Consider the following 72,089-nt stretch of genomic DNA (forward strand, 5'->3'; position numbering starts at 1 on the left):
TCTACGTCATCAGGCCCGTAGCGGCATAATGAGTGGATTCAGGTACGATGATTCTACGAGAAATAAGTCACACAGAAAAAGAAACATCATAAGATATCACTAATACACGGAATGTAAACTTGGCTACACATGAACTGAATTACAAAACAGAACAGGGTCTCAAATTGAGAAAACCAACTTATGCTTGCTTATGGGGAAAGGTGAGTTGGGGTGCTGCATAAAACCAGAGATTGAAATTAGCACAGATACCGTTCCATAAGCCAAATATATAATAGACAAGACCTACTCCTTGCTCAACGAAATGGACTCAACACCCCATATTCAACGCCTGGCAAGATACCTGACAAGTAAGAATCTTAAAACCCATGGATTTATATGTCTCCATAAGGAAAACAAGCGTGTGTACAGCGGCATAAACGCAGCAGTGAACATCCGATAAATCCCATTATCAAAATGAATTTCAAAAACAAAACACAATGACAGTGAAATAGAGAGCAATTCTTAAATAATTCATTCAGGGCTTGTGATGCAACCTGGATTTACCACATCTACACCCAGAGCTGGGTGAGACATAAGGCTGGACACTTCTGGCTGATAGCATTGGTGAGGTTTGGTGAGCAAACGCAGACCCTTTGAAGTCATACTGCATGGTACCCATTCCATGGGTCCCAACTCTCCAGGTTTAAGGGATACTTCCTTCAGCTACAACATGCATGGGAAACCCACAGTACAGTGCACTGTGTGACCGGGAAACGTTTTCAAATGAATCTCAGTTTTCGTCCCCTGGTACTCGGGTTCATCATTCCAGACGCTTTACTAACACTCTCCCCACTTGGAGAGTCAGTGCCATTAACCTCCTGTTTGGCACAGTTTGCAATTTCTGCGCAAGATGTACAGGAATAGGGAGAACCAATGAGAGATTATCTGTAGGTGCCTGCACGGGCAAATGGAACGCTCATTTCCCATGAGGAAGAGGAATTAAACAAAGGCTCAGCGTGCCCTGCAGGAAAGAAATTATGGCCTGAAGCAATCCTGCGGTTTTGCGGCCAGCTCACAAGAAAGCGAGTTGAAGAAAGGAGCTCAGGGGCACTGCAATTCACAAACCTGCAGAGTTATGAATGACAGCTATCGTCCAAAATGTACTGATGTAAGTCTTCGAAGAAGACTTGAAAGCGGGGCAGAATTTCAGGAAAACGTTTTCAGGGGGTAGACTGGAATTGCGCTTAAAGCATAGGAAGAGGAGCAGAATGTCGACAATGATGCACTTGGCTAAAAAGGGCATACGCGTTTTTTCCTGAATATATTCAGGAAAAAACGCAAACGCACTTTTTGGCCAACCAAGCAAGCGTGTAAATGAAATCTGCACTACAATGAAGTCTCACTGCCCCCCGGTCAAAAGGGCCATCTGAAAAAAGTGTAAAATCCAGAAAGGCAGGGAAGGTCAGGGAGAACAGGGAGCCTTGTTATGCTGATGGGCGGGATGTAAATTGCCAACAACCACTCTGGAGAAGTGCATGGTGTTTCCAGAAACACGTAGGAAACAAAGCAACAAAGCCTATGGCACTTCCACTTATGGTCCTATAGCTTAGGGAAATTAAAATCAAAAACACACAGCCACCCCAAAATTTGGGACGGCTCTGTTTACAAGAACCTCATCTACGGTACAAGTTAAATATCCAAGAAAGCAAAAAATGGATAAAGAACTTGTGTTACGCACGTACAGTGGAATATCACTCAGCAATGAAATCTACGTCATCAGGCCCGTAGCGGCATAATGAGTGGATTCAGGTATGATGATTCTACGAGATATAAGTCACACAGAAAAAGAAACATCATAAGATATCCCTAATACACGGAATGTAAACTTGGCGAAACATGTACTGAATTACAAAACAGAACAGGGTCTCAAGTTTAGAAAAACAACTTATGCTTGCTTATGGGAAAAGGTGAGTTGGGGTGCTGCATAAAACCAGAGATTGAAATTAGCACAGATACCTTTCCATAAGCCAAATATATAATAGACAAGACCTACTGCTTGCTCAACGAAATGGACTCAACACCCCATATTCAACGCCTGGGAAGATACCTGACAAGTAAGAATCTTAAAACCCATGGATTTATATGTCTCCATAAGGAAATCAGGCGTGTGTACAGCGGCCTAAACGCAACAGTGGACATCCGATAAATCCCATTATCAAAATAAATTTCAAAAACAAAACACAATGACAGTGAAATAGAGAGCAATACTTAAATAATTCATTCAGGGTTTGTGATGCCACCTGGATTTACCACATCTACACCCAGAGCTGGGTGAGACATAAGGCTGGACACTTCACGCTGATAGCATTGGTGAGGTTCGGTGAGCACAGTCAGACCCTTTGAAGTCATACTGCATGATACCCATTCCATGGGTCCCAACTCTCCAGGTTTAAGGAATTCTTCCTTCAGTTAAAACATGCATGGGAAACCCAGAGTATGGTCCACCCTGTGATTGGGAAACGTTTTCAAATGCATCTCAGGTTTCCTCCCCTGGTACTCGGGTTCACCATTCCAGACGCTTTACTAACACTCTCCCCACTTGGAGAGTCAGTGCCTTTAACCTCCTGTTTGGCACAGTTTGCAATTTCTGTGCAAGATGAACAGGAATAGGGAGAACCAATGAGAGACTATATGTAGGTGTCTGCACGGGCAAATGGGACGCTCATTTCCCAACAGGAAGAGGAATTAACGAAAGGCTCACCGTGCCCTGCCAGAAACAGATTAGGACCTGAAGCAATCCTTCGGTATTGCGGCCAGCTCACAAGAAAGCGAGTTGAAGAAAGGAGCTCAGGGGCACTGTAATTCACAGACCTGCAGAGTTATGAATGACAGCTATCGTCCAAAAATGTATTGAAGTAAGACTTCGAAGAGGACTTGAAAGCGGGGCAGAATTTCAGGAAAACGATTTCAGGGGGTAGACTGGAATTGCACTTAAATCATAGGAAAAGAGGCAGAATGTCGACAATGATGCACTTGGCCAAAAAGGGCGTATGCGTTTTTTCCTGAATATATTCAGGAAAAAACGCATACGCCCTTTTTGGCCAACCAAGTAAGCATGTAAAGGAAATCTGCACTACAATGAAGTCTCACTGCCCCCCGGTCAAAAGGGCCATCTGAAAAATGTGTAAAATCCAGAAAGGCAGGACAGGTCATGGAGAACAGGGAGCCTTGTTACGCTGATGGGCGGGATGTAAATTGCCAACAGCCAATCTGGAGAAGTGTATGGTGTTTCGTGAAACACGAAGGGAACAAAGCAACACAGCCTATGGCACTTCCACTTATGGTCCTATAGCTTAGGGAAATTAAAATCAAAAACACACAGCCACCCCAAAGTTTGGGACGGCTGTGTTTACAAGAAGTTCGTCTACGGTACATGTTAAATATCCGAAAAAGCAAAAAATGGATAAAGATGTTGTGGTACGCACGTACAATGGAATATCACTCAGCAATGAAATCTACGTCATCAGGCCCGTAGCGGCATAATGAGTGGATTCAGGTACGATGATTCTACGAGAAATAAGTCACACAGAAAAAGAAACATCATAAGATGTCACTAATACACGGAATGTAAAGTTGGCTACACATCAACTGAATTACAAAACAGAACAGGGTCTCAAATTTAGAAAACCAACTTATGCTTGCTTATGGGGAAAGGTGAGTTGGGGTGCTGCACAAAACCAGAGATTGAAATTAGCACAGATACCGTTCCATAAGCCAAATATAGAATAGACAAGCCCTACTCCTTGCTCAACGAAATGGACTCAACACCCCATATTCAACGCATGGCAAGATACCTGACAAGTAAGAATCTTAAAACCCATGGATTTATATGTCTCCATAAGGAAATCAAGCGTGTGTACAGCCGCCTAAACGCAGCAGTGAAACTCCGATAAATCCCATTATCAAAACAAATTTCAAAAACAAAACACAATGACAGTGAAATGGAGAGCAATTCTTAAATCATTCATTCAGGGCTTGTGATGCAACCTGGATTTACCACATCTACACCCAGAGCTGGGTGAGACATAAGGCTGGGCACTTCGGGCTGATAGCATTGGTGAGGTTCGGTGAGCAAACGCAGACCCTTTGAAGTCATACTTCATGGTACCCATCCCATGGGTCCCAACTCTCCAGGTTTAAGGGATTCTTCCTTCAGCTAAAACATGCATGGGAATCCCAGAGTATGGCCCACTGTGTGATTGGGAAACGTTTTCAAATGCATCTCAGTTTTCGTCCCCTGGTACTCGGTTTCACCATTCCAGACGCTTTACTAACACTCTCCCCACTTGGAGAGTCAGTGCGTTTAATCTCCTGTTTGGCATAGTTTGCAATTTCTGCGCAAGATGAACAGGCATAGGGAGGACCAATGAGAGACTAGCTGTTGGTGTCTGCACGGGCAAATGGAACGCTCATTTCCCACCAGGAAGAGGAATTAACCAAAGGCTCAGGGAACCCTGCCGGAACCAGATTAGGGCCTGAAGCAATCCTGCGGTTTTGCGGCCAGCTCACAAGAAAGCGAGTTGAAGAAAGGAGCTCAGGGGCACTGTAATTCACAAACCTGCAGAGTTATAAATGACAGCTATCGTCCAAAAATATATTGAAGTAAGGCTGCAAAGAGGACTTGAACGCGGGGCAGAATTCCAGGAATACGATTTCAGGAGGTAGACGGGAAGTCCTCTGAAAGTATAGGAGAAGAGGCAGAACCTCGACAATGATGCACTTGGTCAAAAAGGGCATATGCGTTTCTTACAGGGCCCTTATTAAAGAGGGTAGGAGGCTCCCAGCATGCTTCAGTGGCCAACAGAGGGCCTACGTCGCCAAGGTGACATGAGACATCCAGGCAGGAGTGACCTCACATCAGAGGGCCCACCTCACAGAAGGGTAAGGAACCCAGTCAGGATCAGACTCTCACCAGAGTGCCCACATAAGCAAGGGGCTGGGAACCAGGCAGGAGTGTCCTCACACCCATGGGGCCACATCATCGAAAGTTGAGGTACCCAGCACATGTGGCCTCAAACCAGAGGACCCACATCACCATGGGTCTCGGAGCGAGGCAGGCAGGATTAACCTCAAAACACATGGCCCATTGTATAAAAAAGGTGAGGAATCCTGCAGTTGGAACATCCCAGCAGGCGGCCCAGAGCACCGAGGCTATGGGATCCAGGCAGTGATGAACTCACAACAGAGGGCCCTCATCGTGATACTGTAAGCAACCCAGCCGTTGTAACCTCAGAGCACAAGACCCACATCCCCATGGGGAAGAGAACCAAGCAGGAGTGTCATCGCACCAGTGGGCACACATCAGAAAAGGTGGGGAGCCCAGCAGTTAGGGCCGGATGCCAGAGGGCCCTCATCACTGAGGAGAGGAGGCTCCCAGAAAGCTCCAACTGCTACCAGAAGGGCGACGTCACCAATGCGGGGTGTGCCAGCCAGGCAGGAGTGACCTCAGAGCAGAGGGCCAACCACACAAAAGTGTGAGGAACCCAAAGAGGATCAGACTCTCACCGGAGGGCCCACGTCACCAAGGGAATGGAAACCAGGCAGGAGTGTCCTCACACCAGTGGGGCCACATCACCTAAATGAGACGGACCCAGCACACGTGGCCTCAAACTACAGGACACACATCACCAAGGGGCTGGGAGTGAGGCAGGCAGGAGGAGCCTCCAAACAGAGGGCCCATAGCGTAAAAAAGGTGAGGAATCCCGCAGTTGGAACCTCCCAGCAGGTGGCCAGGAGCAGCGAGGCTATGGGATCCAGGCCTGACTGAACTCAAAACAGAGGGCCCTCATCATAAAACTGTGAGCAACCCAGCCGTTGGGACCTTAGAGCAGAAGGCCCACATTCCCATGTGGTTGGGAACCTGGCAGAAGTGTACTCGCACCACAGGGCGCACATCAGAGAATTTTGGGAGCCCAGAAGTTAGGGCCTGACGCCAGAGGGCCCTCATTACCAAGGGGAGGAGACCCCAAGCAGGCACCAACTCCCAACTGAGGGCCCATGTCGCCAAGGTGACGTGCAACAGCCAGGCAGGAGTGACCTCACAGCTGAGGGCCTACCTCACAGAATGGTGAGGAACCCAGTCAGGGTAAGACTCTCACCAGAGGGCCCACATCACCAAGGGCATCAGAACCAGGCAGGACTGTCTTCACACCAGGGTGGCCACATCATAGAAAGGTGAGGAACCCAGCACATGTGGCCTAAACCAGAGGATCCAGATCTCCAAGGGGCTCGGAGTGAGGCAGGCAGGAGTAGACTCACAACACAGGGCCAATAGAATAAAAAGGCTGAGGAATCCTGCAGTGGGAACCTCCGAGCAGGCGGCCCAGAGCACCGAGTCTATGCGATCCAGGCCACAGTGAACTCATAGCACAGGGCCCACATCATGAAACTGTGAGCAACCCAGGGGTTGGGACCTCAGAGCAGAAGGCCCACATCCCCATGGGTTTCGGAACATGGCACAAGTGTCCTCGCACCACTTAGCACGTATCAGAAAATGTGGGTACCCACCAGTTAGGGCCTGACGCCAGAGGGCCCTCATCACCGAGGGGAGGAGGCTCCGAGCAGGCTCCAACTGCCACAAGAGGGCCGACATTGCCAAGGCGGGGTGTGCCAGCCAGGCAGGAGTGACCTCACAGCAGAGGGCCCACCTCACAGAAGTGTGAGGAACCCAGCCAGGATCAGACTCTCACCAGAGGGCCCACATCACCAAGGGGATAGGAACCAGGCAGGAGTGTCCTCACACCAGTGGGGCCACATCATCGAAAGGTGAGGGACCCAGCACACGTGGCCTCAAACCAGAGGACACACATCACCAAGGGGCTGGGAGTGAGGCAGGCAGGAGGAGTCTCAAAACAGAGGGCCCATAGAAGGAAAAAGGTGAGGAATCCCGCAGTGGGAACCTCCCCACAGGTGGCCAGGAACAGCGAGGCTATGGGGTCCATGCCGGAGTGAACTCACACCAGAGGGCCCTCATCATGAAACTGAGCAACGTACCATTGGGACCTCAGAGCAGAAGACCCACATCCCCATGGGGTTGGGATCCTGGCAGGAGTGTACTCGCACCACAGGGCACACATCAGAAAATTTTGGGAGCCCAGGAGTTAGGGTCTGACGCCAGAGGGCCCTCATTACCGAGGGGAGGAGACTCCCAGCAGGCACCAACTCCCAACTGAGGGCCCACGTCGCCAAGTTGACGTGTGCCAGCCAGGCAGGAGTGACCTCACAGCAGAGGGCCTACCTCACAGAAGGGTGAGGAACCCAGCCAGGATAAGACTCTCACCAGAGGGCCCACATCACCAAGGGGATCGGAACAAGGCAGGAGTGTCCTCACACCAGTGTGGCCACATTATAGAAAGGTGAGGAACCCAGCACATGTGGCCTAAACCAGAGGACCCACATTTCCAAGGTGCTCCGAGTGAGGCAGGCAGGAGTAGCCTAACAACACAGGGCCCACAGAATAAAAAATGTGAGGAATCCAGCAGTTTGAACCTCCCAGCAGGTGGCCCAGAGCATGGAGTCTATGGGATCCAGGCCACAGTGAACTCACAGCAGAGGGCCCACATCATGAAACTGTGAGCAACCCAGCCAGTGGGACCTCAGAGCAGAAGGCCCACATCCCCATGGGGATGGGAACCTCGCAGGAGTGTCCTCGCACAACTTAGCACGTATCAGAAAATGTGGGAACCCAGCAGTTATGGCCTGACGCCAGAGGGCCCTCATCACGGAGGAGAGGAGGCTACCAGCAGGCTCCAAATGCCACCAGAGGGCCGACGTCACCAATGGAACGGGAGCAAGCCAGGCAGGAGTTACCTCACAGCAGAGGGCCCACCTCACAGAAGTGTGAGGAGCCCAAACAGGATCAGACTCTAACCAGAGCGCCCACATCACCAAGGGGATGGAAACCAGGCAGGAGTGTCCTCACACCAGTGGGGCCACATCAACGAAAGGTGAGGAACACAGCACATGTGGCCTCAAACAAGGGGACACACATCACGAAAGGGCTGGGAGTGAGGCATGCAGGAGGAGACTCACAACAGAGCGCCCATAGAATAAAAAAGTGAGGAACCCCGCAGTTGGAAGCTCCAAGCAGGTGGCCCAGAGCACCGAGGCTATGGGATCCATGCCGAAGTGAACTCACAGCAGAGGGCCCACATTCTGACACTGTGAGCAACCCAGCCGTTGGGACCTCAGAGCAGCAAGCCCACATCCCCATGGGGATGGGACCCTGGCTGGAGTGTACACGCACGACAGGGCGCACATGAGAAAAATTTGGGAGCCCATGAGTTAGGGCCTGACGCCAGAGGGCCCTTATTACCGAGGGGAGGAGACTCCCAGCAGGCACCAACTCCCAACTGAGGGCCCACATCGCCAAGGTGACGTGTGCCAGCCAGGCAGGATTGACCTCACAGCAGAGGGCCCACCTCCCAGAAGTGTGAGGAATCCAGACAGGATCAGACTCTCACCAGAGGGCCCCCATCACCAAGGGGATGGGAACCAGGCAGGAGTGTCCTCACACCAGTGGGGCCACATCAATAAAGGTGAGGAAACCAGTACATGTGGCCTTAAACCAGAGGACCTACATCACAAATGGGCTGGGAGTGAGTCAGGAAGTAGGAGCATGAAAACACAGGACCCAATGGATAAAAAGGTAAGGAATCCAGCAGTAGGAACCTCCCAGCAGGCCGCTCAGAGCACAGAGTCTATGGGATCAAGGCCTGAGTGAACTAACACCAGAGAGCCAACATCATGAAACGGTGAACAACACAGGTGTTGGGACCTTAGAGCAGAAGGCCCACATGCCCATGGGGATGGGAACCTGGCAGGAGTGTCCTCGCACCACTTAGCACGTATCAGAAAATGTGGGTACCCAGCAGTTAGGGCCTGAGGCAAGAGGGCCCCCATCACCGAGGGGAGGTTCCCAGCAGGCTCCAACTGCCACAAGAGGGCCGATGTTGCCCAGGTGGGGTGTGCCAGCCAGGCAGGAGTGACCTCAGAGCAGAGGGCCCACCTCACAGAAGGGTGAGGGACCCAGCCAGGATCAGACTCTCACCAGAGGGCCCACATCATCAAGGGGATAGGAACCAGGCAGGAGTGTCCTCACACCAGTGGGGCCACATCATCGAAAGGCGAGGGACCCAGCATACGTGGACTCAAACCAGAGGACACACATCACCAAGGGACTGGGAGTGAGGCAGGCAGGAGGAGTCTCAAAACAGAGGGCCCATAGAAGAAAAAAGGTGAGGAATCCCGCAGTTGTAACCTCCCAGCAGGTGGCCAGGAGCAGCGAGGCTATGGGATCCAGGCCAGAGAGAACTCACAGCAGAGGGCCCTCATCATGAAACTGAGCAACCCACGGTTGGGACCTCAGAGCAGAAGGCCCACATTCCCATGGGGTTGGGAACCTGGCAGGAGTGTACTCGAACCACAGGGCGCATATCAGAAAATATTGGGAGCCCAGGAGTTAGGGCCTGACGCCAGAGGGCCCTCATTACCGAGGGGAGGAGACACCCAGCAGGCACCAAATCCCACCAGAGGACCGACGTCGCCAAGGTGGGGTGTGCCAGCCAGGCAGGAGTGACCTCAGAGAAGAGGGCCCACCTCACAGAAGTGTGAGGAACCCAACCAGGATCAGACTCTCACCGGAGGGCCCACATCACCAAGGGGATGGGAACCAGGCAGGAGTGTCCTCACACCAGTGGGGCCACATCAGCCAAAGGTGAGGAACCCAGCACATGTGGCCTCAAACCAGAGGACACACATCACCAAGGGGCTAGGAGTGAGGCAGGTGTCTGGAGGGGTACATTTAACTCTAATTTCCCACCAGGAAGTGGAATGAACCAAAGTCTCAGAGTGCCGTGCCGGACCCTGATTACGGCCTGAAGCAAACCTACGGTTCTGTGGCCAGTTTTCAAGGAAACGAGTTAAGAAAGGAAATCACGGGCACTGTAATTCACAAACCTGCAGAGTTATAAATGACAGCTATTGGCAAAAATATATGGAAGTAAGTCTGCAAAGAGGACTTGAAAACGAGGCAGAATTGCAGGAATCATATTTCAGGAGGTAGATTGGAATTGCATTTAAAGCATGTGAAAAGCGGCAGATCTTTGACAGTGATGCACTTGGACCAAAGTGCGTAAACATTTTTTCCTGAATATATTCAGGAAAAAACACATATGCCCTTTTTGGCCAACCAAGCACTCGAGAAATGGAAATCCTCACTACAATGAAGTCTCATTTCCCATTCGTCAAAAGGGCCATCTGAAAAAAGTGTAAAAACCAGAAACACAGGACAGGCCATGGAGAACAGGGAGCCTTGTTATGCTGACGGGCGGGATGTAAATGCCAACAGCCACTCTGGAGAAGTGTATGGTGTTTCCTGAAACACCTAAGAAACAAAGCAACGGAGACTACGGCACTTCCACTTATGGTCTTATAGATCACGGAAATTAAAATCAAAAACAGACAGCCACCCCAAAGTGTCGGACGGCTCTGTTTACAAGAACCTCATCTACGGAACAAGTTAAATATCCCAGAAAGCGAAAAATGGATAAAGAAGTGTGGTACGTACGTACAAATGAATATCACTCACCAATGAAATCTATTTCATCAGGCCCGTCGCGGCATAATGAGTGGATTCAGGTACGATGATTCTAAGTGAAATAAGTCACACAGAAAATGAAACATCATAAGTTATCACTAATACACGGAATGTAAACTTGGCTACACATGAACTGAATTACAAAACAGAACAGGGTCTCAAATTTAGAAAACCAACTTATGCTTGCTTAAGGGGAAAAGTGAGTTGGGGTGCTGCATAAAAGCGAGATAGAAATTAGCACAGATACCTTTCCATAAGCCAAATATGTAATAGTCAAGACCTACCCCTTGCTCAACGAAATGGACTAAACACCTCATATTCAACGCCTAGGAATACACCTGAGTAGTAAGAATCTTCAAACCCATGGATTTATATATCTCCTTAAGACAATCAAGCGTGTGTACAGCTGCATGAACGCAGCAGAGAAAATCCAATAAATCCCATGATCAAAATGAATTACAAAAACAAAACACAATGACAGTGAAAGAGAGAGCAATTCTTAAATCATTCATTCAGGGCATGTGATGCAACCAGGATTTACCACATCTACATCCAGAGCTGGGTGAGACATAAGGCTGGACACTTCGGGCTGATAGCATTGGTGAGGTTCGGTGAGCAAACGCAGACCTTTTGAAGTCATACTGCATGGTACCCATTCCATGGGTCCCAACTCTCCAGGTTTAAGGGATTCTTCCTTCAGCTAAAACATGCATGGGAAACCCACAGTACTGTGCACTGTGTGACCGGGAAACGTTTTCAAATACATCTCAGTTTTCGTCCCCTGGAACTCGGGTTCATCATTCCAGACACTTTACTAACACTCTCCCCACTTGGAGAGTCAGCGCCATTAACCTCCTGTTGGGCACCGTTTGCAATTTCTGCGCAAGATGTACAGGAATAGGGAGAACCAATGAGAGACTAGCTGTAGGTGCCTGCATGGGCAAATGGAACGCTCATTTCCGACCAGGAAGAGGAATTAAACAAAGGCTCAGCGTTCCCCCCCGGAAAGAGATTATGGCCTGAAGCAATCCTGCGGTTTTGCGGCCAGCTCACAAGAAAGAGAGTTGAAGAAAGGAGCTCAGGGGCACTGCAATTCACAAAACTGCAGAGTTATGAATGACAGCTATCATCCAAAAATGTATTGAAGTAAGTCTTAGAAGAGGACTTGAAAGCGGGGCAGAATTTCAGGAAAACGATTTCAGGGGGTAGACTGGAATTGCACTTAAAGCATAGGAAAAGAGGCAGAATGTCGACAATGATGCACTTGGCCAAAAAGGGCGTATGCGTTTTTTCCTGAATATATTCAGGAAAAAACGCATACGCCCTTTTTGGCCAACCAAGCAAGCGTGTAAAGGAAATCTGCACTACAATGAAGTCTCACTGCCCCCCGGTCAAAAGGGCCATCTGAAAAAAGTGTAAAATCCAGAAAGGCAGGACAGGTCATGGAGAACAGGGAGCCTTGTTATGCTGACGGGCGGGATGTAAATTCCCAACAACCACTCTGGAGAAGTGTATGGTGTTTCCAGAAACACGTAGGAAACAAAGCAACACAGCCTATGGCACTTCCACTTATGGTCCTATAGCTTAGGGAAATTAAAATCAAAAACACACAGCCACCCCAAAGTTTGGGACGGCTCTGTTTACAAGAACCTCGTCTACGGTACAAGTTAAATATCCGAGAAAGCAAAAAATGGATAAAGAAGTTGTGGTACGCATGTACAATGGAATATCACTCAGCAATGAAATCTACGTCATCAGGCCCATAGCGGCATAATGAGTGGATTCAGGTACGATGGTTCTACGAGAAATAAGTCACACAGAAAAAGAAATATCGTAAGATATCACTAATACACGGAATGTAAACTTGGCTACACATGAACTGAATTACAAAACAGAAGAGTGTCTCAAATTTAGAAAACCAACTTATGCTTGCTTATGGGGAAAGGTGAGTTGGGGTGCTGCATCAAACCAGAGATTGAAATTAGCACAGATACCGTTCCATAAGAGAAATATATAATAGACAAGACCTACACCTTGCTCAACGAAATGGACTCAACACCCCATATTCAACGCCTGGGAAGATACCTGACAAGTAAGAATCTTAAAACCCATGGATTTATATGTCTCCATAAGGAAATCAAGCGTGTGTACAGCGGCCTGAACGCAGCAGTGAACATCCGATAAATCCCATTATCAAAATGAATTTCAAAAACAAAACACAATGACAGTGAAATAGAGAGCAATTCTTAAATAATTCATTCAGGGCTTGTGATGCAACCTGGATTTACCACATCTACATCCAGAGCTGGGTGAGACATAAGGCTGTACACTTCGGGCTGATAGCATTGGTGAGGTTCGGTGAGCAAACGCAGACCCTTTGAAGTCATACTGCATGGTTCCCATTCCATGGATCCCAACTCTCCAGGTTTAAGGGATTCTTCCTTCAGCTAAAACATGCATGGGAAACCCACAGTACTGTGCACTGTGTGACCAGGAAACGTTTTCAAATGCATCTCAGTTTTCGCCCCTGGTACTCGGGTTCACCATTCCAGACGCTTTAGTAACACTCTCCCCACTTGGAGAGTCAGTGCCCTTAACCTCCTGTTTGGCACAGTTTGCAATTTCTGCGCAAGATGAACAGGAATAGGGAGAAGCAATGAGAGACTAGCTGTAGGTGTGTGCACGGGCAAATGGAACGCCCATTTCCCACCAGGAAGAGGAATTAACCAAAGGCTCAGCATGCCATGCCGGAAACAGATTAGGGCCTGAAGCAATCCTGCGGTTTTGCGGCCAGTTCACAAGAAAGCGAGTTGAAGAAAGGAGCTCAGGGGCACTGTATTTCACAAACATGCAGAGTTATGAATGACAGGTATCGTCCAAAAATGTACTGAAGTAAGTCTTCGAAGAGGACTTGAAAGCGGGGCAGAATTTCAGGAAAATGATTTCAGGGGGTAGACTGTAATTGCACTTAAAGCATAGGAAAAGAGGCAGAATGTCGACAATGATGCACTTGGCGAAAAAGGGCGTATGCGTTTTTTCCTGAATATATTGAGGAATAAACGCATACGCCCTTTTTGGCCAACCAAGCAAGCGTGTAAAGGAAATCTGCACTACAAATAAGTCTCACTGCCCCCCGGTCAAAAGGGCCATCTGAAAAAAGTGTAAAATCCAGAAAGGCAGGACAGGTCATGGAGAACAGGGAGCCTTGTTATGCTGATGGGCGGGATGTAATTTGCCAACAGCCACTCTGGAGAAATGTATGGTGTATCCTGAAACACGTAGGAAACAAAGCAACAAAGCCTATGGCACTTCCACTTATGGTCCTATAGCTTAGGGAAATTAAAATCAAAAACACACAGCCACCCCAAAATTTGGGACGGCTCTGTTTACAAGAACCTCATCTACGGTACAAGTTAAATATCCAAGAAAGCAAAAAATGGATAAAGAACTTGTGTTACGCACGTACAGTGGAATATCACTCAGCAATGAAATCTACGTCATCAGGCCCGTAGCGGCATAATGAGTGGATTCAGGTATGATGATTCTACGAGATATAAGTCACACAGAAAAAGAAACATCATAAGATATCCCTAATACACGGAATGTAAACTTGGCGAAACATGTACTGAATTACAAAACAGAACAGGGTCTCAAGTTTAGAAAAACAACTTATGCTTGCTTATGGGAAAAGGTGAGTTGGGGTGCTGCATAAAACCAGAGATTGAAATTAGCACAGATACCTTTCCATAAGCCAAATATATAATAGACAAGACCTACTCCTTTCTCAACGAAATGGACTCAACACCCCATATTCAACGCCTGGGAAGATACCTGACAAGTAAGAATCTTAAAACCCATGGATTTATATGTCTCCATAAGGAAATCAGGCGTGTGTACAGCGGCCTAAACGCAACAGTGGACATCCGATAAATCCCATTATCAAAATAAATTTCAAAAACAAAACACAATGACAGTGAAATAGAGAGCAATACTTAAATAATTCATTCAGGGTTTGTGATGCCACCTGGATTTACCACATCTACACCCAGAGCTGGGTGAGACATAAGGCTGGACACTTCACGCTGATAGCATTGGTGAGGTTCGGTGAGCACAGTCAGACCCTTTGAAGTCATACTGCATGATACCCATTCCATGGGTCCCAACTCTCCAGGTTTAAGGAATTCTTCCTTCAGTTAAAACATGCATGGGAAACCCAGAGTATGGTCCACCCTGTGATTGGGAAACGTTTTCAAATGCATCTCAGGTTTCCTCCCCTGGTACTCGGGTTCACCATTCCAGACGCTTTACTAACACTCTCCCCACTTGGAGAGTCAGTGCCTTTAACCTCCTGTTTGGCACAGTTTGCAATTTCTGTGCAAGATGAACAGGAATAGGGAGAACCAATGAGAGACTATATGTAGGTGTCTGCACGGGCAAATGGGACGCTCATTTCCCAACAGGAAGAGGAATTAACGAAAGGCTCACCGTGCCCTGCCAGAAACAGATTAGGACCTGAAGCAATCCTTCGGTATTGCGGCCAGCTCACAAGAAAGCGAGTTGAAGAAAGGAGCTCAGGGGCACTGTAATTCACAGACCTGCAGAGTTATGAATGACAGCTATCGTCCAAAAATGTATTGAAGTAAGACTTCGAAGAGGACTTGAAAGCGGGGCAGAATTTCAGGAAAACGATTTCAGGGGGTAGACTGGAATTGCACTTAAATCATAGGAAAAGAGGCAGAATGTCGACAATGATGCACTTGGCCAAAAAGGGCGTATGCGTTTTTTCCTGAATATATTCAGGAAAAAACGCATACGCCCTTTTTGGCCAACCAAGTAAGCATGTAAAGGAAATCTGCACTACAATGAAGTCTCACTGCCCCCCGGTCAAAAGGGCCATCTGAAAAATGTGTAAAATCCAGAAAGGCAGGACAGGTCATGGAGAACAGGGAGCCTTGTTACGCTGATGGGCGGGATGTAAATTGCCAACAGCCAATCTGGAGAAGTGTATGGTGTTTCGTGAAACACGAAGGGAACAAAGCAACACAGCCTATGGCACTTCCACTTATGGTCCTATAGCTTAGGGAAATTAAAATCAAAAACACACAGCCACCCCAAAGTTTGGGACGGCTGTGTTTACAAGAAGTTCGTCTACGGTACATGTTAAATATCCGAAAAAGCAAAAAATGGATAAAGATGTTGTGGTACGCACGTACAATGGAATATCACTCAGCAATGAAATCTACGTCATCAGGCCCGTAGCGGCATAATGAGTGGATTCAGGTACGATGATTCTACGAGAAATAAGTCACACAGAAAAAGAAACATCATAAGATGTCACTAATACACGGAATGTAAAGTTGGCTACACATCAACTGAATTACAAAACAGAACAGGGTCTCAAATTTAGAAAACCAACTTATGCTTGCTTATGGGGAAAGGTGAGTTGGGGTGCTGCACAAAACCAGAGATTGAAATTAGCACAGATACCGTTCCATAAGCCAAATATAGAATAGACAAGCCCTACTCCTTGCTCAACGAAATGGACTCAACACCCCATATTCAACGCATGGCAAGATACCTGACAAGTAAGAATCTTAAAACCCATGGATTTATATGTCTCCATAAGGAAATCAAGCGTGTGTACAGCCGCCTAAACGCAGCAGTGAAACTCCGATAAATCCCATTATCAAAACAAATTTCAAAAACAAAACACAATGACAGTGAAATGGAGAGCAATTCTTAAATCATTCATTCAGGGCTTGTGATGCAACCTGGATTTACCACATCTACACCCAGAGCTGGGTGAGACATAAGGCTGGGCACTTCGGGCTGATAGCATTGGTGAGGTTCGGTGAGCAAACGCAGACCCTTTGAAGTCATACTTCATGGTACCCATCCCATGGGTCCCAACTCTCCAGGTTTAAGGGATTCTTCCTTCAGCTAAAACATGCATGGGAATCCCAGAGTATGGCCCACTGTGTGATTGGGAAACGTTTTCAAATGCATCTCAGTTTTCGTCCCCTGGTACTCGGTTTCACCATTCCAGACGCTTTACTAACACTCTCCCCACTTGGAGAGTCAGTGCGTTTAATCTCCTGTTTGGCATAGTTTGCAATTTCTGCGCAAGATGAACAGGCATAGGGAGGACCAATGAGAGACTAGCTGTTGGTGTCTGCACGGGCAAATGGAACGCTCATTTCCCACCAGGAAGAGGAATTAACCAAAGGCTCAGGGAACCCTGCCGGAACCAGATTAGGGCCTGAAGCAATCCTGCGGTTTTGCGGCCAGCTCACAAGAAAGCGAGTTGAAGAAAGGAGCTCAGGGGCACTGTAATTCACAAACCTGCAGAGTTATAAATGACAGCTATCGTCCAAAAATATATTGAAGTAAGGCTGCAAAGAGGACTTGAACGCGGGGCAGAATTCCAGGAATACGATTTCAGGAGGTAGACGGGAAGTCCTCTGAAAGTATAGGAGAAGAGGCAGAACCTCGACAATGATGCACTTGGTCAAAAAGGGCATATGCGTTTCTTACAGGGCCCTTATTAAAGAGGGTAGGAGGCTCCCAGCATGCTTCAGTGGCCAACAGAGGGCCTACGTCGCCAAGGTGACATGAGACATCCAGGCAGGAGTGACCTCACATCAGAGGGCCCACCTCACAGAAGGGTAAGGAACCCAGTCAGGATCAGACTCTCACCAGAGTGCCCACATAAGCAAGGGGCTGGGAACCAGGCAGGAGTGTCCTCACACCCATGGGGCCACATCATCGAAAGTTGAGGTACCCAGCACATGTGGCCTCAAACCAGAGGACCCACATCACCATGGGTCTCGGAGCGAGGCAGGCAGGATTAACCTCAAAACACATGGCCCATTGTATAAAAAAGGTGAGGAATCCTGCAGTTGGAACATCCCAGCAGGCGGCCCAGAGCACCGAGGCTATGGGATCCAGGCAGTGATGAACTCACAACAGAGGGCCCTCATCGTGATACTGTAAGCAACCCAGCCGTTGTAACCTCAGAGCACAAGACCCACATCCCCATGGGGAAGAGAACCAAGCAGGAGTGTCATCGCACCAGTGGGCACACATCAGAAAAGGTGGGGAGCCCAGCAGTTAGGGCCGGATGCCAGAGGGCCCTCATCACTGAGGAGAGGAGGCTCCCAGAAAGCTCCAACTGCTACCAGAAGGGCGACGTCACCAATGCGGGGTGTGCCAGCCAGGCAGGAGTGACCTCAGAGCAGAGGGCCAACCACACAAAAGTGTGAGGAACCCAAAGAGGATCAGACTCTCACCGGAGGGCCCACGTCACCAAGGGAATGGAAACCAGGCAGGAGTGTCCTCACACCAGTGGGGCCACATCACCTAAATGAGACGGACCCAGCACACGTGGCCTCAAACTACAGGACACACATCACCAAGGGGCTGGGAGTGAGGCAGGCAGGAGGAGCCTCCAAACAGAGGGCCCATAGCGTAAAAAAGGTGAGGAATCCCGCAGTTGGAACCTCCCAGCAGGTGGCCAGGAGCAGCGAGGCTATGGGATCCAGGCCTGACTGAACTCAAAACAGAGGGCCCTCATCATAAAACTGTGAGCAACCCAGCCGTTGGGACCTTAGAGCAGAAGGCCCACATTCCCATGTGGTTGGGAACCTGGCAGAAGTGTACTCGCACCACAGGGCGCACATCAGAGAATTTTGGGAGCCCAGAAGTTAGGGCCTGACGCCAGAGGGCCCTCATTACCAAGGGGAGGAGACCCCAAGCAGGCACCAACTCCCAACTGAGGGCCCATGTCGCCAAGGTGACGTGCAACAGCCAGGCAGGAGTGACCTCACAGCTGAGGGCCTACCTCACAGAATGGTGAGGAACCCAGTCAGGGTAAGACTCTCACCAGAGGGCCCACATCACCAAGGGCATCAGAACCAGGCAGGACTGTCTTCACACCAGGGTGGCCACATCATAGAAAGGTGAGGAACCCAGCACATGTGGCCTAAACCAGAGGATCCAGATCTCCAAGGGGCTCGGAGTGAGGCAGGCAGGAGTAGACTCACAACACAGGGCCAATAGAATAAAAAGGCTGAGGAATCCTGCAGTGGGAACCTCCGAGCAGGCGGCCCAGAGCACCGAGTCTATGCGATCCAGGCCACAGTGAACTCATAGCACAGGGCCCACATCATGAAACTGTGAGCAACCCAGGGGTTGGGACCTCAGAGCAGAAGGCCCACATCCCCATGGGTTTCGGAACATGGCACAAGTGTCCTCGCACCACTTAGCACGTATCAGAAAATGTGGGTACCCACCAGTTAGGGCCTGACGCCAGAGGGCCCTCATCACCGAGGGGAGGAGGCTCCGAGCAGGCTCCAACTGCCACAAGAGGGCCGACATTGCCAAGGCGGGGTGTGCCAGCCAGGCAGGAGTGACCTCACAGCAGAGGGCCCACCTCACAGAAGTGTGAGGAACCCAGCCAGGATCAGACTCTCACCAGAGGGCCCACATCACCAAGGGGATAGGAACCAGGCAGGAGTGTCCTCACACCAGTGGGGCCACATCATCGAAAGGTGAGGGACCCAGCACACGTGGCCTCAAACCAGAGGACACACATCACCAAGGGGCTGGGAGTGAGGCAGGCAGGAGGAGTCTCAAAACAGAGGGCCCATAGAAGGAAAAAGGTGAGGAATCCCGCAGTGGGAACCTCCCCACAGGTGGCCAGGAACAGCGAGGCTATGGGGTCCATGCCGGAGTGAACTCACACCAGAGGGCCCTCATCATGAAACTGAGCAACGTACCATTGGGACCTCAGAGCAGAAGACCCACATCCCCATGGGGTTGGGATCCTGGCAGGAGTGTACTCGCACCACAGGGCACACATCAGAAAATTTTGGGAGCCCAGGAGTTAGGGTCTGACGCCAGAGGGCCCTCATTACCGAGGGGAGGAGACTCCCAGCAGGCACCAACTCCCAACTGAGGGCCCACGTCGCCAAGTTGACGTGTGCCAGCCAGGCAGGAGTGACCTCACAGCAGAGGGCCTACCTCACAGAAGGGTGAGGAACCCAGCCAGGATAAGACTCTCACCAGAGGGCCCACATCACCAAGGGGATCGGAACAAGGCAGGAGTGTCCTCACACCAGTGTGGCCACATTATAGAAAGGTGAGGAACCCAGCACATGTGGCCTAAACCAGAGGACCCACATTTCCAAGGTGCTCCGAGTGAGGCAGGCAGGAGTAGCCTAACAACACAGGGCCCACAGAATAAAAAATGTGAGGAATCCAGCAGTTTGAACCTCCCAGCAGGTGGCCCAGAGCATGGAGTCTATGGGATCCAGGCCACAGTGAACTCACAGCAGAGGGCCCACATCATGAAACTGTGAGCAACCCAGCCAGTGGGACCTCAGAGCAGAAGGCCCACATCCCCATGGGGATGGGAACCTCGCAGGAGTGTCCTCGCACAACTTAGCACGTATCAGAAAATGTGGGAACCCAGCAGTTATGGCCTGACGCCAGAGGGCCCTCATCACGGAGGAGAGGAGGCTACCAGCAGGCTCCAAATGCCACCAGAGGGCCGACGTCACCAATGGAACGGGAGCAAACCAGGCAGGAGTTACCTCACAGCAGAGGGCCCACCTCACAGAAGTGTGAGGAGCCCAAACAGGATCAGACTCTAACCAGAGCGCCCACATCACCAAGGGGATGGAAACCAGGCAGGAGTGTCCTCACACCAGTGGGGCCACATCAACGAAAGGTGAGGAACACAGCACATGTGGCCTCAAACAAGGGGACACACATCACGAAAGGGCTGGGAGTGAGGCATGCAGGAGGAGACTCACAACAGAGCGCCCATAGAATAAAAAAGTGAGGAACCCCGCAGTTGGAAGCTCCAAGCAGGTGGCCCAGAGCACCGAGGCTATGGGATCCATGCCGAAGTGAACTCACAGCAGAGGGCCCACATTCTGACACTGTGAGCAACCCAGCCGTTGGGACCTCAGAGCAGCAAGCCCACATCCCCATGGGGATGGGACCCTGGCTGGAGTGTACACGCACGACAGGGCACACATGAGAAAAATTTGGGAGCCCATGAGTTAGGGCCTGACGCCAGAGGGCCCTTATTACCGAGGGGAGGAGACTCCCAGCAGGCACCAACTCCCAACTGAGGGCCCACATCGCCAAGGTGACGTGTGCCAGCCAGGCAGGATTGACCTCACAGCAGAGGGCCCACCTCCCAGAAGTGTGAGGAATCCAGACAGGATCAGACTCTCACCAGAGGGCCCCCATCACCAAGGGGATGGGAACCAGGCAGGAGTGTCCTCACACCAGTGGGGCCACATCAATAAAGGTGAGGAAACCAGTACATGTGGCCTTAAACCAGAGGACCTACATCACAAATGGGCTGGGAGTGAGTCAGGAAGTAGGAGCATGAAAACACAGGACCCAAAGGATAAAAAGGTAAGGAATCCAGCAGTAGGAACCTCCCAGCAGGCCGCTCAGAGCACAGAGTCTATGGGATCAAGGCCTGAGTGAACTAACACCAGAGAGCCAACATCATGAAACGGTGAACAACACAGGTGTTGGGACCTTAGAGCAGAAGGCCCACATGCCCATGGGGATGGGAACCTGGCAGGAGTGTCCTCGCACCACTTAGCACGTATCAGAAAATGTGGGTACCCAGCAGTTAGGGCCTGAGGCAAGAGGGCCCCCATCACCGAGGGGAGGTTCCCAGCAGGCTCCAACTGCCACAAGAGGGCCGATGTTGCCCAGGTGGGGTGTGCCAGCCAGGCAGGAGTGACCTCAGAGCAGAGGGCCCACCTCACAGAAGGGTGAGGGACCCAGCCAGGATCAGACTCTCACCAGAGGGCCCACATCATCAAGGGGATAGGAACCAGGCAGGAGTGTCCTCACACCAGTGGGGCCACATCATCGAAAGGCGAGGGACCCAGCATACGTGGACTCAAACCAGAGGACACACATCACCAAGGGACTGGGAGTGAGGCAGGCAGGAGGAGTCTCAAAACAGAGGGCCCATAGAAGAAAAAAGGTGAGGAATCCCGCAGTTGTAACCTCCCAGCAGGTGGCCAGGAGCAGCGAGGCTATGGGATCCAGGCCAGAGAGAACTCACAGCAGAGGGCCCTCATCATGAAACTGAGCAACCCACGGTTGGGACCTCAGAGCAGAAGGCCCACATTCCCATGGGGTTGGGAACCTGGCAGGAGTGTACTCGAACCACAGGGCGCATATCAGAAAATATTGGGAGCCCAGGAGTTAGGGCCTGACGCCAGAGGGCCCTCATTACCGAGGGGAGGAGACACCCAGCAGGCACCAAATCCCACCAGAGGACCGACGTCGCCAAGGTGGGGTGTGCCAGCCAGGCAGGAGTGACCTCAGAGAAGAGGGCCCACCTCACAGAAGTGTGAGGAACCCAACCAGGATCAGACTCTCACCGGAGGGCCCACATCACCAAGGGGATGGGAACCAGGCAGGAGTGTCCTCACACCAGTGGGGCCACATCAGCCAAAGGTGAGGAACCCAGCACATGTGGCCTCAAACCAGAGGACACACATCACCAAGGGGCTAGGAGTGAGGCAGGTGTCTGGAGGGGTACATTTAACTCTAATTTCCCACCAGGAAGTGGAATGAACCAAAGTCTCAGAGTGCCGTGCCGGACCCTGATTACGGCCTGAAGCAAACCTACGGTTCTGTGGCCAGTTTTCAAGGAAACGAGTTAAGAAAGGAAATCACGGGCACTGTAATTCACAAACCTGCAGAGTTATAAATGACAGCTATTGGCAAAAATATATGGAAGTAAGTCTGCAAAGAGGACTTGAAAACGAGGCAGAATTGCAGGAATCATATTTCAGGAGGTAGATTGGAATTGCATTTAAAGCATGTGAAAAGCGGCAGATCTTTGACAGTGATGCACTTGGACCAAAGTGCGTAAACATTTTTTCCTGAATATATTCAGGAAAAAACACATATGCCCTTTTTGGCCAACCAAGCACTCGAGAAATGGAAATCCTCACTACAATGAAGTCTCATTTCCCATTCGTCAAAAGGGCCATCTGAAAAAAGTGTAAAAACCAGAAACACAGGACAGGCCATGGAGAACAGGGAGCCTTGTTATGCTGACGGGCGGGATGTAAATGCCAACAGCCACTCTGGAGAAGTGTATGGTGTTTCCTGAAACACCTAAGAAACAAAGCAACGGAGACTACGGCACTTCCACTTATGGTCTTATAGATCACGGAAATTAAAATCAAAAACAGACAGCCACCCCAAAGTGTCGGACGGCTCTGTTTACAAGAACCTCATCTACGGAACAAGTTAAATATCCCAGAAAGCGAAAAATGGATAAAGAAGTGTGGTACGTACGTACAAATGAATATCACTCACCAATGAAATCTATTTCATCAGGCCCGTCGCGGCATAATGAGTGGATTCAGGTACGATGATTCTAAGTGAAATAAGTCACACAGAAAATGAAACATCATAAGTTATCACTAATACACGGAATGTAAACTTGGCTACACATGAACTGAATTACAAAACAGAACAGGGTCTCAAATTTAGAAAACCAACTTATGCTTGCTTAAGGGGAAAAGTGAGTTGGGGTGCTGCATAAAAGCGAGATAGAAATTAGCACAGATACCTTTCCATAAGCCAAATATGTAATAGTCAAGAGCTACCCCTTGCTCAACGAAATGGACTAAACACCTCATATTCAACGCCTAGGAATACACCTGAGTAGTAAGAATCTTCAAACCCATGGATTTATATATCTCCTTAAGACAATCAAGCGTGTGTACAGCTGCATGAACGCAGCAGAGAAAATCCAATAAATCCCATGATCAAAATGAATTACAAAAACAAAACACAATGACAGTGAAAGAGAGAGCAATTCTTAAATCATTCATTCAGGGCATGTGATGCAACCAGGATTTACCACATCTACATCCAGAGCTGGGTGAGACATAAGGCTGGACACTTCGGGCTGATAGCATTGGTGAGGTTCGGTGAGCAAACGCAGACCTTTTGAAGTCATACTGCATGGTACCCATTCCATGGGTCCCAACTCTCCAGGTTTAAGGGATTCTTCCTTCAGCTAAAACATGCATGGGAAACCCACAGTACTGTGCACTGTGTGACCGGGAAACGTTTTCAAATACATCTCAGTTTTCGTCCCCTGGAACTCGGGTTCATCATTCCAGACACTTTACTAACACTCTCCCCACTTGGAGAGTCAGCGCCATTAACCTCCTGTTGGGCACCGTTTGCAATTTCTGCGCAAGATGTACAGGAATAGGGAGAACCAATGAGAGACTAGCTGTAGGTGCCTGCATGGGCAAATGGAACGCTCATTTCCGACCAGGAAGAGGAATTAAACAAAGGCTCAGCGTTCCCCCCCGGAAAGAGATTATGGCCTGAAGCAATCCTGCGGTTTTGCGGCCAGCTCACAAGAAAGAGAGTTGAAGAAAGGAGCTCAGGGGCACTGCAATTCACAAAACTGCAGAGTTATGAATGACAGCTATCATCCAAAAATGTATTGAAGTAAGTCTTAGAAGAGGACTTGAAAGCGGGGCAGAATTTCAGGAAAACGATTTCAGGGGGTAGACTGGAATTGCACTTAAAGCATAGGAAAAGAGGCAGAATGTCGACAATGATGCACTTGGCCAAAAAGGGCGTATGCGTTTTTTCCTGAATATATTCAGGAAAAAACGCATACGCCCTTTTTGGCCAACCAAGCAAGCGTGTAAAGGAAATCTGCACTACAATGAAGTCTCACTGCCCCCCGGTCAAAAGGGCCATCTGAAAAAAGTGTAAAATCCAGAAAGGCAGGACAGGTCATGGAGAACAGGGAGCCTTGTTATGCTGACGGGCGGGATGTAAATTCCCAACAACCACTCTGGAGAAGTGTATGGTGTTTCCAGAAACACGTAGGAAACAAAGCAACACAGCCTATGGCACTTCCACTTATGGTCCTATAGCTTAGGGAAATTAAAATCAAAAACACACAGCCACCCCAAAGTTTGGGACGGCTCTGTTTACAAGAACCTCGTCTACGGTACAAGTTAAATATCCGAGAAAGCAAAAAATGGATAAAGAAGTTGTGGTACGCATGTACAATGGAATATCACTCAGCAATGAAATCTACGTCATCAGGCCCATAGCGGCATAATGAGTGGATTCAGGTACGATGGTTCTACGAGAAATAAGTCACACAGAAAAAGAAATATCGTAAGATATCACTAATACACGGAATGTAAACTTGGCTACACATGAACTGAATTACAAAACAGAAGAGTGTCTCAAATTTAGAAAACCAACTTATGCTTGCTTATGGGGAAAGGTGAGTTGGGGTGCTGCATCAAACCAGAGATTGAAATTAGCACAGATACCGTTCCATAAGAGAAATATATAATAGACAAGACCTACACCTTGCTCAACGAAATGGACTCAACACCCCATATTCAACGCCTGGGAAGATACCTGACAAGTAAGAATCTTAAAACCCATGGATTTATATGTCTCCATAAGGAAATCAAGCGTGTGTACAGCGGCCTGAACGCAGCAGTGAACATCCGATAAATCCCATTATCAAAATGAATTTCAAAAACAAAACACAATGACAGTGAAATAGAGAGCAATTCTTAAATAATTCATTCAGGGCTTGTGATGCAACCTGGATTTACCACATCTACATCCAGAGCTGGGTGAGACATAAGGCTGTACACTTCGGGCTGATAGCATTGGTGAGGTTCGGTGAGCAAACGCAGACCCTTTGAAGTCATAGTGCATGGTTCCCATTCCATGGGTCCCAACTCTCCAGGTTTAAGGGATTCTTCCTTCAGCTAAAACATGCATGGGAAACCCACAGTACTGTGCACTGTGTGACCAGGAAACGTTTTCAAATGCATCTCAGTTTTCGCCCCTGGTACTCGGGTTCACCATTCCAGACGCTTTAGTAACACTCTCCCCACTTGGAGAGTCAGTGCCCTTAACCTCCTGTTTGGCACAGTTTGCAATTTCTGCGCAAGATGAACAGGAATAGGGAGAAGCAATGAGAGACTAGCTGTAGGTGTGTGCACGGGCAAATGGAACGCCCATTTCCCACCAGGAAGAGGAATTAACCAAAGGCTCAGCATGCCATGCCGGAAACAGATTAGGGCCTGAAGCAATCCTGCGGTTTTGCGGCCAGTTCACAAGAAAGCGAGTTGAAGAAAGGAGCTCAGGGGCACTGTAATTCACAAACATGCAGAGTTATGAATGACAGGTATCGTCCAAAAATGTACTGAAGTAAGTCTTCGAAGAGGACTTGAAAGCGGGGCAGAATTTCAGGAAAACGATTTCAGGGGGTAGACTGGAATTGCACTTAAAGCATAGGAAAAGAGGCAGAATGTCGACAATGATGCACTTGGCGAAAAAGGGCGTATGCGTTTTTTCCTGAATATATTGAGGAATAAACGCATACGCCCTTTTTGGCCAACCAAGCAAGCGTGTAAAGGAAATCTGCACTACAATGAAGTCTCACTGCCCCCCGGTCAAAAGGGCCATCTGAAAAAAGTGTAAAATCCAGAAAGGCAGGACAGGTCATGGAGAACAGGGAGCCTTGTTATGCTGATGGGCGGGATGTAAATTGCCAACAGCCCCTCTGGAGAAATGTATGGTGTATCCTGAAACACGTAGGAAACAGAGCAACACAGCCTATGGCACTTCCACATATGGTCCTATAGCTTAGGGAAATTAAAATCACAAACACACAGCCACCCCAAAGTTTGGGACGGCTCTGTTTACAAGAACCTCGTCTACAGTACAAGTTAAATATCCGAGAAAGCAAAAAATGGATAAAGAAGTTGTGGTACGCACGTACAATGGAATATAACTCAGCAATGAAATCTACGTCATCAGGCCCGTAGCGGCATAATTAGTGGATTCAGGTACGATGATTCTACGAGAAATAAGTCACACAGATAAAGAAACATCATAAGATATCACTAATACACGGAATATAACCTTGGCTACACATGAACTGATATACAAAACAGAACAGGGTCTCAAATTTAGAAAACCAACTTATGCTTGCTTATGGGGAAAGGTGAGTTGGGGTGCTGCATAAAACCAGAGATTGAAATTAGCACCGATACCGTTCCATAAGCCAAATATATAATAGACAAGACCTACTCCTTGCTCAACGAAATGGACTCAAAGCCTGGCAAGATACCTGACAAGTAAGAATCTTAAAACCCATGGATTTATATGTCTCCATAAGGAAATCAAGCGTGTGTACAGCAGCCTAAACGCAGCAGTGAAAATCCGATAAATCCCATTATCAAAATAAAGTTCAAAACCAAAACACATTGACAGTGAAATAGAGAGCAATTCTTAAATAATTCATTCAGGGCTTGTGATGCAACCTGGATTTACCACATCTACACCCAGAGCTGGCTGAGATATACGGCTGGACACTTCGGGCTGATAGCATTTGTGAGGTTCGGTGAGCAAACGCAGACCCTTTGTAGTCATACTGCATGGTACCCATTCCATGGTTCACAGCTCTCCAGGTTTAAGGGATTTTTCCTTCAGCTAAGACATGCATGGGAAACCGAGAGTATTGTCCACCGTGTGATTGGGAAACGTTTTCAAATATATCTCAGTTTTCGAACCCTGGTACTCGGGTTCACCATTCCAGACACTTTACTAACATTCTCCCCACTTGGAGAGTCAGTGCCTTTAACCTCCTGTTTGGCACAGTTTTCAATTTCTACGCAAGATTAACAGGAATAGGGAGAAACAATGAGAGACTAGCTGTAGGTGTCTGCACGGGCAAATGGAACGCTCATTTCCCACCAGGAAGAGGAATTCACCAAAGGCTCAGTGTGCCCTGACGGAAACAGATTAGGGCCTGCAGCAATCCTGCGGTTTTGCGGCCAGCTCACAAGAAAGCGAGTTGAGGAAACGAGCTCAGGGGCACTGTAATTCACAAACCTGCAGAGTTATGAATGACAGCTATCGTCCAAAAATGTATTGAAGTAAGTCTTCGAAGAGGACTTGAAAGCGGGGCAGAATTTCAGGAAAACGATTTCAGGGGGTAGACTGGAATTGTACTTAAAGCATAGGAATAGAGGCAGAATGTCGACAATGATGCACTGGCCAAAAAGTGCGTATGCGTTTTTTCCTGAATATATTCATGAAAAAACGCATACGCCATTTTTGGCCAAGCAAGCAAGCAGGTAAATGAAATCTGCACTACAATGAAGTCTCACTGCCCCCCGGTCAAAAGGGGCATCTGAAAAAGTGTAAAATCCAGAAAGGCAGGACAGGTCATGGAGAACAGGGAGACTTGTTATGCTGATGGGGGGGATGTAAATTGCAAACAGCCACTCTGGAGAAGTGTATGGTGTTTCCAGAAACACGTAGGAAACAAAGCAACACAGCCTATGTCACTTCCACTTATGGTCCTATAGCTTACGGAAATTAAAATCAAAAACACACAGCCACCCCAAAGTTTGGGACAGCTCTGTTTACAAGAACGTCGTCTACGGTCCAAGTTAAATATCCCAGAATGTGAAAAATAGTTAAAGAAGTTGTGGTACGCACGTACAATGGAATATCACTCACCAATGAAATCTATGTCATAAGGCCCGTCGCGGCATATTGAGTGGATCCAGGTACGATGATTCTAAGTGAAATAAGTCACACAGAAAATGAAACATCATAAGATATCACTAACACACGGAATGTAAACTTGGCTACACATGAACTGAATTACAAAACAGAACAGGGTCTCAAATTTAGAACACCAACTTATGCTTGCTTATGGGGAAAGGTGAGGTGGGGTGCTGCATAAAACCAGAGATAGAAATTAGCACACATACCTTTCCATAAGCCAAATATGTAATAGTCAAGACTTACACCTTGCTCAACGAAATGGACTAAACACACCATATTCAACTCCTAGGAATACACATGACTAGTAAGAATCTTCAAACCCATGGATTTATCTGTCTCCATAAGAGAATCAAGTGTGTGTACAGCTGCATGAAGGCAGCAGAGAAAATCCGATAAATCCCATTATCAAAATAAACTACAAAAACAAACACAATGACAGTGAAATAGAGAGCAATTCTTAAATAATTCATTCAGGGCTTGTGATGCAACCTGGATTTACCACATCTACACCTAGAGCTGAGTGAGACATAAGGTTCGACACTTTGGGCTGATAGCATTGGTGAGGTTCGGTGAGAAAATGCAGGCCATTTGAAGTCATACTGCATGGTACCCATTGCATGGGTCCCACCTCTCCAGGTTTAAGGGATTCTTCCTTCAGGTAAAACACGCATGGGAAACCCAGAATATGGTCCACCGTGTGACCGGGAAACCTTTTTAAATGCATCTCAGTTTTCTTCCCCTCATACTCGGTTTTACCATTCCAGACGCTTTACTAACTCTTTCCCCAATTGGAGAGTCAGTGCCTTTAACCTCCTGTTTGGCACAGTTTGGAATTTCTGAGCAAGATGAACAGGAATAGGGAGAACCAATGAGAGATTAGCTGTAGGTGTCTGCACGAGCAAATTTAACGCTCATTTCCCATCAGGAAGAGGAATTAGCCAAAGGCTCAACATGCCGTGCCGGAACCAGATTAGGGCCTGAAGCAATCCTGCGGTTTTGCGGCCAGCTCACAAGAAAGCGAGTTGAAGAATGGAGCTCAGGGGCACTGTAATTCACAAACCTGCAGAGTTATAAATGACAGCTATCGTCCAAAAATATATTGAAGTAAGGCTGCAAAGAGGACTTGAACGCGGGGCAGAATTCCAGGAATACGATTTCAGGAGGTAGACGGGAAGTCCTCTGAAAGTATAGGAGAAGAGGCAGAACTTCGACAATGATGCACTTGGTCAAAAAGGGCATATGCGTTTCTTCCAGGGCCCTCATTAAAGAGGGTAGGAGGCTCCCAGCATGCTTCAGTGGCCAACAGAGGGCCTACGTCGCCAAGGCGACGTGAGCCATCCAGGCAGGAGTGACCTCACATCAGAGCGCCCACCTCACAGAAGGGTAAGGAACCCAGTCATGATCAGACTCTCACCAGAGTGCCCACATAAGCAAGGGGCTGGGAATCAGGCACGAGTGTCCTCACACCCGTGGGGCTACATCATCAAAAGTTGAGGTACCCAGCACATGTGGCCTCAAACCAGAAGACCCACATCACCATGGGTTTCAGAGCGAGGCAGGCAGGATTAACCTCAAAACACATGGCCCATTGTATAAAATGGTGAGGAATCCAGCAGTTGGAACATCCCAGCAGGCGGCCCAGAGCACCGAGGCTATGGGATCCAGGCAGTGATGAGCTCACAACAGAGGGCCCTCATCGTGATACTGTAAGCAACCCAGCCGTTGTGACCTCAGAGCACAAGGCCCACATCCCCATGGGGAAGGGAACCAAGCAGGAGTGTCATCGCACCAGTGGGCACACAACAGAAAATGTGGGGAGCCCAGCAGTTAGGGCCGGACGCCAGAGGGCCCTCATCACTGAGGAGAGGAGGCTCCCAGCAAGCTCCAACTGCTACCAGAGGGCCGACGTCGCCAATGCGGGGTGTGCCAGCCAGGCAGGAGTGACCTCAGAGCAGAGGGCCAACCACACAAAAGTGTGAGGAACCCAAAGAGGATCAGACTCTCACCAGAGGGCCCACATCACCAAGGGAATGGAAACCAGGCAGGAGTGTCCTCACACCAGTGGGGCCACATCACCGAAATGTGACGGACCCAGCACACGTGGCCTCAAACTACAGGACACACATCACCAAGGGGCTGGGAGTGAGGCAGGCAGGAGGAGCCTCAAAACAGAGGGCCCATTGCGTAAAAAAGGTGAGGAATCCCGCAGTTGGAACCTCCCAGCAGGCGGCCAGGAGCAGCGAGGCTATGGGATCCAGGCCTGACTGAACTCAAAACAGAGGGCCCACATTCTGACACTGTGAGCAACCCAGCCGTTGGGACCACAGAGCAGAAAGCCCACATCACCTAGGGAAGGGACCCTGGCTGGAGTGTACTCACACGACAGGGCGCACATCAGAAAATTTTGGGAGCCCATGAGTTAGGGCCTGACGCCAGAGGGCCCTCATTACCGAGGGGAGGAGACTCCCAGCAGGCACCAACTCCCAACTGAGGGCCCACATCGCCAACGTGACGTGTGCCAGCCAGGCAGGAGTGACCTCACAGCAGAGGGCCCACCTCCCAGAAGTGTGAGGAATCCAGACAGGATCAGACTCTCACAAGTGGGCCCCAATCACCAAGGGGATGGGAACCAGGCAGGAGTGTCCTCACACCAGTGGGGCCACATCAATAAAGGTGAGGAAACCGGTACATGTGGCCTTAAACCAGAGGACCTACATCACAAAGGGGCTGGAAGTGAGTCAGGAAGTAGGAGCATAAAAACACAGGACCCAAAGAATAAAAAAGGTAAGGAATCCAGCAGTAGGAACCTCCCAGCAGTCGGCTCAGAGCACAGAGTCTATGGGATCTAGGCCTGAGTGAACTAACACCAGAGAGACAACATCATGAAACGGTGAACAACACAGGTGTTGGGACCTTAGAGCAGAAGGCCCACATGCCCATGGGGATGGGAACCTCGCAGGAGTGTCCTCGCACCACTTAGCACGTATCAGAAAATGTGGGTACCCAGCAGTTAGGGCCTGACGCTAGAGGGCCCCCATCACCGAGGGGAGGAGGCTCCCAGCAGGCTCCAAGTGCCACAAGAGGGCCGATGTTGCCCAGGTGGGGTGTGCCAGCCAGGCAGGAGTGACCTCACAGCAGAGGGCCCACCTCACAGAAGGGTGAGGAACCCAGCCAGGATCAGACTCTCACCAGAGGGCCCACATCATCAAGGGGATAGGAAGCAGGCAGGAGTGTCCTCACACCAGTGTGGCCACATCATCCAAAGGCGAGGGACCCAGCACACGTGGCCTCACACCAGAGGACACACATCACCAAGGGACTGGGAGTGAGGCAGGCAGGAGGAGTCTCAAAACAGAGGGTCCATAGAAGAAAAAAGGTGAGGAATCCCGCAGTTGGAACCTCCCAGCAGGTGGCCAGGAGCAGCGAGGCTATGGGATCCAGGCCGGAGAGAACTCACAGCAGAGGGCCCTCATCATGAAACTGAGCAACCCACGGTTGGGACCTCAGAGCAGAAGGCCCACATTCCCATGGGGTTGGGAACCTGGCAGGAGTGTACTCGAACCACAGGGCGCATATCAGAAAATATTGGGAGCCCAGGAATTAGGGCCTGACGCCAGAGGGCCCTCATTACCGAGGGCAGGAGACACCCAGCAGGCACCAAATCCCACCAGAGGGCCGAATTCGCCAAGGCGGGGTGTGCCAGCCAGGCAGGAGTGACGTCAGAGAAGAGGGCCCACCTCACAGAAGTGTGAGGAACCCAACCAGGATCAGACTCTCACCGGATGGCCCACATCACCAAGGGGATGGGAACCAGGCAGGAGTGTCCTCACACCAGTGGGGCCACATCAGCCAAAGGTGAGGAACCCAGCACATGTGGCCTCAAACCACAGGACACACATCACCAAGGGGCTGGGAGTGAGGCAGGTGTCCGGAGGGGCACATTTAACTCTAATTTCCCACCAGGAAGAGGAATTAACCAAAGGCTCAGAGTGCCGTGCCAGACCCTGATTATGGCCTAAAGCAAACCTGCGGTTCTTTGGCCAGCTTTCAAGGAAATGAGTTAAGAAAGGAAATCACAGGCACTGTAATTCACAAACCTGCAGAGTTATAAATGACAGCTATTGGCAAAAATATACTGAAGTAAGTCTGCAAAGAGGACTTCAAAACGAGGCAGAATTGCAGGAATCATATTTCAGGAGGTAGATTGGAATTGCGTTTAAAGCATGTGAAAAGCGGCAGATCTTTGACAGTGATGCACTTGGACAAAAGTGCGTAAACATTTTTTCCTGAATATATTCAGGAAAAAACACATATGCCCTTTTTGGCCAACCAAGCACTCGAGCAATGGAAATCCGCACTACAATGAAGTCTCATTTCCCATTCGTCAAAAGGGCCATCTGAAAAATGTGTAAAAACCAGAAACACAGGACAGGCCATGGAGAACAGGGAGCCTTGTTATGCTGATGGGCGGGATGTAAATTGCCAACAGACACTCTGGAGATGTTTATGGTGTATCCTGAAACATCTGAAAAACAAAGCTACAGACCCTAGGGCACTTCCACTTTTGGCCCTATAGCTTAGGAAAATTAAAATCAACAAGACACAGCCAACACCAAATTTAGGGCTGCTGTGTTTACAAGAACCTTGAGTCCAGTACAAATTAAATATCCCAGAAAGAAAAATATGGATAAAGGAGTTGTGCTACTTACGTACAATGGAATATCACTCAGCAATGAAATCAATGTCATCAGGCCTGTAGCAGCAAATTGAGTGGATTTAAGTATGATGATTCTAAGAGAAATATGTCACACAGAGAAAGGTAATTATCATAAGATATCACTAATAGAGAGAGTGTAAACTTGGCTACACATAAACTGAATTCCAAAACCGAACAGAGTCTCACATTTAGATAAAAACTTATGCTTGCTTAAGGGGAAAGTTGAGTTGCGGTGCTGTATAAAACCAGAGATTGAAATTAGCACACATACCGTTCCATAAGCCAAATATGTAATAGACAAGACCTACTCTTTGCTCAACGAAATAGACTCATCCATGGTGTATCACCTCACACCTGTTAGAATGGGCATCATCAGAAAATCTACAAACAACAAATGCTGGAAAGGGTGTGGAGATAAGGAACCCTCTTCCGCTATTGTTGGGAATGAAATTGATACAGTCACTGTGGAGAAAGTTATGGAGTTTCTTATAAAACTAAGAATAGAATTACCATATGATACAGCAGTCCCACTACTGGGCATATACCCAGACAAAACCATAAATCAAAAAGAGACATTCACCGCAATGTTCATTGCATCACTATTTACAATATCCAGGAAATGGAAGCAACCTAAATGCCCACAGACAGACGAATGCATAAAGACGTGGTACATATATAAAATGGAATATTACTAAGCCATAAAAAGGAATGAAATTGGGTCATTTGTAGAGACGTTGATGGATCTAGAGACTGTCATACAGAGTGAAGTAAGTCAGAAAGAGAAAAAGAAATCTTGTCTATTAATGGCTATATGTGGAACCTAGACAAATTGTACAGATGAACCGTTTTGCAAGGCAGAAATAGAGCAACAGATGTAGACAACAAACGTATGGACACCAAGGGGGGAAAGCTGTTGGGGGGTGGTGGTGGGAGGAGTTGAGAGATTGGGATTGGCATGTATACATTTATATGTATAAAATAGATAACCAAAAAGAACCTGCTGTATAAAAAAATAAAATAAAATTCAAATTACAAAAAGTAAAACAGAAAAAATATTCTTCCCTTCACATACATGTATTTATATGAATAAATTATTTCCATGCTTATATCTGTAAATACAAAAAAGAGGAATAAAATCTACCTTGAACCAAAAAAGAAAAAAAAACAGAACCCACCAGCTACACAGAGGAAAACCGTATCAGGGCACTTGCTCCAGTTGTAAACAATTCTGAAGTTGGTCGGTGGTGGGGAATCATCTCCCATTCAGCCAGCAGGCCCCACGCAACAAGCGTCCTCATTGCAAAGCTGGGGGACAGTGCCGAGGCATCTGTGAGTAAACGTGGGCTGAGCCCCAGGCCAGCTGCTGCTGAAATGTTCCCACCCTTCCCAGGTAAAACACCTGAATATGTACAAGGACTTGAAAGCCTAGAGGAAGGGCCATGGAGCCACATGAGCGACAGCATGCCAGCCGACTTGGTGCCTGCAGGCCAGCCAGGATGGTCCTGGTCCTGGGTGCTCTTCTGGAAGCTTTCCATTTCCCTGCCTGAGATACCCCTGCTGTCCCGGCCCCCACTGCTTTCTTCCTCACTCACCTCTGCCCAGGGAGAAATTCCAGCGGCAGGTATGGGTGACACATCCTCTTCTTTAGCAGGTGGCATCTTGGCAACTGCTGCAGAAAGTCCAGCAGAGCCCCACTCACACTGGGCCACCCACAAAGCCGTGGCCTCTCACTCCCTCCCACCAGTCCAGCCCCAAGACTGCTGACAGGGCAGAGAAAATGGCGTCAGGCACAGCTGCAGGGGCTCTTGCTGCCTGGAGCGGTGTTTATATTGATCTGAACCCAGGCACACCTGGGGAGGGCTGGCCGGCACGGTCAGGCTTCCCAGGCCAGCCAATAATCACCCCTCAGGGGCTCACAGTTGCAGAAACTGGAACTTGCTGAATCGGCCAGGTCCAAGGAACAGGTGTGGGCTCCTGAGAGTCAGGATAGACAAGGGGCTGCAGCTCTGGCTTGTTTTCTAATTATATTATCTGGCCCATGAGTGGGAGACAACTTCAAGAAAACCCTCTCCTAATGAGAGGAACCCAGGAGTCAGGGAGAGGAGGGGTGGCTGGTGGGTGGAGACAGAGGCCTGGTGCCCCGGGTGCAGTGGAAGTCTCTGGAAGACCAGGTGGAGGGAGGCCACACAGAGTGATGCCCAGGGTCACAGACCTGTCGGAGCTGCTGTTTGTTAGTTCAAGTCCTGCTCTGAGGTGCTCTGTGTCAGATCTGAGTGACAGGTGAGCTGGGAGTGCTCTGCAATGAGGGCGATATGCACGGTTTCTGTGTTCCCAGCCCTGCCATGGTACCTGCAAGGGTAGCTCTGTATCCTGGGAGGGGCCTGACCACGAGAGCCCCATGGGCTGCAGGGGGACCTGCCCAGGGAACCCCATATCCTGGGAGGGTCCTGAACACGTGAGCCCCGTGGGCTGGGGTGGGGTACCTGCCCAGGTGAGCTCCATATCCTGGGATTGGCCTGACCTCGAGAGCCCCATGGGCTGCTGGAGTCCTGGTAAAGGATGTCAGGACAGTCAGTGAAGCCACCGAGGATATACCTCCAGTAGTTCCTAAATCCTACACCCTGCTGGTCATTCTACCAACCACCAGGACATGGTATTCTGTATTAGTCTTCAATGATGCCTTCTTTTGTATTCTATTAGTCCCAGAGCCACAAGAAATTTTGGCTTGTGAGTGGCAGGACTCAACATACAGCTAAAACAATACTTCCGGGCCGTGTTGCCCCAAGGGTTCAAAAATTCCCACACCATCTTTGGGGAAAGCTCAGCTAAAGACCTAAAAGTTCTACCTCTGGAAAAGGAAACACTCCTTCAATATGCAGACGACATTCTGATCGCCAGCCCTACTAAGGAGACCGCTGAACTACCAAGCCAATAAAGGATACAAGTTGTCCAAGAAAAAGCTCAAATATCACAGACTACGGTGACCTGCCTGGGCTTCATTCTCACAGAAGGTCGGAGAAGCCCATCCCAGGAAAGGGAAGAAACAATTTACAGCCTTACCCATTTCTGAAACTAGAAGACAGCTTAGGGGTTCCTGGGGAGGCCAGGGTTTGCTGCTTCTGGATCCCTAACTACAGTCTACTAGCTCGGCCTCTATATGAAACACTGAAAGGAAAAGGTGATGATCCTTTTGAATAGAATGCAGAAGTGGCCTTTCAAGAATGGAAAGAGCAGTCAATTCAGACCCTTGCCCTGGAACTCCCTAATTTAGCTAAACCCTTTGACCTTTACATTCCTGGTGAACGGTGAATCGCCATTGGAGTATTAGTGCAAAACCTGGGACCACTTGAAATGGAACAATGCAAGAATGCGATCCAGGTAGGATAAACTACGGTCACCAAGGGGCTTGGCCCACCGCCACATCTGGCCAAGATACTGGCAGTATCTGATAACCTGGAAATCAGCAGCCCAAAAGGCCACCTCCCTCCTAAGGAAAAAGGAACCCTCGTGGTGATCCTAACCCCCAACCATGCCCTGAAGTTGCAGGGTTGGCTCCGTGGGCACACTGATCTTGAGTGAGGAGGCCTTCCAACTCCAACCTCCATAGAGATAACCGGGGCAAAGGGGCACCATGACGACTCATGTGAAGGTGTCTGAACATGGAAATTTAACGCTCATTTCCCACCAGGAAGAGGAATTAACCAAAGGCTCAGCGTGCCCTGCCGGAAACAGATTAGGGCCTGAAGCAATCCTGAGGTTTTGCGGCCAGCTCACAAGAAAGCAAGTTGAAGAAAGGACCTCAGGGGCACTGTAATTCACAAACCTGCAGAGTTATGAATGACAGCTATCGTCCAAAAATGTATTGAAGTAAGTCTTCGAAGAGGACTTGAAAGCGGGGCAGAATTTCAGGAAAACGATTTCAGGGGGTAGACTGGAATTGCACTTAAAGCATAGGAAAAGAGGCAGAATGTCGACAATGATGCACTTGGCCAAAAAGGGCGTATGCGTTTTTTCCTGAATATATTCAGGAAAAAACGCATACGCCCTTTTTGGCCAACCAAGCAAGCGTGTAAAGGCAATATGCACTACATTGAAGTCTCCCTGCCCCCCGGTCAAAAGGGCCATCTGAAAAAAGTGTAAAATCCAGAAAGGCAGGACAGGTCATGGAGAACAGGAAGCCTTGTCATGCTGATGGGCGGGATGTAAATTGCCAACAGCCACTCTGGAGAAGTGTATGGTGTTTCCAGAAACACGTAGGAAACAAAGCAACACAGCCTATGGCACTTCCACTTATGGTCCTATAGATTAGGGAAATTAAAACCAAAAACACAGAGCCACCCCAAAGTTTGGGACGGCTCTGTTGACAAGAACCTCGTCTACGGTACAAGTTAAATATCCGAGAAAGCAAAAAGTGCATAAAGAAGTTGTGGTACGCACGTACAATGGAATATCACTCAGCAATGAAATCTACGTCATCAGGCCCGTAGCGGCATAATGAGGGGATTCAGGTATGATGATTCTACGAGAAATAAGTCACACAGAAAAAGAAACATCATAAGATATCACTAATACACGGAATGTAAACTTGGCTACACATGAACTGAATTACAAAACAGAACAGGGTCTCAAATTTAGAAAACCAACTTATGCTTGCTTATGAGGAAAGGTGAGTTGGGGTGCTGCATAAAACCAGAGATTGAAATTAGCACACATACAGTTCCATAAGCCAAATATATAAAAGACAAGACCTACTCCTTGCTCAACGAAATGGACTCAACACCGCATATTCAACGCCTGAGAAGATACCTGACCAGTAAGAATCTTAAAACCCATGGATTTATATGTCTCCATAAGGAAATCTAGTGTGTGTACAGCGGCCTAAACGCAGCAGTGAAAATCCGATAAATCCCATTATCAAAATAAATTTCAAAAACAAAACACAATGAGAGTGAAATAGAGAGCAATTCTTAAATAATTCATTCAGGGCTTGTGATGCAACCTGGATTTACCACATCTACACCCAGAGCTGGGTGAGACATAAGGCTGGGCACTTCGGGCTGATAGCATTTGTGAGGTTCGGTGAGCAAACGCAGACCCTTTGAAGTCATACTGCATGGTACCCATCCCATGGGTCCCAACTCTCCAGGTTTAAGGGATTCTACCTTCAGCTAAAACGTCCATGTGAAACCCAGAGTATGGTCCTCCGTGTGATTGGGAAACGTTTTCAAATGCATCTCAGTTTTCGTCCCCTGGTACTCGGGTTCACCATTCCAGACGCTTTACTAACACTCTCCCCACTTGGAGAGTCAGTGCCTTTAACCTCCTGTTTGGCACAGTTTACAATTTCTGCGCAAGATGAACAGGAATAGGGAGAACCAATGAGAGACTAGCTGTAGGTGTCTGCACGGGCAAATGGAACACTCATTTCCCACCATGAAGAGGAATTAACCAAAGGCTCAGCGTGCCCTGCCGGAAACTGATTAGGGCCTGAAGCAATCGGCGGTTTTGCGGCCAGCTCACAAGAAAGCGAGTTGAAGAAAAGAGCTCAGGGGCACTGTAATTCACAAACTTGCAGAGTTATGAATGACAGCTATCGTCCAAAAATGTACTGAAGTAAGTCTTCGAAGAGGACTGGAAAGCGGGGCAGAATTTCAGGAAAACGATTTCAGGGGGTAGACTGGAATTGCACTTAAAGCATAGGAAAAGAGGCAGAATGTCGACAATGATGCACTTGGCCAAAAAGGGCGTATGCGTTTTTTCCTGAATATATTCAGGAAAAAACGCATACGCCCTTTTTGGCCAACCAAGCAAGCGTGTAAAGGAAATCTGCACTACAATGAAGTCTCACTGCCCCCCGGTCAAAAGGGCCATCTGAAAAAAGTGTAAAATCAAGAAAGGCAGGACAGGTCATGGAGAACAGGGAGCCTAGTTATGCTGATGTGCGGGATATAAATTGCCAACAGCCACTCTGGAGAAGTGTATAGTGTTTCCTGAAACACGTAGGCAACAAATCAACACAGCCTATGGCACTTCCACTTATGGTCCTATAGATTAGGGAAATTAAAATCAAAAACACACAGCCACCCCAAAATTTGGGACGGCTCTGTTTACAAGAACGTCGTCTATGGTACAAGTTAAATATCCGAGAAAGCAAAAAATGGATAAAGAAGTTGTGATACGCACGTACAATGGAATATCACTCAGCAATGAAATCTACGTCATCAGGCCAGAAGCGCCATAATGAGTGGATTCAGTTACGATGATTCTACGAGAAATAAGTCACACAGAAAAAGAAACATCATAAGATATGACTAATACACGGAATGTAAACTTGGCTACACATGAACTGAATTACAAAACAGAAAATGGTCTCAAATTGAGAAAATCAACTTATGCTTGCTTATGCGGAAAGTTGAGTTGGGGTGCTGTATAAAACCAGAGATTGAAATTAGCACAGATACCGTTCCATAAGCCAAATATATAATAGACAAGACCTACTCCTTGCTCAACGAAACGGACGCAACGCCTGGGACTATACCTGACAAGTAAGAATCTTAAAATCCATGGATTTATATGTCTCCATAAGGAAGTCAAGCGTGTGTACAGCGGCCTAAATGCAGCAGTGAAAATCCGATAAATCCCATTATCAAAATAAATTTCAAAAACAAAACACAATGACAGTGAAATAGAGAGCAATTCTTAAATAATTCATACAGGGATTGTGATGCAACCTGGAATTACCACATCTACACCCAGAGCTGGGTGAGACATAAGGCTGGACCCTTCGGGCTGAAAGCATTGGTGAGGTTCGGTGAGCAAACGCAGACCTCTTGAAGTCATACTGCATGGTACCCATTCCAAGGATCCCAACTCTCCAGGTTTAAGGGATTCTTCCTTGAGCTAAAACATGCATGGGCAACCAAGAGTATGGTCCACCATGTGATTGGGAAACGTTTTCAAATGCATCTCAGTTTTCGTCCTCTGGTACTCGGGTTCACCATTCCAGACGCTTTACTAACACTCTCCCCACTTGGAGAGTCAGTGCCTTTAACCTCCTGTTTGGCACAGTTTGCAATTTCTGCGCAAGATGAACAGGCATAGGGAGAACCAATGAGAGACTAGCTGTTAGTGTCTGCACGGGCAAATTGAACGATCATTTCCCACCAGGAAGAAGAATTAACCAAAGGCTCAACATGCCCGGCCGGAAACATATTAGGGCCTGAAGCAATCCTGCGGTTTTGCGGCCATCTCACAAGAAAAGGAGTTGAAGAAAGGAGCTCAGGGGCACTGTAATTCACAAACCTGCAGAGTTATGAATGACAGCTATCGTCCAAAAATGTACTGAAGTAAGTCTTCAAAGAGGACTTGAAAGCGGGGCAGAATTTCAGGAAAACGATTTCAGGGGGTAGACTGGAATTGCACTTAAAGCATAGGAAAAGAGGCAGAATGTCGACAATGATGCACTTGGCCAAAAAGGGCGTATGCGTTTTTTCCTGAATATATTCAGGAAAAAACGCATACGCCCTTTTTGGCCAACCAAGCAAGCGTGTAAAGGAAATCTGCACTACAATGAAGTCTCACTGCCCCCCGGTCAAAAGGGCCATCTGAAAAAAGTGTAAAATCCAGAAAGGCAGGACAGGTCTTGGAGAACAGGGAGTCTTGTTATGCTGATGGGCGGGATGTAAATTGCCAACAGCCACTCTGGAGAAATGTATGGTGTATCCTGAAACACGTAGGAAACAAAGCAACACAGCCTATGTCACTTCCACTTATGGTCCTATAGCTTAGGGAAATTAAAATCACAAACACAGAGCAACCCCAAAGTTTGGGATGGCTCTGTTTACAAGAACGTAGTCTACGGAACAAGTTAAATATCCGAGAAAGGAAAAAATGGATAAAGAAGTTCTGGTACGCACGTACAATGTAATATCACTCAGCAATGAAATCTACGTCTTCAGGCCCATAGCGGCATAATGAGTGGATTCAGGTATGATGATTCTACGAGAAATAAGTCACACAGAAAAAGAAACATCATAATATATCAGTAATACACGGAATGTAAACTTGGCTACACATAAACTGAATTACAAAACAGAACAGGGTCTCAAATTTAGAAAACCAACTTATGCTTGCTTATGGGGAAAGGTGAGTTGGGGTGCTGCATAAAACCAGAGATTGAAATTAGGACAGATACCGTTCCATAAGCCAAATATATAATAGACAAGCCCTACTCCTTGCTCAACAAAATGGCCTCAACACCCCATATTCAACGCCTGGCAAGACACCTGACAAGTAAGAATATTAAAACCCATGGATTTATATGTCTCCATAAGGAAATCAAGCATGTGTACAGCGGCCTAAATGCAGCAGTGAAAATCCGATAAATCCCATTATCAAAATAAATTTCAAAAACAAAACACAATGACAGTGAAATAGAGAGCAATTCTTAAATAATTCATTCAGGGCTTGTGATGCAACCTGGATTTACCACATCTACACCCAGAGCTGGGTGAGACATAAGGCTGGGCACTTCGGGCTGATAGCATTGGTGAGGTTCGGTGAGCAAACGCAGACCCTTTGAAGTCATACTGCATGGTACCCATTCCATGTGTCCCAACTCTCCAGGTTTAAGGGATTCTTCCTTCAGCTAAAACATGAATGGGAAACCCAGACTATCGTCCGCCGTGTGATTGGGAAACGTTTTCAAATGCATCTCAGTTTTCGTCCCCTGGTACTCGGGTTCACCATTCCAGACGCTTTACTAACACTCTCCCCACTTGGAGAGTCAGTGCCTTTAACCTCCTGTTTGGCACAGTTTACAATTTCTGCGCAAGATGAACAGGAATAGGGAGAACCAATGAGAGACTAGCTGTAGGTGTCTGCACGGGCAAATGGAACACTCATTTCCCACCAGGAAGAGGAATTAACCAAAGGCTCAGCGTGCCATTCCGGAAACATATGAGGGCCTGAAGCAATCCTGCGGTTTTGCGGCCAGCTCACAAGAAAACGAGTTGAAGAAAGGAGCTCAGGGGCACTGTAATTCACAAACCTGCAGAGTTATGAATGACAGCTATCGTCCAAAAATGTACTGAAGTAAGTCTTCAAAGAGGACTTAAAAGCGGGGCAGAATTTCAGGAAAACGATTTCAGGGGGTAGACTGGAATTGCACTTAAAGCGTAGGAAAAGAGGCAGAATGTCAACAATGATGCACTTGGCCAAAAAGGGCGTATGCGTTTTTTCCTGAATATATTCAGGAAAAAACGCATACGCCCTTTTTGGCCAACCAAGCAAGCGTGTAAAGGAAATCTGCACTACAATGAAGTCTCACTGCCCCCCGGTCCAAAGGGCCATCTGAAAATTTGTAAAATCCAGAAAGACAGGACAGGTCATGGAGTACAGGGAGCCTTGTTATGCTGATGGGCGGGATGTAAATTGCCAACAGCCACTCTGGAGAAATGTATGGTGTATCCTGAAACACGTAGGAAACAAAGCAACACAGCCTATGTCACTTCCACTTATGGTCCTATAGCTTAGGGAAATTAAAATCAAAAACACACAGCCACCCCAGAGTTTGGGATGGCTCTGTTTACAAGAACCTTGTCTACGGTACAGGTTAAATATCCAAGAAAGGAAAAAATGGATAAAGAAGTTCTGGTACGCATGTACAATGGAATATCACTCAGCAATGAAATCTACGTCTTCAGGCCCATAGCGGCATAATGAGTGGATTCAGGTACGATTTTTCTACGAGAAATAAGTCACACAGAAAAAGAAACATCATAATATATCAGTAATACACGGAATGTAAACTTGGCTACACATAAACTGAATTACAAAACAGAACAGGGTCTCAAATTTAGAAAAACAACTTATGCTTGCTTATGGGGAAAGGTGAGTTGGGGTGCTGCATAAAACCAGAGATTGAAATTAGCACAGATACCGTTCCATAAGCCAAATATATAATAGACAAGCCCTACTCCTTGCTCAACGAAATGGACTCAACACCCCATATTCAACGCCTGGCAAGATACCTGACAAGTAAGAATCTTAAAACCCATGGATTTATATGTCTCCATAAGGAAATCAAGCGTGTGTACAGCGGCCTAAACACAGCAGTGAAAATCCGATAAATCCCATTATCAAAATAAATTTCAAAAACAAAACACAATGACAGTGAAATAGAGAGCAATTCTTAAATAATTCATTCAGGGCTTGTGATGCAACCTGGATTTACCACATCTACACCCAGAGCTGGATGAGACATAAGGCTGGACACTTCGGGCTGATAGCATTGGTGAGGTTCGGTGAACAAATGCAGACCCTTTGAAGTCATACTGCATGGTACCCATTCCATGGGTCCCAACTCTCCAGGTTTAAGGGATTCTTCCTTCAGCTAAAACATGCATGGAAAACCCAGAGTATGGTCCACCATGTGATTGGGAAACGTTTTCAAATGCATCTCAGTTTTCGTCCCCTGGTACTCGGGTTCAACATTTGAACGCTTTACTAACACTCTCCCCACTTGGAGAGTCAGTGCATTTAACCTCCTGTTTGGCACACTTTGCAATTTTTGTGCAAGATGAACAGGAATAGGGAGAAGCAATGAGAGACTAGCTGTAGGTGTCTGCACGGGCAAATGGAACGCTCATTTCCGACCAGGAAGAGGAATTAAACAAAGGCTCAGCATGCCCTGCCAGAAAGAGACTTTGGCCTGAAGCAATCCTGCGGTTTTGTGGCCAGCTCACAAGAAAGCGAGTTGAAGACATGAGCTCAGGGACACTGTAATTCAAAAACCTGCAGAGTTATGAATGACAGCTATCGTCCAAAAATGTATTGAAGTAAGTCTTCCAAGAGGACTTGAAAGCGGGGCAGAATTTCAGGAAAACGATTTCAGGGGGTAGACTGGAATTGTACTAAAAGCATAGGAAAAGAGGCAGAATGTCGACAACGATGCACTTGGCCAAAAAGGGCGTATGCGTTTTTTCCTGAATATATTCAGGAAAAAACGCATACGCCCTTTTTGGCCAACCAAGCAAGCGTGTAAAAGAAATCTGCACTACAGTGAAGTCTCACTGGCCCCCCGGTCAAAAGAGCCATCTGAATAAAGTGTAAAATCCAGAAAGGCAGGACAGGTCATGGAGAACAGGGAGCCTTGTCATGCTGATGGGCGGGATGTAAATTGCCAACAACCACTCTGGAGAAGTGTATGGTGTTTCCAGAAACACGTAGGAAACAAAGCAACACAGCCTATGGCACTTCCACTTATGGTCCTATAGCTTAGGGAAATTAAAATCAAAAACACACAGCCACCCCAGAGTTTGGGACGGCTCTGTTTACAAGAACCTCGTCTACGGTACAAGTAAAATATCCCAGAAAGTAAAAAATGGATAAAGAAGTTGTGGTACGCACGTACAATGGAATATCACTCAGCAATGAAATCTACGTCATCAGGCCCGTAGCGGCATAATGAGTGGATTCAGGTATGATGATTCTACGAGAAATAAGTCACACAAAAAAGAAACATCATAAGATATCACTAATACACGGAATGTAAACTTGGCTACCCATGAACTGAATTACAAAACAGAACAGGGTCTCAAATTTAGAAAACCAACTTATGCTTGCTTATGGGGAAAGGTGAGTTGGGGTGCTGCATAAAACCAGAGATTGAAATTAGCACAGATACCGTTCCATAAGCCAAATATATAATAGACAAGACCTACTCCTTGCTCAACAAAATGGCCTCAACACCCCATATTCAACGCCTGGCAAGACACCTGACAAGTAAGAATATTAAAACCCATGGATTTATATGTCTCCATAAGGAAATCAAGCATGTGTACAGCGGCCTAAATGCAGCAGTGAAAATCCGATAAATCCCATTATCAAAATAAATTTCAAAAACAAAACACAATGACAGTGAAATAGAGAACAATTCTTAAATAATTCATTCAGGGCTTGTGATGCAACCTGGATTTACCACATCTACACCCAGAGCTGGGTGAGACATAAGGCTGGGCACTTTGGGCTGATAGCATTGGTGAGGTTCGGTGAGCAAACGCAGACCCTTTGAAGTCATACTGCATGGTACCCATTCCATGTGTCCCAACTCTCCAGGTTTAAGGGATTCTTCCTTCAGCTAAAACATGAATGGGAAACCCAGACTATCGTCCGCCGTGTGATTGGGAAACGTTTTCAAATGCATCTCAGTTTTCGTCCCCTGGTACTCGGGTTCACCATTCCAGACGCTTTACTAACACTCTCCCCACTTGGAGAGTCAGTGCCTTTAACCTCCTGTTTGGCACAGTTTACAATTTCTGCGCAAGATGAACAGGAATAGGGAGAACCAATGAGAGACTAGCTGTAGGTGTCTGCACGGGCAAATGGAACACTCATTTCCCACCAGGAAGAGGAATTAACCAAAGGCTCAGCGTGCCATTCCGGAAACATATGAGGGCCTGAAGCAATCCTGCGGTTTTGCGGCCAGCTCACAAGAAAACGAGTTGAAGAAAGGAGCTCAGGGGCACTGTAATTCACAAACCTGCAGAGTTATGAATGACAGCTATCGTCCAAAAATGTACTGAAGTAAGTCTTCAAAGAGGACTTGAAAGCGGGGCAGAATTTCAGGAAAACGATTTCAGGGGGTAGACTGGAATTGCACTTAAAGCGTAGGAAAAGAGGCAGAATGTCAACAATGATGCACTTGGCCAAAAAGGGCGTATGCGTTTTTTCCTGAATATATTCAGGAAAAAACGCATACGCTCTTTTTGGCCAACCAAGCAAGCGTGTAAAGGAAATCTGCACTACAATGAAGTCTCACTGCCCCCCGGTCCAAAGGGCCATCTGAAAAATTGTAAAATCCAGAAAGACAGGACAGGTCATGGAGTACAGGGAGCCTTGTTATGCTGATGGGCGGGATGTAAATTGCCAACAGCCACTCTGGAGAAATGTATGGTGTATCCTGAAACACGTAGGAAACAAAGCAACACAGCCTATGTCACTTCCACTTATGGTCCTATAGCTTAGGGAAATTAAAATCAAAAACACACAGCCACCCCAGAGTTTGGGATGGCTCTGTTTACAAGAACCTCGTCTACGGTACAGGTTAAATATCCGAGAAAGGAAAAAATGGATAAAGAAGTTGTGGTACGCATGTACAATGGAATATCACTCAGCAATGAAATCTACGTCTTCAGGCCCATAGCGGCATAATGAGTGGATTCAGGTACGATTTTTCTACGAGAAATAAGTCACACAGAAAAAGAAACATCATAATATATCAGTAATACACGGAATGTAAACTTGGCTACACATAAACTGAATTACAAAACAGAACAGGGTCTCAAATTTAGAAAAACAACTTATGCTTGCTTATGGGGAAAGGTGAGTTGGGGTGCTGCATAAAACCAGAGATTGAAATTAGCACAGATACCGTTCCATAAGCCAAATATATAATAGACAAGCCCTCCTCCTTGCTCAACGAAATGGACTCAACACCCCATATTCAACGCCTGGCAAGATACCTGACAAGTAAGAATCTTAAAACCCATGGATTTATATGTCTCCATAAGGAAATCAAGCGTGTGTACAGCGGCCTAAACGCAGCAGTGAAAATCCGATAAATCCCATTATCAAAATAAATTTCAAAAACAAAACACAATGACAGTGAAATAGAGAGCAATTCTTAAATAATTCATTCAGGGCTTGTGATGCAACCTGGATTTACCACATCTACACCCAGAGCTGGATGAGACATAAGGCTGGACACTTCGGGCTGATAGCATTGGTGAGGTTCGGTGAACAAATGCAGACCCTTTGAAGTCATACTGCATGGTACCCATTCCATGGGTCCCAACTCTCCAGGTTTAAGGGATTCTTCCTTCAGCTAAAACATACATGGGAAACCCATAGTATGGTCCACTGTGTGATTGGAAAAAGTTTTCAAATGCATCTCAGTTTTCGTCCCCTGGTACTCGGGTTCACCATTCCAGACGCTTTACTAACACTCTCCCCACTTGGAGAGTCAGTGCATTCAACCTCCTGTTTGGCACACTTTGCAATTTCTGCGCAAGATGAACAGGAATAGGGAGAAGCAATGAGAGACTAGCTGTAGGTGTCTGCACGGGCAAATGGAACGCTCATTTCCCACCAGGAAGAGGAATTAACCAAAGGCTCAGCGTGCCCTGCCGGAAAGAGATTAGGGCCTGAAGCAATCCTGCGGATTTGCGGCCAGCTCACAAGAAAGCGAGTTGAAGAAAGGAGCTCAGGAGCACTGTAATTCACAAACCTGCAGAGTTATGAATGACAGCTATCGTCCAAAAATATACTGAAGTAAGTCTTCGAAGAGGACTTGAAAGCGGGGCAGAATTTCAGGAAAACGATTTCAGGGGGTAGACTGGAATTGCACTTAAAGCATAGCAAAAGAGGCAGAATGTTGACAATGATGCACTTGGCCAAAAAGGGCGTATGCGTTTTTTCCTGAATATATTCAGGAAAAAACGCATACGCCCTTTTTGGCCAACCAAGCAAGCGTGTAAAGGAAATCTGCACTACAATGAAGTCTCACTGCCCCCCGGTCAAAAGGGCCATCTGAAAAAAGTGTAAAATCCAGAAAGGCAGGACAGGTCATGGAGAACAGGGAGCCTTGTTATGCTGATGGGCGGATTTAAATTGCCAACAGCCAATCTGGAAAAGTGTATGGTGTTTCCTGAAACACGTAGGAAACAAAGCAACACAGCCTATGGCACTTCCACTTATGGTCATATAGTTTAGGGAAATTAAAATCAAAAACACACAGCCACCCCAAAATTTGGGTTGGCTCTGTTTACAAGAACCTCATCTACGGTAGAAGTTAAATATCCGAGAAAGCATAAAATGGATAAAGAAGTTGTGGTACGCACGTACAATGTAATATCTCTCAGTAATGAAATCTACGTCATCAGGACCGTAGCGGCATAATGAGTGGATTCAGGTACGATGATTCTATGAGAAATAAGTCAGACAGAAAAAGAAACATCATAAGTTATCACTAATACACGGAATGTAAACTTGGCTACCCATGAACTGAATTACAAAACAGAACAGGGTCTGAAATTTAGCAAACCAACTTATGCTTGCTTATGGGGAAAGGTCAGTTGGGATGCTGCATAAAAGCAGAGATTGAAATTAGCACAGATACCGTTCCATAAGCCAAATATATAATAGACAAAACCTACTCCTTGCTCAACGAAATGGACTCAACACCCTATATTCAACGCCTGGGAAGATACCTGACAAGTAAGAATCTTAAAACCCATGGATTTATTTGTCTCCATAAGGAAATCAAGCGTGTGTACAGTGACCTAAAAGCAGCAGTGAAAATCCGATAAATCCCATTATCAAAATGAATTTCAAAAACAAAACACAATGAAAGTGAAATAGAGAGCAATTCTTAAATAATTCATTCAGGGCTTGTGATGCAACCTGTATTTACCACATCTACACCCAGAGCTGGATGAGACATAAGGCTGGACACTTCGGGCTGATAGCATTGGTGAGGTTCGGTGAGCAAACGCAGACCCTTTGAAGTCATACTTCATGGTACCCATTCCATGGGTCCCAACTCTCCAGGTTTAAGGGATTCTTCCTTCAGCTAAAACATGCATGGGAAACCCAGAGTATGGTCCACCATGTGATTGGGAAACGTTTTCAAATGCATCTCAGTTTTCGTCCCCTGGTACTCGGGTTCAACATTTGAACGCTTTACTAACACTCTCCCCACTTGGAGAGTCAGTGCCATTAACCTCCTGTTTGGCACAGTTTGCAATTTCTGCGCAAGATGAACAGGAATAGGGAGAAGCAATGAGAGACTAGCTGTTGGTGTCTGCACGGGCAAAGTGAACGCTCATTTCCCACCAGGAAGAGGAATTAACCAAAGGCTCAGCGTGCCCGGCCGGAAACATATTAGGGCCTGAAGCAATCCTGCGGTTTTGCGGCCAGCTCACAAGAAAACGAGTTGAAGAAAGGAGCTCAGGGGCACTGTAATTCACAAACCTGCAGAGATATGAATGACAGCTATCGTCCAAAAATGTACTGAAGTAAGTCTTCAAAGAGGACTTGAAAGCGGGGCAGGATTTCAGGAAAACGATTTCAGGGGGTAGACTGGAATTGCACTTAAAGCGTAGAAAAAGAGGCAGAATGTTAACAATGATGCACTTGGCCAAAAAGGGCGTATGCGTTTTTTCCTGAATATATTCAGGAAAAAACGCATACGCCCTTTTTGGCCAACCAAGCAAGCGTGTAAAGGAAATCTGCACTACAATGAAGTCTCACTGCCCCCCGGTCAAAAGGGCCATCTGAAAAAAGAGTAAAATGCAGAAAGACAGGACAGGTCATGGAGAACAGGGAGCCTTGTCATGCTGATGGGCGGGATGTAAATTGCCAACAGCCACTCTGGAGAAATGTATGGTGTATCCTGAAACACGTAGGAAACAAAGCAACACAGCCTATGTCACTTCCACTTATGGTCCTATAGCTTAGGGAAATTAAAATCAAAAACACACAGCCACCCCAAAGTTTGGGATGGCTCTGTTTACAAGAACATTGTCTACGGTACAAGTTAAATATCCGAGAAAGGAAAAACTGGATAAAGAAGTTCTGGTACGCACGTAAAATGGAATATCACTCAGCAATGAAATCTACGTCTTCAGGCCCATAGCGGCATAATGAGTGGATTCAGGTACGATGATTCTACGAGAAATAAGTCACACAGAAAAAGAAACATCATAATATATCAGTAATACACGGAATGTAAACTTGGCTACACATAAACTGAATTACAAAACAGAACAGGGTCTCAAATTTAGAAAACCAACTTATGCTTGCTTATGGGGAAAGGTGAGTTGGGGTGCTGCATAAAACCAGAGATTGAAATTAGCACAGATACCGTTCCATAAGCCAAATATATAATAGACAAGACCTACTCCTTGCTCAACGAAATGGACTCAACACCCCATATTCAACGCCTGGCAAGATACCTGACAAGTAAGAATCTTAATACACATGGATTTATATGTCTCCATAAGGACATCAAGCGTGTGTACAGCGGCCTAAAGGCAGAAGTGAAAATCCGATAAATCCCATTATCAAAATAAATTTCAAAAACAAAACACAATGACAGTGAAATAGAGAGCAATTCTTAAATAATTCATTCAGGGCTTGTGATGCAACCTGGATTTACCACATCTACTCCCAGAGCTGGGTGAGACATAAGGCTGGACACTTTGGGCTGATAGCATTGGTGAGGTTCGGTGAGCAAACGCAGACCCTTTGAAGTCATACTGCATGGTACCCATTCCATGGGTCCCAACTCTCCAGGTTTAAGGGATTCTTCCTTCAGCTAAAACATGCATGGTAAACCCACAGTACAGTGCACTGTGTGACCGGTAAACGTTTTCAAATGCATCTCAATTTTCGTCCCCTGGTACTCGGGTTCACCATTCCAGACGCTTTACTAACACTCTCCCCACTTGGAGAGTCAGTGCCATTAACCTCCTGTTTGGCACAGTTTGCAATTTCTGCGCAAGATGTACAGGAATAGGGAGAACCAATGAGAGACTAGCTGTAGGTGCCTGCACGGGGAAAAGGAGCGATCATTTCCGACCAGGAAGAGGAATTAAACAAAGGCTCAGCATGCCCTGCCGGAAAGAGACTTTGGCCTGAAGCAATCCTGCGGTTTTGCGGCCAGCTCGCAAGAAAGCGAGTTGAAGACATGAGCTCAGGGGCACTGTAATTCACAAACCTGCAGAGTTATGAATGACAGCTATCGTCCAAAAATGTATTGAAGTAAGTCTTCCAAGAGGACTTGAAAGCGGGGCAGAATTTCAGGAAAACGATTTCAGGGGGTAGACTGGAATTGTACTAAAAGCATAGGAAAAGAGGCAGAATGTCGACAACGATGCACTTGGCCAAAAAGGGCGTATGCGTTTTTTCCTGAATATATTCAGGAAAAAACGCATACGCCATTTTTGGCCAACCAAGCAAGCGTGTAAAGGAAATCTGCACTACAATGAAGTCTCACTGCCCCCCCGGTAAAAAGGGCCATCTGAAAAAAGTGTAAAATCCAGAAAGGCAGGACAGGTCATGGAGAACAGGGAGCCTTGTCATCCTGATGGGCGGGATGTAAATTGCCAACAACCACTCTGGAGAAGTGTATGATGTTTCCAGAAACACGTAGGAAACAAAGCAACACAGCCTATGGCACTTCCACTTATGTCCTATAGCTTAGGGAAATTAAAATCAAAAACACACAGCCACCCCAAAGTTTGGGATGGCTCTGTTTACAAGAACCTCATCTACGGTAGAAGTTAAATATCCGAGAAAGCATAAAATGGATAAAGAAGTTGTGGTACGCACGTACAATGGAATATCACTCAGCAATGAAATCTACGTCATCAGGACCGTAGCGGCATAATGAGTGGATTCAGGTACGATGATTCTATGAGAAATTATTCAGACAGAAAAAGAAACATCATAAGTTATCACTAATACACGGAATGTAAACTTGGCTACCCATGAACTGAACTACAAAACAGAACAGGGTCTCAAATTTAGCAAACCAACTTATGCTTGCTTATGGGGAAAGGTCAGTTGGGATGCTGCATAAAACCAGAGATTGAAATTAGCACAGATACCGTTCCATAAGCCAAATATATAATAGACAAAACCTACTCCTTGCTCAACGAAATGGACTCAACACCCTATATTCAACGCCTGGGAAGATACCTGACAAGTAAGAATCTAAAAACCCATGGATTTATATGTCTCCATAAGGAAATCAAGCGTGTGTACAGTGGCCTAAAAGCAGCAGTGAAAATCCGATAAATCCCATTATCAAAATGAATTTCAAAAACAAAACACAATGACAGTGAAATAGAGAGCAATTCTTAAATAATTCATTCAGGGCTTGTGATGCAACCTGGATTTACCACATCTACACCCAGAGCTGGGTAAGACATAAGGCTGGGCACTTCGGGCTGATAGCATTGGTGAGGTTCGGTGAGCAAACGCAGACCCTTTGAAGTCACACTGCATGGTACCCATTCCATGTGTCCCAACTCTCCAGGTTTAAGGGATTCTTCCTTCAGCTAAAACATGCATGGGAAACCCAGAGTATGGTCCACCATGTGATTGTGAAACGTTTTCAAATGCATCTCAGTTTTCGTCCCCTGGTACTCGGGTTCACCATTCCAGACGCTTTACTAACACTCTCCCCACTTGGAGAGTCAGTGCCTTTAACCTCCTGTTTGGCACAGTTTGCAATTTCTGCGCAAGATGAACAGGCATAGGGAGAACCAATGAGAGACTAGCTGTTGATGTCTGCCCGGGCAAATTGAACGATCATTTCCCACCAGGAAGAGGAATTAACCAAAGGCTCAGCGTGCCCGGCCGGAAACATATTAGGGCCTGAAGCAATCCTCCGGTTTTGCGGCCAGCTCACAAAAAAAGGAGTTGAAGAAAATAGCTCAGGGGCACTGTAATTCACAAACCTGCAGAGTTATGAATGACAGCTATCGTCCAAAAATATACTGAAGTAAGTCTTCAAAGAGGACTTGAATGCGGGGCAGAATTTCAGGAAAACGATTTCAGGGGGTAGACTGGAATTGCACTTAAAGCATAGGAAAACAGGCAGAATGTCAACAATGATGCACTTGGCCAAAAAGGGCGTATGCGTTTTTTCCTGAATATATTCAGGAAAAAATGCATACGCCCTTTTTGGCCAACCAAGCAAGCGTGTAAAGGAAATCTGCACTACAATGAAGTCTCACTGCCCCCCGGTCAAAAGGGCCATCTGAAAAAAGTGTAAAATCCAGAAAGGCAGGACAGGTCTTGGAGAACAGGGAACCTTGTTATGCTGATGGGTGGGATGTAAAGTGCCAACAGCCACTCTGGAGAAATGTATGGTGTATCCTGAAACACGTAGGAAACAAAGCAACACAGCCTATGTCACTTCCACTTATGGTCCTATAGCTTAGGGAAATTAAAATCAAAAACACACAGCCACCCCAAAGTTTGGGATGGCTCTGTTTACAAGAACCTCGTCTACGGTACAAGTAAAATATCCCAGAAAGTAAAAAATGGATAAAGAAGTTGTGGTACGCACGTATAATGGAATATCACTCAGCAATGAAATCTACGTCATCAGGCCCGTAGCGGCATAATGAGTGGATTCAGGTATGATGATTCTACGAGAAATAAGTCACACAGAAAAAGAAACATCATAAGATATCACTAATACACGGAATGTAAACTTGGCTACACATGAACTGAATTACAAAACAGAACAGGGTCTCAAATTTAGAAAACCAACTTATGCTTGCTTATGGCGAAAGGTGAGTTGGGGTGCTGCATAAAACCAGAGATTGAAATTAGCACAGATACCGTTCCATAAGCCAAATATATAATAGACAAGACCTACTCCTTGCTCAACGAAATGGACTCAACACCCCATATTCAACGCCTGGCAAGATACCTGACAAGTAAGAATCTTAAAACCCATGGATTTATATGTCTCCATAAGGAAATCAAGCGTGTGTACAGCGGCCTAAACGCAGCAGTGAAAATCCGATAAATCCCATTATCAAAATAAATTTCAAAAACAAAACACAATGACAGTGAAATAGAGAGCAATTCTTAAATAATTCATTCAGGGCTTGTGATGCAACCTGGATTTACCACATCTACACCCAGAGCTGGGTGAGACATAAGGCTGGACACTTCGGGCTGATAGCATTGGTGAGGTTCGGTGAGCAAACGCAGACCCTTTGAAGTCATACTGCATGGTACCCATTCCATGGGTCCCAACTCTCCAGGTTTAAGGGATTCTTCCTTCAGCTAAAACATGCATGGGAAACCCAGAGTATGGTCCAACATGTAATTGGGAAACGTTTTCAAATGCATCTCAGTTTTCGTCCCCTGGTACTCGGGTTCAACATTTGAACGCTTTACTAACACTCTCCCCACTTGGAGAGTCAGTGCCTTTAACCTCCGGTTTGGCACAGTTTGCAATTTCTGCGCAAGATGAACAGGAATAGGGAGAAGCAATGAGAGACTAGCTGTAGGTGTCTGCACGGGCAAATGGAACGCTCATTTCCCACCAGGAAGAGGAATTAACCAAAGGCTCAGCGTGCCATGTTGGAAACATATTAGGGCCTGAAGCAATCCTGCGGTTTTGCGGCCAGCTCACAAGAAAGCGAGTTGAAGACATGAGCTCAGGGCACTGTAATTCACAAACCTGCAGAGTTATGAATGACAGCTATCGTCCAAAAATGTATTGAAGTAAGTCTTCCAAGAGGACTTGTAAGCGGGGCAGAATTTCAGGAAAACGATTTCAGGGGGTAGACTGGAATTGCACTTAAAGCATAGGAAAAGAAGCAGAATGTCGACAATGATGCACTGGGCCAAAAAGGGCGTATGCGTTTTTTCCTGAATATGTTCGGAAAAAACGCATACGCCCCTTTTGGCCAACGAAGCAAGCGTGTAAAGGAAATCTGCACTACAGTGAAGTCTCACTGCCCCCCGGTCAAAAGGGCCATCTGAAAAAAGTGTAAAATCCAGAAAGGCCGGACAGGTCTTGGAGAACAGGGAGACTTGTTATGCTGATGGGCGGATTTAAATTTCCAACAGCCACTCTGGAAAACTGTATGGTGTTTCCGGAAACACGTAGGAAACAAAGCAACACAGCCTATGGCACTTCCACTTATGGTCCTATAGCTTAGGGAAATTAAAATCAAAAACACACAGCCACCACAAAGTTTGGGATGGCTCTGTTTACAAGAACCTCATCTACGGTAGAAGTTAAATATCCGAGAAAGCATAAAATGGATAAAGAAGTTCTGGTACGCACGTACAATGGAATATCACTCAGCAATGAAATCTACGTCTTCAGGCCCATAGCGGCATAATGAGTGGATTCAGGTATGATGATTCTACGAGAAATAAGTCACACAGAAAAAGAAACATCATAAGATATGACTAATACACGGAATGTAAACTTGGCTACCCATGAACTGAATTACAAAACAGAACAGGGCCTCAAATTTAGCAAACCAACTTATGCTTGCTTATGGGGAAAGGTCAGTTGGGATGCTGCATAAAACCAGAGATTGAAATTAGCACAGATACTGTTCCATAAGCCAAATATATAATAGACAAAACCTACTCCTTGCTCAACGAAATGGACTCAACACCCTATATTCAACGCCTGGGAAGATACCTGACAAGTAAGAATCTTAAAACCCATGGATTTATATGTCTCTATAAGGAAATCAAGCGTGTGTACAGTGGCCTAAAAGCAGCAGTGAAAATCCGATAAATCCCATTATCAAAATGAATTTCAAAAACAAAACACAATGACAGTGAAATAGAGAGCAATTCTTAAATAATTCATTCAGGGCTTGTGATGCAACCTGTATTTACCACATCTACACCCAGAGCTGGATGAGACATAAGGCTGGACACTTCGGGCTGATAGCATTGGTGAGGTTCGGTGAACAAACGCAGACCCTTTGAAGTCATACTGCATGGTACCCATTCCATGGGTCCCAACTCTCCAGGTTTAAGGGATTCTTCCTTCAGCTAAAACATGCATGGGAAACCCAGAGTATGGTCCACCATGTGATTGGGAATCGTTTTCAAATGCATCTCAGTTTTCGTCCCCTGGTACTCGGGTTCAACATTTGAACGCTTTACTAACACTCTCCCAACTTGGAGAGTCAGTGCCATTAACCTCCTGTTTGGCACAGTTTGCAAATTCTGCGCAAGATGAACAGGAATAGGGAGAAGCAATGAGAGACTAGCTGTAGGTGTCTGCACGGGCAAATGGAACGCTCATTTCCCACCAGGAAGAGAAATTAAACAAAGGCTCAGCATGCCCTGCCGGAAACGGATTAGGGCCTGAAGCAATCCTGCGGTTTTGCGGCCAGCTCACAAGAAAGAGAGTTGAAGAAATGAGCTCAGGGGCACTGTAATTCACAAACCTGCAGAGTTATGAATGACAGCTATCGTCCAAAAATGTATTGAAGTAAGTCTTCGAAGAGGACTTGAAAGCGGGGCAGAATTTCAGGAAAACGATTTCAGGGGGTAGACTGGAATTGTACTAACAGCATAGGAAAAGAGGCAGAATGTCGACAATGATGCACTTGGCCAAAAATGGCGTATGCGTTTTTTCCTGAATATATTCAGGAAAAAACGCATTCGCCCTTTTTGGCCAACCAAGCAAGCGTGTAATGGAAATCTGCACTACAATGAAGTCTCACTGCCCACCGGTCAAAAGGGACATCTGAAAAAAATGTAAAATCCAGAAAGTCAAGACAGGTCATGGAGAACAGGGAGCCTTGTCATGCTGATGGGCGGGATGTAAATTGCCAACAACCACTCTGGAGAAGTGTATGGTGTTTCCAGAAACACGTAGGAAACAAAGCAACACAGCCTATGGCACTTCCACTTATGGTCCTATAGCTTAGGGAAATTAAAATCAAAAACACACAGCCACCCCGAAATTTGGGACGGGTCTGTTTACAGGAACCTCGTCTACGGTACAAGTTAAATATCCGAGAAAGCAAAAAATGGATAAAGCTGTTGTGGTACTCACGTACAATGGAATATCACTCAGCAATGAAATCTACGTCATCAGGCCCGTAGCGGCATAATGAGTGGATTCAGGTACGATGATTCTACGAGAAATAAGTCACACAGAAAAAGAAACATCATAAGATATCACTAATACACGGAATGTAAACTTGGCTACACATGAACTGAATTACAAAACAGAACAGGGTCACAAATTTAGAAAACCAACTTATGCTTGCTTATGGGGAAAGGTGAGTTGGGGTGCTGCATAAAACCAGAGATTGAAATTAGCACAGATTCCGTTCCATAAACCAAATATATAATAGACAAGACCTACACCTTGCTCAACGAAATGGACTCAACAACCCATATTCAACGCCTGGGAAGATACCTGACAAGTAAGAATCTTAAAACCCATGGATTTATATGTCTCCATAAGGAAATCAAGAGTGTGTACAGTGGCCTAAACGCAGCAATGAAAATCCGATAAATCCCATTATCAAAATAAATTTCAAAAACAAAACACAATAACAGTGAAATAGAGAACAATTCTTAAATAATTCATTTAGGGCTTGTGATGCAACCTGGATTTACCACATCTACACCCAGAGCTGGGTGAGACATAAGGCTGGACACTTCGGGCTGATAGCATTGGTGAGGTTTGGTGAGCAAACGCAGACACTTTGAAGTCATACTGCATGGTACCCTTTCCATGGGTCCCAACTCTCCAGGTTTAAGGGATTCTTCTTCAGTTAAAACATGCATGGGAAACCCAGAGTATGGTCAACCGTGTGATTGGGAAACGTTTTCAATTGCATCTCAGTTTTCGTCCCCTGGTACTCAGGTTCACCATTCCAGACGCTTTACTAACACTCTCCCCACTTGGAGAGTCAGTGCCTTTAACCTCCGGTTTGGCACAATTTGCAATTTCTGCGCAAGATGAACAGGAATAGGGAGAACCAATGAGAGACTAGCTGTAGGTGTCTGCACGGGTAAATGGAACGTTCATTTCCCACCAGGAAGAGGAATACCCAAAGGCTCACCGTGCCCTGCCAGAAACAGATTAGGGCCTGAAGGAATCCTGCGGTTTTGCGGCCAGCTCACAAGAAAGCGAGTTGAAGAAAGGAGCTCAAGGGCACTGTAATTCACAAACCTGCAGTGTTATGAATGACAGCTATCGTCTAAAAATGTACTGAAGTAAGTCTTCGAAGAGGACTTGAAAGCGGGGCAGAATTTTAGGAAAACGATTTCAGGGGGTAGACTGGAATTGCACTTAAAGCATAGGAAAAGAGGCAGAATGTCGACAATGATACACTTGGCCAAAAAGGGCGTATGCGTTTTTTCCTGAATATATTCAGGAAAAAACGCATACGCCCTTTTTGGCCAACCAAGCAAGCGTGTAAAGGAAATCTGCACTACAATGAAGTCTCACTGCCCCCCGGTCAAAAGGGCCATCTGAAAAAAGTGTAAAATCCAGAAAGGCAGGACAGGTCATGGAGAACAGGGAGCCTTGTTATGCTGATGGGCGGATGAAAATTGCCAACAGCCACTCTGGAGAAGTGTATGGTGTTTCCTGAAACAGGTAGGAAACAAAGCAACACAGCCTATGGCACTTCCACTTATGGTCCTATAGCTTAGGGAAATTAAAATCAAAAAGACACAGCCACCCCAAAGTTTGGGATGGCTCTGTTTACAAGAACCTCGTCTACGGTACAAGTTGAATATCCAAGAAATCAAAAAATGGATAAAGAAGTTGTGGTATGCACGTACAATGGAATATCACTCAGCAATGAAATCTATGTCATCAGGTCCCTAGCGGCATAATGAGTGGATTCAGGTACCATGATTCTACGAGAAATAAGTCACACAGAAAAAGAAACATCATTAGATATCCCTAATACACGGAATGTAAACTTAGCTACACATGAACTGAATTACAAAACAGAACAGGGTCTCAAATTGAGAAAACCATCTTATGCTTGCTTACGGGGAAAGGTGAGTTGGGGTGCTGCATAAAACCAGAGATTGAAATTAGCACAGATACCGTTCCATAAGCCAAATATATAATAGACAAGACCTACTCCTTGCTCAACGAAATGGACTCAACACCCCATATTCAACGCCTGGGAAGATACCTGACAAGTAAGAATCTTAAAACCCATGGATTTATATGTCTCCATAAGGAAATCAAGAGTGTGTACAGCGGCCTAAATGCAGCAGTGAAAATCCGATAAATCCCATTATCAAAATAAATTTCAAAAACAAAACACAATGACAGTGAAATAGAGAGCAATTCTTAAATAATTCATTCAGGGCTTGTGATGCAACCTGGATTTACCACTTCTACACCCAGAGCTGGGTGAGACATAAGGCTGGACACTTCGGGCTGATAGCATTGGTGAGGTTCGGTGAGCAAACGCAGACCCTTTGAAGTCATACTGCATGGTACCCATTCCATGAGTCCCAACTCTCCAGGTTTAAGGGATTCTTCCTTCAGCTAAAACATGCATGGGAAACCCAGAGTATGGTCCACCGTGTGATTGGGAAACGTTTTCAAATGCATCTCAGTTTTCGTCCCCTGGTACTCGGGTTCACCATTCCAGACGCTTTACTAACACTCTCCCCACTTGGAGAGTCAGTGCCTTTAACCTCCTGTTTGGCACAGTTTGCAATTTCTGCGCAAGATGAACAGGAATAGGGAGAACCAATGAGAGACTAGCTGTAGGTGTCTGCACGGGCAAATGGAACGCTCATTTCCCACCAGGAAGAGGAATTAACCAAAGGCTCAGCGTGCCCTGCCAGAAAGAGATTATGGCGTGAAGCAATCCTGTGGTTTTGCGGCCAGCTCACAAGAAAGCGAGTTGAAGAAAGGAACTCAGGGGCAGTGTAATTCAGAAACCTGCAGAGTTATGAATGACAGCTATCGTCCAAAAATGTATGGAAGTAAGTCTTCGAAGAGGACTTGAAAGCGGGGCAGAATTTCAGGAACACGATTTCAGGGGGTAGACTGGAATTGCACTTAAAGCATAGGAAAAGAAGCAGAATGTCGACAATGATGCACTTGCCCAAAAAGGGCGTATGCGTTTTTTCCTGAATATATTCAGGAAAAAACGCATACGCCCTTTTTGGCCAACCAAGCAAGTGTGTAAAGAAATCTGCACTACAATGAAGTCTAACTGCCCCCCGGTCAAAAGGGCCATCTGAAAAAAGTGTAAAATCCAGAAAGGCAGGACAGGTCATGGAGAACAGGGAGCCTTGTTATGCTGATGGGCGGGATGTAAATTGCCAACAACCACTCTGGAGAAGTGTATGGTGTTTCCAGAGACACGTAGGAAACAAAACAACACAGCCTATGGCACTTCCACTTATGGTCCTATAGCTTAGGGAAATTAAAATAAAAAAGACACAGGCACCCCAAAATTTGGGGCGTCTCTGTTTACAAGAACGTCCTCTACGGTACAAGTTAAATATCCGAGAAAGCAAAAAACGGATAAAGAAGTTGTGGTACGCACGTACAGTGGAATATCACTCAGCAATGAAATCTACGTCATCAGGCCCGTAGCGGCATAATGAGTGGATTCATGTACGATGATTCTACGAGAAATAAGTCACACAGAAAAAGAAACATCATAAGATATCACTAATACACGGAATGTAAACTTGGCTACACATGAACTGAATTACAAAACAAAACATGTTCTCAAATTTAGAAAACCAACTTATGCTTGCTTATGGGGAAAGTTGAGTTGGGGTGCTGCATAAAACCAGAGATTGAAATTAGCACACATACCGTTCCATAAGCCAAATATATAATAGACAAGACCTACTCCTTACTCAAAGAAATGGACTCAACACCCCATATTCAACGCCTGGGAAGATAGCTGACAAGTAAGAATCTTAAAACCCATGGATTTATATGTCTCCATAAGGAAATTAAGCGTGTGTACAGCGGCGTAAACGCAGCAGTGAACATCCGATAAATCCCATTATCAAAATGAATTTCAAAAACAAAACACAATGACAGTGAAATAGAGAGCAATTCTTAAATAATTCATTCAGGGCTTGGGATGCAACCTGGATTTACCACATCTACACCCAGAGCTGGGTGAGACATAAGGCTGGACACTTCGGGCTGATAGCATTGGTGAGGTTCGTTGAGCAAACGCAGACACTTTGAAGTCATACTGCATGGTACCCATTCCATGGGTCCCAACTCTCCAGGTTTAGGGATTCTTCTTCAGTTAAAACATGCATGGGAAACCCAGAGTATGGTCCACCGTGTGATTGGGAAACGTTTTCAAATGCATCTCAGTTTTCGTCCCCTGGTACTCGGGTTCACCATTCCAAATGCTTTACTAACACTCTCCTCACTTGGAGAGTCAGTGCCTTTCACCTCCTGTTTGGCTCAGTTTGCAATTTGTGCGCAAGATGAATAGGAATAGGGAGAACCAATGAGAGACTAGCTGTAGGTGTCTGCACGGGCAAATGGAATGCTCATTTCCCAACAGGAAGAGGAATTAACCAAAGGCTTAACGTGCCCTGCCGGAAACAGATTATGGCCTGAAGCAATCCTGTGGTTTGGCGGCCAGCTTACATGAAGCGAGTTGCAGAAAGGAGCTCAGGGGCACTGTAATTCACAAACCTGCAGAGTTATGAATGACAGCTATCGTCCAAAATGTACTGAAGTATGTCTTCGAAGAGGACTTTAAAGCGGGGCAGAATTTCAGGAAAACGATTTCAGGGGGTAGACTGGAATTGCGCTTAAAGCATATGAACAGAGGCAGAATGTCGACAATGATGCACTTGGCTAAAAAGGGCATATGCGTTTTTTCCTGAATATATTCAGGAAAAAACTAAAACGCACTTTTTGGCCAAACAAGCAAGCGTGTAAATGAAATCGGCACTACAATGAAGTCTCACTGCCCCCCGGTGACACACATCACCAAGGGGCTGGGAGTGAGGCAGGCAGGAAGAGCCTCAAAACAGAGGGCCCATTGCGTAAAAAAGGTGAGGAATCCCGCAGTTGGAACCTCCCAGCAGGCGGCCAGGAGCAGCGAGGCTATGGGATCCAGGCCTGACTGAACTCAAAACAGAGGGCCCTCATCATGAAACTGTGAGCAACCCAGCCGTTGGGACTTTAGAGCAGAAGGCCCACATTCCCATGTGGTTGGGAACTTGGCAGAAGTGTACTCGCACCACAGGGCGCACATCAGAGAATTTTGGGAACCCAGAAATTAGGGCCTGATGCCAGAGGGCCCTCATTACCAAGGGGAGGAGACCCCAAGCAGGCACCAATTCCCTATGGAGGGACCATGTCGCCAAGGTGACGTGCAACAGCCAGGCAGGAGTGACCTCACAGCTGAGGGCCTACCTCACAGAATGGTGAGGAACCCAGCCAGGATTAGACTCTCACCAGAGGGCCCACATCACCAAGGGCATCAGAACCAGGCAGGACTGTCTTCACACCAGGGTGACCACATCATAGAAAGGTGAGGAACCCAGCACATGTGGCCTAAACCAGCGGACCCAGATCTCCAAGGGGTTCGGAGTGAGGCAGGCATGAGTAGCCTCACAACACAGGGTGAATAGAATAAAAAAGCTGAGGAATCCTGCAGTGGGAACCTCCCAGTGGGCGGCCCAGAGCACCGAGTCTATGCGATCCAGGCCACAGTGAACTCACAGCAGAGGGCCCACATCATGAAACTGTGAGCAACCCAGCCGTTTGGACCTCAGAGCAGAAGGCCCACATCACCATGGGGTTGGGAACATGGCACGAGTGTCCTCGCACAACTTAGCACGTATCAGAAAATGTGGGTACCCAGCAGTTAGGGCCTGACGCCAGAGAGCCCTCATCACCGAGGGGAGGAGGCTCCCAGTAGGCTCCAACTGCCACAAGAGGGCCGACATTGCCAAGGCGGGGTGTGCCAGCCAGGCAGGAGTGACCTCACAGCAGAGGGCCCACCTCACAGAAGTGTGAGGAACCCAGCCAGGATCAGACTCTCACCAGAGGGCCCACATCACCAAGGGGATAGGAACCAGGCAGGAGTGTCCTCACACCAGTGGGGCCACATCATCGAAAGGTGAGGGACCCAGCACACGTGGCCTCAAACCAGAGGACACACATCACCAAGGGGCTGGGAGTGAGGCAGGCAGGAGGAGTCTCAAAACAGAGGGCCCATAGAAGGAAAAAGGTGAGGAATCCCGCAGTTGGAACTTCCCCGCAGGTGGCCAGGAGCAGCGAGGCTATGGGATCCATGCTGGAGTGAACTCACACCAGAGGGCCCTCATCAAGAAACTGAGCAACCCACGGTTGGGACCTCAGAGCAGAAGGCCCACATTCCCATGGGGTTGGGAACCTGGCAGGAGTGTACTAGCACCACAGGGCGCACAACAGAAAATTTTGGGAGCCCAGGAGTTAGGGTCTGACGCCAGAGGGCCCTCATTACCGAGGGGAGGAGACTCCCAGCAGGCACCAACTCCCAACTGAGGGCCCACGTCGCCAAGGTGACGTGGGCCAGCCAGGCAGGAGTGACCTCACAGCAGAGGGCCTACCTCACAGAAGGGTGAGGAACCCAGCCAGGATAAGACTCTCACCAGAGGGCCCACATCACCAAGGGGATCGGAACAAGGCAGGAGTGTCCTCACACCAGTGGGGCCACATTAGCGAAAGGTGAGGAACCCAGCACATGTGGCCTAAACCAGAGGACCCACATTTCCAAGGTGCTCCGAGTGAGGCAGGCAGGAGTAGCCTAACAACACAGGGCCCACAGAATAAAAAATGTGAGGAATCCAGCAGTTTGAACCTCCCAGCAGGTGGCCCAGAGCATGGAGTCTATGGGATCCAGGCAACAGTGAACTCACAGCAGAGGGCCCACATCATGAAACTGTGAGCAACCCAGCCAGTGGGACCTCAGAGCAGAAGGCCCACATCCCCATGGGGATGGGAACCTCGCAGGAGTGTCCTCGCACAACTTAGCACGTATCAGAAAATGTGGGAACCCAGCAGTTATGGCCTGACGCCAGAGGGCCCTCATCACTGAGGAGAGGAGGCTACCAGCAGGCTCCAAATGCCACCAGAGGGCCGACGTCACCAAGGCAATGGGAGTAAGCCAGGCAGGAGTTACCTCACAGCAGAGGGCCCACCTCACAGAAGTGTGAGGAGCCCAAACAGGATCAGACTCTAACCAGAGCGCCCACATCACCAATGGGATGGAAACCAGGCAGGAGTGTCCTCACACCAGTGGGGCCACATCAGCGAAAGGTGAGGAACACAGCACATGTGGCCTCAAACAAGGGGACACACATCACGAAAGGGCTGGGAGTGAGGCATGCAGGAGGAAACTCACAACAGAGCGCCCATAGAATAAAAAAGGTGAGGAACCCCGCAGTTGGAAGCTCCAAGCAGGTGGCCCAGAGCACCGAGGCTATGGGATCCATGCCGGAGTGAACTCACAGCAGAGGGCCCACATTCTGACACTGTGAGCAACCCAGCCTTTGGGACCTGAGAGCAGAAAGCCCACATATCCATGGGGATGGGACACTGGCTGGAGTGTACTCGCACGACAGGGCGCACATCAGAAAATTTTGGGAGCCCATGAGTTAGGGCCTGACGCCAGAGGGCCCTCATTACCGAGGGGAGGAGACTCCCAGCAGGCACCAACTCCCAACTGAGGGCCCACATCGCCAACGTGACGTGTGCCAGCCAGGCAGGAGTGACCTCACAGCAGAGGGCCCACCTCCCAGAAGTGTGAGGAATCCAGACAGGATCAGACTCTCACCAGAGGGCCCCTATCACCAAGGGGATGGGAACCAGGCAGGAGTGTCCTCACACCAGTGGGGCCACATCAATAAAGGTGAGGAAACCGGTACATGTGGCCTTAAACCAGAGGACCTACATCACAAATGGGCTGGAAGTGAGTCAGGAAGTAGGAGCATGAAAACACAGGACCCAAAGAATAAAAGAGTTAAGGAATCCAGCAGTAGGAACCTCCCAGCAGGCCGCTCAGAGCACAGAGTCTATGGGATCTAGGCCTGGGTGAACTAACACCAGAGAGCCAACATCATGAAACGGTGAACAACACAGGTGTTGGGACCTTAGATCAGAAGGCCCACATGCCCATGGGGATGGGAACCTCGCAGGAGTGTCCTCGCACCACTTAGCACGTATCAGAAAATGTGGGTACCCAGCAGTTAGGGCCTGAGGCAAGAGGGACCCCATCACCGAGGGGAGGTTCTCAGCAGGCTCCAACTGCCACAAGAGGGCCGATGTTGCCCAGGTGGGGTGTGCCAGCCAGGCAGGAGTGACCTCACAGCAGAGGGCCCCCCTCACAGAAGGGTGAGGAACCCAGCCAGGATCAGACTCTCACCAGAGGGCCCACATCATCAAGGGGATAGGAACCAGGCAGGAGTGTCCTCACATCAGTGGGGCCACATCATCGAAAGGCGAGGGACCCAGCATACGTGGCCTCAAACCAGAGGACACACATCACCAAGGGGCTGGGAGTGAGGCAGGCAGGAGGAGTCTCAAAACAGAGGGCCCATAGAAGAAAAAAGGTGAGGAATCCCGCAGTTGTAACCTCCCAGCAGGTGGCCAAGAGCAGTGAGGCTATGGGATCCAGGCCGGAGAGAACTCGCAGCAGAGGGCCCTCATCATGAAACTGAGTAACCCACGGTTGGGACCTCAGAGCAGAAGGCCCACATTCCCATGGGGTTGGGAACCTGGCAGGAGTGTACTCGAACCACAGGGCGCATATCAGAAAATATTGGGAGCCCAGGAGTTAGGGCCTGACGCCAGAGGGCCCTCATTACCGAGGGGAGGAGACACCCAGCAGGCACCAAATCCCACCAGAGGGCCGACGTCGCCAAGGCGGGGTGTGCCAGCCAGGCAGGAGTGACCTCAGAGAAGAGGGCCCACCTCACAGAAGTGTGAGGAACCCAACCAGGATCAGACTCTCACCGGAGGGCCCACATCACCAAGGGGATGGGAACCAGGCAGGAGTGTCCTCACACCAGTGGGGCCACATCAGCCAAAGGTGAGGAACCCAGCACATGTGGCCTCAAACCAGAGGACACACATCACCAAGGGGCTAGGAGTGAGGCAGGTGTCTGGAGGGGCACATTTAACTCTAATTTCCCACCAGGAAGTGGAATGAACCAAAGTCTCAGAGTGCCGTGCCGGACCCTGATTACGGCCTGAAGCAAACCTGCGGTTCTGTGGCCAGTTTTCAAGGAAACGAGTTAAGAAAGGAAATCACGGGCACTGTAATTCACAAACCTGCAGAGTTATAAATGACAGCTATTGGCAAAAATATATGGAAGTAAGTCTGCAAAGAGGACTTGAAAACGAGGCAGAATTGCAGGAATCATATTTCAGGAGGTAGATTGGAATTGCATTTAAAGCATGTGAAAAGCGGCAGATCTTTGACAGTGATGCACTTGGACAAAAGTGCGTAAACATTTTTTCCTGAATATATTCAGGAAAAAACACATATGCCCTTTTTGGCCAACCAAGCACTCGAGAAATGGAAATCCGCACTACAATGAAGTCTCATTTCCCATTCGTCAAAAGGGCCATCTGAAAAAAGTGTAAAAACCAGAAACACAGGACAGGCCATGGAGAACAGGGAGCCTTGTTATGCTGATAGGCGGGATGTAAATGCCAACAGCCACTCTGGAGAAGTGTATGGTGTTTCCTGAAACACCTAAGAAACAAAGCAATGGAGACTACGGCACTTCCACTTATGGTCTTATAGATCACGGAAATTAAAATCAAAAACAGACAGCCACCCCAAAGTGTCGGACGGCTCTGTTTACAAGAACCTCGTCTACGGAACAAGTTAAATATCCCAGAAAGCGAAAAATGGATAAAGAAGTGTGGTACGTACGTACAAATGAATATCACTCACCAATGAAATCTATTTCATCAGGCCCGTCGCGGCATAATGAGTGGATTCAGGTACGATGATTCTAAGTGAAATAAGTCACACAGAAAATGAAACATCATAAGTTATCACTAATACACGGAATGTAAACTTGGCTACACATGAACTGAATTACAAAACAGAACAGGGTCTCAAATTTAGAAAACCAACTTATGCTTGCTTAAGGGGAAAAGTGAGTTGGGGTGCTGCATAAAAGCAGAGATAGAAATTAGCACAGATACCTTTCCATAAGCCAAATATGTAATAGTCAAGACCTACCCCTTGCTCAACGAAATGGACTCAACACCTCATATTCAACGCCTAGGAATACACCTGACTAGTAAGAATCTTCAAACCCATGGATTTATATGTCTCCTTAAGACAATCAAGCGTGTGTACAGCTGCATGAACGCAGCAGAGAAAATCCAATAAATCCCATTATCAAAATGAATTAGAAAAACAAAACACAATGAGAGTGAAATAGAGAGCAATTCTTAAATAATTCATTCAGGGCATGTGATGCAACCTGGATTTACCACATCTACATCCAGAGCTGGGTGAGACATAAGGCTGGACACTTCGGGCTGATAGCATTGGTGAGGTTCGGTGAGCAAACGCAGACCCTTTGAAGTCATGCTGCATGGTACCCATTCCATGGGTCCCAACTCTCCAGGTTTAAGGGGTTCTTCCTTCAGCTAAAACATGCATGGGAAACCCACAGAACTGTGCACTGTGTGACCGGGAAACGTTTTCAAATGCATCTCAGATTTCGTCCCCTGGTACTTGGTTTCACCATTCCAGACGCTTTACTAACACTCTCCCCACTTGGAGAGTCAGTGCCTTTAACCTCCTGTTTGGCACAGTTTGCAATTTCTGCGCAAGATGAACAGGAATAGGGAGAACCAATGAGAGACTAGCTGTTGGTGCCTGCATGGGCAAATTGAACGCTCATTTCCCACCAGGAAGAGGAATTAACCAAAGGCTCATCATGCCATGCCGGAAAGAGATTAGGGCCTGAAGCAATCCTGCGGTTTTGCGGCCAGCTCACAAGAAAACGAGTTGAAGAAAGGAGCTCAGGGGCACTGTATAATTCACAAACCTGCAGAGTTATGAATGACAGCTATCGTCCAAAAATGTATTGAAGTAAGTCTTAAAAGAGGACTTGAAAGCGGGGCAGAATTTCAGGAAAACGATTTCAGGGGGTAGACTGGAATTGCACTTAAAGCATAGGAAAAGAGGCAGAATGTCAACAATGATGCACTTGGCCAAAAAGGGCGTATACGTTTTTTCCTGAATATATTCAGGAAAAAACGCATACGCCCTTTTTGGCCAACCAAGCAAGAGTGTAAAGGAAATGTGCACTACAATGAAGTCTCACTGCCCCCCGGTCAAAAGGGCCATCTGAAAAAAGAGTAAAATCCAGAAAGACAGGACAGGTCATGGAGAACAGGGAGCCTTGTTATGCTGATGGGCGGGATGTAAATTGCCAACAACCACTCTGGAGAAATGTATGGTGTTTCCAGAAACACGTAGGAAACAAAGCAACACAGCCTATTGCACTTCCACTTATGGTCCTATAGCTTAGGGAAATTAAAATCAAAAACACACAGCCACCCCAGAGTTTGGGATGGCTCTGTTTACAAGAACCTTGTCTATGGTACAAGTAAAATATCCCAGAAAGCAAAAAATGGATAAAGAAGTTGTGGTACGCACGTACAATGGAATATCACTCAGCAATGAAATCTACGTCATCAGGCCCATAGCGGCATAATGAGTGTATTCAGGTACGATGATTCTACGAGAAATAAGTCACACAGAAAAAGAAACATCATAAGATATCACTAAAACACGGAATGTAAAGTTGGATACACATAAACTGAATTACAAAACAGAACAGGGTCTCAAATTTAGAAAACCAACTTATGCTTGCTTATGGGGAAAGGTGAGTTGGGGTGCTGCATAAAACCAGAGATTGAAATTAGCACAGATACCGTTCCATAAGCCAAATATATAATAGACAAGCCCTACTCCTTGCTCAACGAAATGGACTCAACACCCCATATTCAACGCCTGGCAAGATACCTGACAAGTAAGAATCTTAAAACCCATGGATTTATATGTCTCCATAAGGAAATCAAGCGTGTGTACAGCGGCCTAAACGCAGCAGTGAAAATCCGATAAATCCCATTATCAAAATAAATTTCAAAAACAAAACACAATGACAGTGAAATAGAGAGCAATTCTTAAATAATTCATTCAGGGCTTGTGATGCAACCTGGATTTCCCACATCTACACCCAGAGCTGGGTGAGACATAAGGCTGGACACTTCGGGCTGATAGCATTGGTGAGGTTCGGTGAGCAAATGCAGACCCTTTGAAGTCATACTGCATGGTACCCATTCCATGGGTCCCAACTCTCCAGGTTTAAGGGATTCTTACTTCAGCTAAAACATGCATGGGAAACCCACAGTACAGTGCACTGTGTGACCGGTAAATGTTTTCAAATGCATCTCAGTTTTCGTCCCCTGGTCCTCGGGTTCACCATTCCAGACGCTTTACTAACACTATCCCCACTTGGAGAGTCAGTGCCTTTAACCTCCTGTTTGGCACAATTTGCAATTTCTGCGCAAGATGAACACGAATAGGGAGAACCAATGAGAGACTAGCTGTAGGTGTCTGCACGGGCAAATGGAATGCTCATTTCCCACCAGGAAGAGGAATTAACCAAAAGCTCAGCATGCCCTGCCAGAAAGAGATTATGGCCTGAAGCAATCCTGCGGTTTTGCGGCCAGCTCACAAGAAAGCGAGTTGAAGAAAGGAGCTCAGGGGCAGTGTAATTCAGAAACCTGCAGAGTTATGAATGACAGCTATCGTCCAAAAATGTATTGAAGTAAGTCTTTGAAGAGGACTTGAAAGCGGGGCAAAATTTCAGGAAAACGATTTCACGAGGTAGACTGGAATTGCACTTAACGCATAGGAAAAGAGGCAGAATGTCGACAATGATGCACTTGGCCAAAAAGGGCGTATGCGTTTTTTCCTGAATACATTCAGGAAAAAACGCATACGCCCTTTTTGGCCAACCAAGCAAGCATGTAAAGGAAATCTGCACTACAATGAAGTCTCACTGCCCCCCGGTCAAAAGGGCCATCTGAAAAAAGTGTCAAATCCAGAAAGGCAGGACAGGTCATGGAGAACAGGGAGCCTTGTTATGCTGATGGGCGGGATGTAAATTGCCAGCAACCACTCTGGAGAAGTGTATGGTGTTTCCTGAAACACGTAGGAAACAAAGCAACACAGCCTATGGCATTTCCACTTATGTTCCTATAGCTTAGGGAAATTAAAATCAAAAACACACAGCCACCCCAAAGTTTGGGAGGGCTCTGTTTACAACAACCTCGTCTACGGTACAAGTTAAATATCCCAGAAAGCAAAAAATGCAAAAAGATGTAGTGGTACGCACGTACAATGGAATATCACTCAGCAATGAAATCTACGTCATCAGGCCCGTAGCGGCATAATGAGTGGATTCAGGTATGATGATTCTACGAGAAATAAGTCACACAGAAAAAGAAACATCATAAGATATCACTAATACACGGAATGTAAACTTGGCTACACATGAACTGAATTACAAAACAGAACAGGGTCACAAATTTAGAAAACCAACTTATGCTTGCTTATGGGGAAAGGTGAGTTGGGGTGCTGCATAAAACCAGAGATTGAAATTAGCACAGATACCGTTTCATAAGGCAAATATATAATAGACAAGACCTACTCCTTGCTCAACGAAATGGACTCAACACCCCATATTCCACGCCTGGGAAGATACCTGACAAGTAAGAATCTTAAAACCCATGGATTTATATGTCTCCATAAGGAAATCAAGCGTGTGTACAACGGCCTAAACGCAGCAGTGAATATCCGATAAATCCTATTATCAAAATGAATTTCAAAAACAAAACACAATGACAGTGAAATAGAGAGCAATTCTTAAATAATTCATTCAGGGCTTGTGATGCAACCTGGATTTACCACATCTACACCCAGAGCTGGGTGAGACATAAGGCTGGGCACTTCGGGCTGATAGCATTGGTGAGGTTCGGTGAGCAAACGCAGACCCTTTGAAGTCATACTGCATGGTACCCATTCCATGGGTCCCAACTCTCTAGGTTTAAGGGATTCTTCCTTCAGCTAAAACATACATGGGAAACCCAGAGTATGGTCCACCGTGTGATTGGGAAACGTTTTCAAATGCATCTCAGTTTTCGCCCCTGATACTCGGGTTCACCATTCCAGGCGCTTTACAAACACTCTCCCCACTTGGAGAGTCAGTGCCTTTAACCTCCTGTTTGGCACAGTTTGCAATTTCTGTGCAAGATGAACAGGAATAGGGAGAACCAATGAGAGACTAGCTGTAGGTGTCTGCACGGGCAAATGGAACGCTCATTTCCCACCAGGAAGAGGAATTAACCAAAGGCTCAGCGTGCCCTGCCAGAAAGAGATTATGGCGTGAAGCAATCCTGCGGTTTTGCGGCCAGCTCACAAGAAAGCGAGTTGAAGAAAGGAGCTCAGGGGCACTGTAATTCACAAACCTGCAGAGTTATGAATGACACCTATCGTCCAAAAATGTACTGAATTAAGTATTCGAAGAGGACTTGAAAGCGGGGCAGAATTTCAGGAACACGATTTCAGGGGGTAGACTGGAATTGCACTTAAAGCATAGGAAAAGAGGCAGAATGTCGACAATGATGCACTTGGCCAAAAAGGGCGTATGCGTTTTTTCCTGAATATATTCAGGAAAAAAAGCATACGCCCTTTTTGGCCAACCAAGCAAGCGTGTAAAGGAAATCTGCACTACAATGAAGTCTCACTGCCCCCCGGTTAAAAGGGCCATCTGAAAAAAGTGTAAAATCCAGAAAGGCAGGACAGGTCATGGAGAACACGGAGCCTTGTTATGCTGATGGGCGGGATGTAAATTGCCAACAGCCACTCTGGAGAAGTGTATGGTGTTTCCTGAAACGCGTAGGAAACAAAGCAACACAGCCTATGGCACTTCCACTTATGGTCCTATAGCTTAGGGAAATTAAAATCAAAAAGACACAGCCACCCCAAAATTTGGGACGGCTCTGTTTACAGGAACGTCATCTACGATACTAGTTAAATATCTGAGAATGCAAAAAATGGATAAAGAAGTTCTGGTACGCACGTACAATAGATTATCACTCATCAATGAAATCTACGTCATCAGGCTTGCAGCGGCATAATGAGTGGATTCACGTACGATGATTCTACAAGAATTAAGTCACACAGAAAATGAAACATCATAACATATCAATAATACACGGAATGTAAAGTTGGCTACACATGAACTGAATTACAAAACAAAACAGGGTCATAAATTTAGAAAACCAACTTATGCTTGCTTATGGGGAAAGGTGAGTTGGGGTGCTGCATAAAACCAGAGATTGAAATTAGCACAGATACCGTACCATAAGCCAAATATATAATAGACAAGACCTACTCCTTGCTAATCGAAATGGACTCAACACCCCATATTCAACGA

Source organism: Delphinapterus leucas, unplaced genomic scaffold (genome assembly GCF_059928025.1).
Source record: "Delphinapterus leucas isolate spDelLeu-1000000601 "Yukka" unplaced genomic scaffold, BTC_Dleu_Yukka2 spDelLeu_asBTCV2_sq31, whole genome shotgun sequence".
Classification (NCBI taxonomy): Eukaryota; Metazoa; Chordata; class Mammalia; order Artiodactyla; family Monodontidae; genus Delphinapterus; species Delphinapterus leucas.